This window comes from Ailuropoda melanoleuca, chromosome 10 (genome assembly GCF_002007445.2).
Source record: "Ailuropoda melanoleuca isolate Jingjing chromosome 10, ASM200744v2, whole genome shotgun sequence".
Lineage (NCBI taxonomy): Eukaryota > Metazoa > Chordata > Mammalia > Carnivora > Ursidae > Ailuropoda > Ailuropoda melanoleuca.
The window spans coordinates 53,204,935-53,277,023 of record NC_048227.1 but is presented as its reverse complement, the minus strand read 5'-3'; the positions used below and the strand labels follow the sequence as shown (position 1 = coordinate 53,277,023).

General features: G+C 33.9%; 1 pseudogene; it reads right to left on the bottom strand.

Annotated features, from left to right (window-relative positions):
- Positions 1–32,579: 32,579 nt before the first annotated feature.
- Positions 32,580–67,146, bottom strand: LOC100477258 (annotated as a pseudogene).
- Between the last annotated feature and the right edge of the window lie 4,943 nt (positions 67,147–72,089).

Below are 72,089 nucleotides of genomic sequence, written 5' to 3'. Positions count from 1 at the left end.
AATTTTAATAAGTAAAAGGGCATTGGTAGGATTTGTTTAACAGAACATGTTAAACTTAACAAATCATGTTAAACTATAAAACCATAGGTCTCAAGCCAGGCAAAGTATGTTTAATTCTGTAACAGATACTGTTATCATATAATCAATCACATTTCATTCAATAGCAGTGACTCTGACATTTCTAAATGAGGAAGTTTTTCTTTTCTAGCTAAAATATAACCAGTTCTTGAATAACCTTTCCAATCTACGGCAGACTTGGAGGAAAAGGAAAGTCAACAGAGCAGTGAAACAGAGAGAACAGAGAAAGAAGTCATTTCTGGAATAATAGGGGGCAGGCAGTTCTGAAAATCATTAGAAAAATAGTGACTCTTCTTACATACTGCATAGGGTTTCAGTGTCTGTTAGCAAAACTCATATTTTTACATATCAAAGTGCATTAAAAGAAAAGACAGTGAAGTGTGAATAGTGAGAATTTGCACTCATAGGAACCGAGAAGTCTGCAGTCATTATAGAATCTCTGATACATACAAAGTAACACTTCTGCTAAAGAGCAGGGTGCCATATAGACAGCATTAGGCACAAGGATCAGTAGTAATGCAACACTGTGACTGAGGGGACAGAGTCATTTTTATTAAACATGTCTGTAATGTGTCTAATTGAGGACAATTGAAATTAGCTTCTTTTAAATGAACCAATAAATTGCAGTTTATTCCATTGTTAGGTTAAGAAAGTCTCAACAAACTCATGGTGCACTAAATATGATCGATCCTGAAAAAAGGAAAAAGGTCCATGTGTGACATGATACAGTTGGAGGGAGCCTTCAGCCACCATAAGATCCAAGATCACGTCCCAGCCACACGAAAACCCTACCCTGAATGCTCACAACAAGCAATCAGGGGCAGCAGCGCAGCCAAGACATCCAAATACCGAAAGCTCAAGATTTCGTTAGGGAATGACAAAACACTGCAGTTTCCAAAGGCAGATTGATCCTATCTGTGGATCCCATGTAGTTTGGATAAAACACACTGGAGCTTAGTTATCACAGGACTGGACTGGTAACAGAGAATGATAAATCATTAGCCATCATGGAGGGATAAAATGACCCCACTCTTGAGGTGCTGTGCAGAATAAAAGAAAAGGAGAAGATATATGAGCTTGAATAACTGCTTGCTCTAGAGCAAGCCCTTTGCAAAGACAAACTCCTACAGAGGGATATTCTAGGTTATTGAATGCCGGATAATAAAAGGATTAGGGCAAATCCATTTTTGTAATAGGATTAGAATGTTTACATGGAGCGAGAGACCTGAGAATCAAGTATTGACATTTGAGGCTTGGGAAAAGCTCCTGCATCTGAAAAATGGAATAAGACCTGAAGAAGTTAGGAACACGGAATGCATTCTTTGTAAGAACTGACTACAGCAATTGCAGGTCATGAGTGGTGTAATATTTAAAATAGAGAAATATAGAAAAGTACCAACAGTCAAAAAACACACATATTTCTTTCAGCAGAATAAATAACTCAATATTTATTTCCAGTCTATCTTTACCATACATACATTTTAAATATTCTAATATATGCATACTTTCTTCATCTTCAGAGGAAATCACTGTCATATGCTTATAGTATATCAAGCCAGATAGTTCTATTCTTTTTTCTAAATAATACCAATTGTTTTCTAAATTGACTATATTAATTCACTCTGCCATTAGAGTGATATAGCAACTATTTTACCTTATGCGTACAACATTTGATGTTTTCAAACTTTAAATATTTTTCCAAAGATGAAAAATGCAGATAGAAACATGGTCCCCAATCAATTTACGTGTAGATTGCTTTGATGTCTCTGATAAAAATCAAATAACTGTGTAAATGCTGGTTTATTTATGGCCTCTCTATTTTGTTCCATTCATATATTTGTCATTCCTTATGCCAGTATCATGTTGTCCTGTTGACTGAAGATTTATGTTGTCTTGAATCAGGTGGTAGATTCATCCAACTTTGTTTCTTTCCTAATATTGTTTGTCTTTTCCACTTCCTTTGCATTTCACATAAAATTTAGGCTCAGCATGTCAGTTTCTTTAAAAAGCCTTCTGGGATTTTGATTGGGAATACACTGAATCTGTAAATCAATTTCGGGAGAACTGACATCCTAACAATATTGAGCCTTCTGATATGTGATCATGATATATCTTTCCATTTATTTATTTAGGTTTTACCCAGTTTCTTTCAGCAATGTTTTATAGCTTTCAGTGTAGACGTTGTGAACATCTCTTGTTAAATTTATTCCCATTTTGGGGTTTGATGATATTATAATGTAATAAATCTACTTTTCAATCATTTACTGACAGTGTATATAAGTTTATATTTTTAAATGTAGACCTCTATCTTGCAATCTTGCTAAATCCACATTAGTTCTAATGTAGACATAATTTGATTTATTGTGTTTCTCAGATAATTGTGTTTTTAACAAATTGATGGTTTGTGGCAAGCTTGCATCAAGCAAGTCTATTGGCACCATTTTTCCAACAGCATTTGCTCACTTCAGGTCTCTGTCACATTTGTGTAATTCTCACAATGTTTCAAACCTTTTCATTATTATTATATTTGTTATAGTGATCTGTAATCAGTGATCTTTGATGTTACAATTGTAATTTTGGGGTTTTTGTAAGTTTTGGGGTTCCATGAAGCTTGCCCATATAAGAGGACAAACTTAATCCTCTGACTGCCTCACCAACTGGCTGCTTCCCTGTCTCTCTCCTTCTCCTTGGGCTTTCCTACTCCCTGAGATACAACAATATTCAAATTAGGCTAATTAATAGCTCTGCAATGGCCTCAAGGTATTCAAGTAAAGAGGGACACGTCTCTCATGTTAGTCAAAAGATAGAAATGATTAAGCTTAGTGAGGAAGGTATGTGGAAAGCCAAGATAGGCCAAAGTCTAGGCCTCTTGGATCAAACAGCTAACTTGTGAATGCAGAGGTAAAGTTCTAGAAGGAAATTAAAAGTGTACCCCAGTGAACACACAAATGATAACAAAAAAAAAACAGACTTATTGCTGATATGGAAAAAGTTTCAGTGGTCTAGATAGAAGATCAAATCAGCCACAACATTGCTTTAATCCAAAGCCCAATCCAGAGCAAAGCCCCAACTCTCTTCAATTCTACAAAGGCTGAGAAAGGTGAAGAACTTGAGGAAGTTTGAAACTAGCAGAGGTTGATTCACGAGGTTTAAGGAAAGTCATCATCTCCATAACATAAGAGTGCGAATGCTGATGTAGAAGCTACAGTATATTATCCAGAAGATCGAAGATAATTAAGAAAGGCGGCTACACTAAACAGCAGATATTCAATGTAGGCAAAACAGCCTTCTATTGGAAGAAGATGCCATCTCAGACTTTGATAGTTAAAGAGAAGTTAATGCCTCGCTCCAAAGCCTCAAAGGACAGGCCGATTCTCTTGTTTAGGGCTAATGCAGCTGGTGACTTTAAGTTAAAGCCAGTGCTCCTTTACCATTGTGAAAATCCTAGGGCCCTTAAGAATGATCCTAAATGTATTCTGTCTGAGCTTTATAAATGGAAAAACAAAGCCTGAATGACAGCACATCTATTACAACATGGTTTACTGAATATTTTAAGCCTGCTGTTGAGACCTACTGCTCAGAAAAAAAAAAAAAAAGATTTCTTTCCAAATATTACTGCTTACTGACAATGCACCTGGTCACCCAAGAGCTCTGATGGAGATGTACAATGAGATTAATGTTTTCATGCCTGCTAACACAACACCCATTCTGTAGCCCATGGATCAAGGAGTAATTTTAACTTTAAAGTCTTATTATTTAAGAAATATACTGCATAAGATTATAACTGCCATAGGTAGTGGTTCTTCTGATCGATCTGAGCAAAGTAAATTGAAAACCTTTTGGTAAGAATTCATAATTCTTGGGAATTATAAACATTCGTAATTCATGGGAAGAGGTCAAAATATCAACATTAACAAGGGATTGGAAGAAGTTAATTCCAACCCTCATGGATGACCTTGAGGGATTCAAGATTTCAGTGGAGGAGGTAACTGAAGATATGGTGGAAACAGAAAGAGAACTGAAATTAGAAGTGGAGCATGAAGATGTGACTGAACCATTGCAATCTCATGATAAAACTTTAATGGATGAGGGGTTGCTTTTATGGATGAGTAAAGAAATTGGTTTTTGAGATGGAATCTACTCCTGGTAAAGATGCTGTGAGGATTGCTGAAATAAAATTTAGGTTGTGACATAAGCACAGTTGATAAAGCAATAGCAGAGTTTTCAGAGGATGGACCCTAATTTTGAAAGAAGTTCTACTGTGGATAAAATGCCATCAAACAGCATCATATGCTACAGAAAACTGTTCATGAATGGAAGAGTCAATCGATGTGGCAAACATCCTTGTGTTTTTTTAAAAAGATTTATTTATTTATTAGAGAGAGAGAGAGGGACAGAGAGAGTGTGGGAAGGGATGGAGGGAGAGGGAGACAGAAACCTTAGCTGACTCTTTACTAAGCTTGGAGCCTGATATGGGGCTTGATCTCAAGAGCCTGAGCTCATGATCTGAGCTGAAACCAAGAGTTTAACTGACTATGCCACCGAGGGACTTTGACTATGCCCCACTGTATCTTTTAAGAAATTGCCATAGTCACCCCAACTTTTAGCAACCACCACCCTGATCAGTCAGCAGCTATCAACACTAAAGCAAAACTCTTCACGAGCAAAAAGATTTTGACTTGCTGAAGGCTCAGATGTCAGTTAGCATTTTTAGTAATAAAGTAATTTTAAATTAAGGTATGTACATTGTGTTTTTAGACATAATACTATTGCACACTTAATAGATTACAGTGAAGAGTAAACATAATTTTTACATGCGCTAGGAAACCAAAAATTTCATTTCACTTGCCTTACTGCCTTATTCACTTTATTGCAGTGGTCTGAAACCAAACCTGTAATATTTCTGAAGTACGCTTGTAATTTTATAGGTTGCTTAATATACTTTGTATATACAATGGGGTCATCTCTGAGTTAAGATAATTTTAATTCTTCATTTTTAATCTTCATGCCTTCCATTTCTTTTTATTGCATTACTGCAATTTTCTTGAAGCTCTAATTAAAGGTGAGTAGAAGTGGCACCCTTGCCTTGCTATTGCTAATCTTAGGGGAAGAGCTTTTGATATTTTGTAACTAAGCTTGATGTCAGCTGTAGAGTTTTGGTATATAACCTTTATCAAATTGAGAGTATTTTATTATGAATGAATATGAAATTCTGCCAAATGCTTTCCCTCCATGTATGGAAATGACTATATAGTTTTCCTCCTTTATTGTGTTAATTTAGTAAATCATAATTTTTGCTCTTTTGATGTTAAATCAACCTGGTATTTCTAATAAAATATGTTATATTCCTACCACAAATCCTTAGGGGTTTGATTTGCTTATAAGTTATTAAATATATTATGTGTATGGCCAAAAGGAATATTCATTGGTATTTTTTTAATTTTTATTTTTTAGTAGTATTCTGTCAGATTTGGCCATACAAAATGAATTGAGAAGTGTTCCTTCTTCCTACATTTTTTACACAGATTTGTGTTAAACTGATACTGTTTATCCCTTAAACTACTGATAGAATGTATTGATAGTATTTACCATTATGAAGCATTCTTATTATTTTTGGAAGATTAGATTTTCTTTTTTTTTAAGATTTCATTTATTTATTTATTTGTCAGAGAGAGAGCACAAGCAGGGACAGCTGCAGCCCAAGGGAGAAATGGGCTACCTGCCGAGCAAGAAGCCCGTTGCAGGACTAGATCCCAGGGCCCTGAGATCATGACGTGAGCTGAAGGCAGCTGCTTAACCAACTAGGCTACCCAGGAATCCCAAAGGAAGATGAGATTTTCTATATGATATCACTTACCTTCACCTGAGGAACCTCCTTTAGTATTTCTTGTACTGTATATCTGCTAGTGATAAATTCTTAGTTTTAAATTTTTTTTAATCTGCAGGCATCTTTATTTTGCCTTCATTTTTGAAAGATGCTTGCTTTTTACAGAATTCTGTTGTCAGCCAGTGAATACAGATAATTTTGCACAGGGTTCAGGGTCCACCTTCTGTAACTCCTTCCTTTCTTGGTTTAACTCTTCACACTTTAGTGTTTGTGCTTTCTCCAAATTCTGATGTCTGGCTATTCAAACCAGAAAAACTGCCTTTTAAATTGCAGTCTTAGCCATACTGCACAGAAGAAAGAGAAGCCTCAAGAATAAAAACCCATAAAAATGAGAAACTCACCTGTGTTGTAACCTTCATATAGACCCATTTTTTGAAGGGGTCCAGATTTTATAGTTATTATCTGCATTAAGCTATGCTTAGCAGGTGCTTAATCAGCTTTATGCTACTGCATTCTTTTATCTCTCTTTCGTGATCATCTTCTTTCCTTTTCCTTTTTATTTATAGGGCTATCTTTTTAAAGTTAGTTTTCAGAATTTAAGGATGTAAATGTGTATTTTGGATCAATTAGATCTTATCAGGGTCTACTTTTTGCTTTTTTCCTTTCTGTGAATTTGTGTGTGTGTGCGCATGTGCATGTAAAGGCAAATTTATAACAAGTGAATTTCCTCTTAGTTTTTATTACTTTTTGTAAATTTTACATTAACTCTACTTATCAGAATACTTTGTAAAGTGTTGTTTTGTTATAAAATAAGAATGTTTTTTCTCTTTTATTGAAGTATCTGTCTTTTCCACATACATCTGAAACGCCATATTTTCCAATATTTTCTATGTGTACCTTTGTCTCTTTACAAAACTAGGATCATACTATTTGGTAGCAGATACAATATAGACTTTTTAAAACATGTATTAATTTACTACTTAAATTTTGGTAGGTGGTTATTTTTTAAGATGTGTTGTGGTTTAATGCTTCTCAAAATTTATATGTGTAAGATTTTCCAAGAAAGCTTATTAAAGCACAGAATCCTGGGCCCTGTCTGGAATAGAGACCAAGAATTTGCATTTATAGAATGATCCTCGGTAACTCTCATGCTGCCTGTCTGAGAATCACACTTTGAATAGTTCAACTTTAGCTTATTTGGACATTCCTTTAATTTGAACATTTAAGAAGGTCATAAGTTTGCTACTGCCAACATATTTGACTGTAGGCCACTGCATATTTCTTAAAATGTTTTTATATGATTTTGGTGAAAATAAGGATCTGGACATTTTAAAATATTTTATGCAGAATTTTGGAAGGTTTTCAGAAAGGATTTTTTTAAATTTATAAGCCTATCAACAATCAGTTTACTCCTGTATCATCACTATGATTGGCCATTATGATTATTATTTGTTAATTTGACAGGTGATATGTATTGCCATGTTTTTCTTCATTTTGTATTCATTATTTTTTTTTCTCCAGTAGTTCTTACTGTGCCTAGAAGATATATTTCTATTGATTTATTTGTGAAATCCTAATATATTTGCAAAAGCAAGTAAAAACAGGAATGCCTCAGGAAACTGGCTGAAGGAAGATAGAATACAGGAAACCTCAGTGGCTATATAATACCTGAAACATTGATTTGTTCTGAACCAAAGCTTCTTTTCCTCCACAGAATGCAACCTTCATTTATGAAATCATGACCAACAATAAGAAGCTAGGATGGATGAGGGATGGGGCACTGCATGATTTCCACAGTCAGAGGAAGACAGATCCTAATGCAATACAGCACACTGCCATGGTCAGAGAGGGCTGTGCTGGCTGGGTTGTACAACTGAAGTTGAGCAGAATATATGTGTCAACCAAATAAGACCTTATCTCAAGAAGAAGAAAATACAAAATAAAAAATGCCAAGACTCCCTTAAGAAGACCACTGCCAATAAAAATTTCATGAAACGAAACACCTGAGAATCAAACACTTTGTTTAATTAAAGGATATGCTGAAAACTGCCATAGTGCATGTTGAAAGGATATTGTATTTAAAAAATAAGTCAAGCAGAGAAAGACTATTATCATATGGTTTCACTCTTTATGGAACATAAAAAATAGGAAGATTTGGTAGGAGAAGGAAGGGAAGAAAAAGGGGGGGGTAAGCAGAGGGGGGAATGAACCATGAGAGACTGTGGACTCTGGGAAACAAACTGAGGGCTTCAGAAGGGAGGTGGGTGGGGGATTGGGATAGGCCGGTGATGGGTATTAAGGAGGGCATATATTGCATGGTGCACTGGGTGTTATACGCAAATAATAAATCATGGACTATTGCATCAAAAACTGGGGATGTACTGTATGGTGCCTAATATAACAAAATAAAAATTATTAAAAAAATTTAAAAAATAAAGACATAAGTAAAATTTTAAAAAAATAAAAATAAATAAAAAAATAAATAAAATCTAGTGAAACAAGATTATAGCTAACTCTGATAGGGAGGTTTCACATTAGAGATTATGTAAATAAAGTCTGTTCTTTAGGACAAATAAACTTTTTGTGCAGTTTCCTCTTATTCAAAGTAAAGAGATGTGTTCATTTTTTAAAATTTTTATTTAAATTCAATTTAGTTAGTATATGGTGTATTATTAGTTTCAGGGGTAAAATTTAGTGATTCATCAGTTGCACATAACATCAAGTGCTCATTACATCAAGTGCCCTCTGTAATGCTCATCACCCAGTTACCCTATTCCCCCTCCTACCTCTCCTCCAGCAACACTCAGTTTGTTCCCTATAGTTAAGAGTCTCTTATGGTTTATCTCCCTCTCTGATTTTGTCTTATTTTATTTTTCCCTCCCTTCCCCATGTCCATTTGTTTTGTTTCTTAAATTCCACATATGAGTGAAATCATACGGTATTTGTCTTTCTTTGACTTATTTCGCTTAATCTCCTCTAATTCCATCCACGTCGTTGTAAATGACAAGATTACATTCTTTTGATGGTTGCATAATATTCCATTGTATATAAATACCACATCTTCTTTTAAAAAATATTTGAGAGAGAGAGAAAGATTAAAAAAGAGAGTGCAGGGGGTAGAGGCAAAGGCGGAGGGAGACCTGCACTGAGCACAGAGCCTGATGAGGGGCTAGATCTCACAACCCTGACATCATGACCTGAGCCAAAATCAAGAGTCAAACCTAAACTGACTGAGCCATCCAGATGCCCCTATATACCACGTCTTTTTATCTATTCATCTGTCAATCGACAGCTGGGCTCTTTCTATAGTTTGCCTATTGTGGACATTGCTGCTATAAACATTGGGGTGCATGTGCCCCTTTGAATTACTACTTTTGTATCCTTTGAATAAATATGTGTTAGTGCAATTGCTGGGTTGTAGGATACTTCTATTTTCAACTTTTTGAGGAACCTCCATACTGTTTTCCAGAGTTGCTGCACCAGCTTGCATTCCCACCAACAGCGTAATAGGGTTTCCCTTTCTCCGCATCCTTGCCAACACTCGTTGTTTCCTGAGTAGTTCATTTTAGCCAGTCTGACTGGTGTGAGGTGGTATCTCATGTGGTTTTGATTTGTATTTCCCTGATGCTAAGTGATGTGGGGCATTTTTTCATGCGTCTGTCAACCATTTGTATGTCTTCTTTGGAGAAATGTCTGCTCATGTCTTCTGCTCATTTCTTGACTGGATTTTTTGTTTTTTGGGTGTTGAGTTTGATAAGTTCTTTATACATTTTGGATACTACTAGCCCCTTATCTGATATGTCATTTGCAAACAGCTTCTCCCACTCTGTAGGTTGCCTTAGTTTTGTTGATTGTTTCCTTTGCTGTGCAGAAGCTTTTTATCCTGACAAAGCAATCTACACATTCAGTGCAATCATTATCAAAATATCATCAGGATTTTTCATAGAGCTTGAACAAACAATTCTAAAATTTGTATGGAACCAGAAAAGACCCCGAATAGCCAGAGGAATGTTGAAAAAGAAAACCAAGCTGGAGCCATCACAAGTCTGGACTTCAAGCTGTATTACAAAGCTATAATCATCAAGACAGTATAGTACTGGCACAAAAACAGACACATAGAAGAATGAAACAGAATAGAGAACCCAGAAATGGACTCTGAACTCTATAGTCAACTAATCTTCAACAAAGCAGGAACAAATATCCAATGGAAGAAAAGACAGTCTCTTCAACAAATGGTGCTGGGAAAATTGGACTCCCACATGCAGAAGAATGAAACTGGACCATTTCCTACACCATACACAAAAATAAATTCAAAATAGATGAAAGACCTAAATGTAAGACAGGAATTCATCAAAATCCTAGAGGGAACACAGGCAGCAACCTCTTCAAACTCGGTTGCAGCAACTTCTTGCTAGCCATGTCTCCAGAAGCCAGGGAAACAAAAGAATTATGAACTATTGGGACTTCATCAGGTAATGTGTTCATTTGTTTTAACATTATATGGCAGGGTTGATTATTCCACAACCATGTTTATAGTGGACTAGACACTAAGGACAACAGTGGCAAATGAAAAAGTGTTCAGAGTTAGGGTCCAAAATGTAGAGAGATAAAATCTGTTGTAAAACAGGTTCATGAGGAAGATACATTAGCAAGTACTTGGTTTGAGAAAAGCAAAATTGAAGGGGTACACTAATTTGAATACAACTCAATATCTTCATGGGTTCCAGGTACCCTTCAGTAGTCCAGGGTTCAAGGATCAGGCAGCCAGCTTGGCCAAAGGTCAAATTTGACAAGCTGTATATTGTTGAATATGGAACCCAATCCTTGATGACAGGACAGCAGAAAAGTAGACACAGTATCTCTACAAAATGTATCTGTATTTATGAATACCTGCCTCAGTTTCACTAGGATTTAGCACAATATTCTGGAAGTATCCATACATAATTAGAATCAAGCTCATCACTATTGCTCACCAACCTGATAAAACTATAGCAGGACCAAGACCTTCCTTATTATGTGTTCTAGTTCTGCAAGGCATACAATGGAGCCCCTACAATCTATCCCAGTAGTTTTCGTATTTACTAAGCTGTAATTCAAGGTCTTGATAACCTGACATGGCGTGTTCTTATCTGTCACACTGAAACACTTGCAGATTTGATATATTTGTCAATACCCAGTTTGCTCAGTGATTGTCCACATCTGGTCAAATGGAGAGCCAGAGTCACAATATATTCTTCACAGCTGGAATCAATAAACACCCAGATGTTTTGAAGTATAGAGTGGAGTTCTACATCAAAGCTCTCACAGCTTGCATCTATCTGATAATAAGTGCAGTCTAGGTTATTACACACCGTATTTAGCTATATTTCCTCAGAGACAAGGTGTTCAACCCTGACAGCATACCTAAATGGAAAGTTTGTAGAAATACTTTGGTAAGTTCAAAGAAAGAAGTTTTATGATCTGATAACATATTAGAAAACTGGCTGCTGATGAGAAGTGGTGTATAGGGGGCCAGGATAGCACACAGGGGAGACATTAGTCATGTAGATGAACAAGGACAATGATTCACACTAAGATAGTAGTGATGGAAATATGAAGATATTACTAATTCAGAATGCATATTCATTTATACCTTTATATTTACTAGTTTGAAGTATGACTTCTATCTGCATCTTCTTATAAGGTTTTACCATTTAACTAAGATATAAATGATTCAGAACAATTTAATTTATAACATGTTCCTCTAATGGAAGACCAAACCTCCATTAACTATGATCAACACAGATTTACAAGCCATAGATTTTTCACACCTGTATTTTTTTCTTCTGATATCAAATTCCTGAAGGAAAATAACTTAATGTGGTTTTCAAAATATGAACCTCTTAGTGTTGAGTTCAAGGTTAGAGCTGGAGCAAGCAAAATAAAATGGTACCATAATTCACCCATTGCATTATAATGATACATACAATCTGTAAAAAGGTTTTTCCTAACAATACCATGACTTGAATGAATGTTGGAAATAAATATTATGACCTGATATTTGGCAATTACAGGCAGATATTTTTGGGGGTCTGGGGATTATTAATTATGCTGAAAATATACCTTGCACTCCCTCGTTCTCTCAAAGTAGAAAAGGAAACACATTTTAAAATCTTTAAGAGGTTACAAGGTATTAGGATGACATATTGTAACAAGAAATACTACCTCTCATAAAAGCAAAAATACCAAAAGGAAATAGGAAGCTAATTATGAAGCACTGTTCTGTGGCATTTTCTGTACTGTGACATATTTAAAAAGCTTGAAAGATGAAGTTAAATGACATAGCCTGGCAAAACAAGCAGTTAAATGTCCTTTCTCTCTATGGGAGTTGCCTGCCAGTCAAATTATTGATTGCAAAGGAGAATAATACATATTGTTAGCAAAACTGACAGAAACATCCTGATACATCATTCAATAATGAATAACATGAACTTGTCAAAATGGGAAAATGTTTTCTTGAGACTTACAGAAGTCGCAAGACCGATAGGTCTTAATGACTGTAATTTATGCAATGAATTTTCATACCATGTGAAAATATAAAATACATTGATGATCCTTCTCTAGTGGTGTGGTATAAAAGGCATGGTTTAGATCAGAACTGTAAAATCTCTAGTAATACAATTATTCTTATTATCAGGTACACGCAGGAATATAGTTATCATATATTATTCAAATGTGTTATGCATCTTTTCTATTGCTGTTTCAATGTCTTTTTTTTTAGGTGTTCCTTCATCATCTGATGATTCTTTGTGATTATTTTTTCATTCTTATAAACTAGCATTCTTATAAAAAAGCTGATAGAAAGCTAAGATGTGTGAATAGAGTCTGTCAACAGATAGGCCTTTAAATCCACTGTATACAATGAAATCAGGCTGCTTTATATGGAGCAGCCATTTTCACCTCCATCTACACCAACATCTCTATCTGTAGCCCATTTCTGGAAGAGAACTCTAAATTTGGCTTAATGTGGTTAGTGAGTTAGTGAGAAAAAAGAGTTTCATGAAATAAGGCACCTCTTCCCACCTTCATCAGGATTTAGTAGGCCCAGGACAGTTTTGCTGATTCCCCTTTCCTAAGAAGTAAATTTCTTTTCAGCAGGAGTGGAGGAAGACATTCCCTTGATAAGGTAGTGACAGGGTTTATCAATTCCCTTCATACACTTTCAAGCAGTCTTCCAGCAACTCTCCCTCGCACATATATTTTCAGAATGGTACATTGGCCCTAAATCACTGAGCATTTTTAGGGAATTTTGTGGAAGGAATCTACAAGATTCTTGGACTATTCTCTACCGACTAGCCACTCATTTAGGCACTTGTCAGGCAGGGAGATATACATAAACCCTTTATCATTTATTATGTGTACATCTACTTCTCTTCTTGCAAACTTGGTTGACATTTCTCATCTGTGGTCATCTCTACCTGCTTCATACATCAATCCTTGCAGACTTATTCCTTGTTAATATACATTCACTATTTTTTTTATCGGAATTGTGTATAGAGAAAACCTATGTATCCAATCAAAGTTTATTAAAAACCCCAAATTATATTTTATAAAAAATCCTCTAGACACCTTTTTTCCTTTATAATTTACAGAAAGCATATAATATTAAATTATCAGTTAATTAACCATGTACCATTTTCACACCTATTAGTGTATAAAAACTCATCTAAAATATGTACCTTCAGTTTCCTCCTGAGATTTAAAAATATTTCCTTAGTGTGATATATTTTTTTTTAAGATTTTATTTATTCGACAGAGATAGAGACAGCCAGCGAGAGAGGGAACACAAGCAGGGGGAGTGGGAGAGGAAGAAGCAGGCTCATAGCAGAGGACTGATGTGGGGCTCGATCCCATAATGCCAGAATCACGCCCTGAGCCGAAGGCAGACGCTTAACCGCTGTGCCACCCAGGCGCCCCTCCTTAGTGTGATATTTTTAACTTGAATATTCATAACTATAATATCTTTATTGAGATTTTTATCTTATATTAACACAAATTGTCTAATGATCTCAAACTAATATTCACTTCAATTTTATTATTTCATTCTATCCACCAACTATGCCTATTTTGCCATTTTATTTTATTTTTTTAATTTAAATTCCAGTTAGTAACATACAGTATAATGCTAGTTTAAGGTGTACAATATAGTGATTCAACTCTTCCATACAAAACCTAGTTCTCATCACAAGTGCCCTCAATCCCCATCACTTATTTAACCTATCAAGTTTGTCTTTTATAAGTATTTTGTGGTTGCATATGTTATTAAAGAAAAACTGAAAGCATTTCACTTTTAGTTTATAAGTTTAAGTCTTTATATACATTTTTATAATAGATATACTTATTTCTAATTTTGATGTCTTCTGTTTTTTATTTTTTTATGTTTTTTTGATACGTCCCTCTATTCCTATCTCTTCCTCTGTTTTATTGTTTTTCACCCTTTTAAATTATTTGGTGACTGGATATTCTTTAGAAATCCTAGATAAAGTGCATTTATCAAGGACATGCCCATATCAATATATTAGACTGATTAAGTAATTATATTTAAAATATGATCAATGTTACAACATTGATATAGTATTATCTCTGAAACTTAAGTTGCTTATCTTTTCTGATCCTCATTTTTCTTTTCTGTAAAAATGAATATAATAGGGGTGCCTGGGTGGCTCAGTCAATTAAGCGTCTGCCTGGGTCATGATCCCAGAGTCCAGGGATTGAGCCTCACATCTGGCTCCCTGCTCAGCGGAGAGTCTGCTTCTCCCTCTCCCCCACCCCCACTCATGCTCTCTCTAGCTCTCTCTCTCTCTCTCTCTCTCTCTCTCAAATAAGTAAACAAAATCTTTAAAAAAAATACATGGCTTAGGAATGTCAAAAGATAATGAGACTACTACTCAGTATCTGAAATAAGAAGATGAAGCTAAATTTATTGCTTATTATATTAAGCAAGAGTTATGTCATATAAGTATAGTCTCTGAATCTGAGTAGAACAAACTGCTCATCTTATATAATTTTTTTTTTAGGAAGAGTAAGGTTTGGGCATCAGTGGACTTTCAAAGGCATCAGTAGGATGACACAATCTGTAGAAGCATGATTACTCAGGTAAGACCAATTAGTTACTAATTGCTAATTGGTTGGCACTCGGAGGTGTATCTATTGGAGTAAGTCTGTGATTGGCTAACTTTGATAAATGAGGAGCTGTAATTGATTGGTCAGTATGGAAAAGTATACTCAGAAAGGAAAGTTTTTGCTTATTGAATAAACAGGCTTAAAACTGGTTTGGATTGCTACCTGTATCATAAGACAATCAATCTTTTTCTAGATGTGTATGAACTTTCTTTTTCAGGAATTTCTGAACAAGCAAAATCAAAGATCATATATACAGGAATAAGTACATTGTATGGTTCAGTTTATTACTGAATACATTGCAGTGACTATTATCATTAATATTATACTCACTTTTCAATTAAAAAAAACCAGAAAATTAACACAGCTTTCCCTGTTATGCCTCTACATTGTGAAATTATCCTCTCGGAAACTTCCACGACAATGAACTTTCTCAAAGCTCCAAAATTTATGTGTGTTATTCTCTACCAATATAAAACTTTAAGTATTAACATTCTTGTACTTTCTTTCTACAGTGAGTGCTCTTTATGTCTAATTTATCCATTCAACACTTAAGTGCCAATAATGTGACCATGTACCTATATTTAAATATACATACAAATATATATATTTCTTATATACATATAGATATATATGTATATATGTATACCAAACTTTGAGGCACATGGTTATACACACACACACACACTTATATATATATACATGGTCATATATATATATATATATATATATAATCTCATCTCAGCACATAACAAAATACGCATATGCACACATATACACACAGGGGTGGGAGGAAGAGAAAGAGAGAATATAGTGGAAACGGAAGTTTATTTTTGTTACAGATTTATTTATTTGAGAGAGAGAGAGTGAGCACACAGAAGGAGGGGCAGAGGGAGAGAGAGAGAATCTCCTGCAGACTCCCCACTGAGTACAGGGCTCAAAACAAAGTTCTATCCCAGACCCTGATCTGAAACCAAGAGTTGGCTGCTTAATGGACTGAGCCACCCAGGTGCCCCAGGAAAAAATATTTTAATTAAAAATAATTATACAAGTACAGTTGAAGTTTGAACAACATGGGTTTGAACTGCACTGATCCACTTATATGCAAATTTTTTCCAGTAATGTAAATGTATTTTCCCTTCCATATGATTTTCTTAATAACATTTTCTTTTCTCCAGCTTCTTTTGTTGTAAGAATACAGTATATAATACATATAACATACAAAATATGTGTTAACCAATGGTTTATGTTATTGATAAGGCATCCAGTCACCAGTGGGCCTATTAGTAGTTAAGTTTTGGGGGAGTCAAAGTTATGTGTAAATTTTCAACTGTGCAGTGGGTCATTGCCCCTAGCCCCCGCCTTGTTCAAAGGTCAACTGTAATTCATTCTTTGATATTGTGATGAGTGCCAAAATGGAATGTATGGTATTGTGAGTTTTGGGGAACAAGGTTATTGAGAAATTCCATTTCAACTTAGACATAAAGTATGAGCCTGAGTTAACTAAGGAAGGGGTGGGTGGTTGGGAGAGAAGCAATTATTCCAGTAAGGGGAATGTTGTGTGTAAACATTTTGGTATGTAAAGATCACATTCAAGTCACTGAAAGCCAGCGGTGTGAGTATACATTGAGAGGGGAAAAAATACAGAAAAAATGCTAGGATGATAGAGAGAACCTTGGAATTTACTGTATAAGCAATGGTATAATGCTAAAATTTATACTGTGAGAATTGTCACTGAAACTTAGACTATTTGAATAGGAACAGCCTCTTAAGTGATGAACAGATAGTAAGGAAGGGAGGATTTGTGGCCATTTAGGAGGCTATTTTTATAGTCGTGCCAAGAATAGGCATGTACTTATACTGGTGGTTTGGCATGAGGGTAGTGAGGTGCATAGAATTCAATATCTATTTTGAAGGCATATTTTATAGGATTTTAGTGATTAATTTGATTTGGTACAATTTGAAAGGCCACACTTTGTAGTAGAAATTTGGAAGAGCCTCACTTACCTAGCAATTATAGCTGCAAACAAAATATGATAACAATTTCCATAAAGAGGATTTCCTACATGAGAATAATCAAGTTGATCTACTGAAAAATGTTCACTAATTTTCTTCCCATCTTTTAACTGTCAATCAAGAGAATAGTTTTAACCATTACTTTAAAAATGCCTTTTTGAGCAATCTGGTTCTGCTCTTGAGAAACCAGTAACTTCACCTGAAATATTTTAATATCTCTGTCTCTCTCTCCCTCCTGAAAAAAATTTTGCCCTTGCATCAAAATAGAATCTCACAAAACAGAAATAAGCTTTCAGCCAGCCTTTGCCTCATCTCAAAGTTGGTTATCAATTAAAAAAAAATAAGAAGTAGCAATCAAATAGTGTTTGCGTCAACAAACCCTATCATAATGACAAGCCAAAGTCATTTTATTCTTTAAAAAATCTCAGTTTGTGATCAGTAGAACATAATTTTATATGAATTTATAGAATTAGAATTTAATAAAAAAAGCTCTTTAGAGTTACTGCACCTAGAATTGATTTAAACTATTGAAGTTTTGACTTAGAATGACCCCAAATACATACATACATGCATACATACATACATACCTATATGTGTATTTAATACAGCACATCTATAAGGCATCTACATGTATCTTTAGCTTTCACTGACTCTTTCAATAATGAATGTAAAATTAACCTTTGTGAAACCTACAGTTATTAGTCTCTTTGTTATGAACAGTGAAAAAAAATTCTGTTGTGGTATCAGCACCCATTCCTGGAAATTGGACTGATAACAAAGTCTGTTTTAATCAGTATTTTCATCCCAGGTTTTTACCATGGAAGTCATTCTTCTGTTTTCTTCAGATTCCTTAAAGTCACAGCATATTCCTGCAACCATTCCTACAAATGAGGGACATGTCTCTCCAGCTGCAATACAATTTATATCGCCCTTAATGATACCAATGATTCCATCATTCCTAATTGTGTGCTAATATGTATTGTTCATTTCTCCAAATGTTTCCTTGAAGGCAACTTAAGCCTTGGAAACTTGCATTGTAGTATCTAGTATCAGATTTTCATTGTTATCTTTGTGCATAAAAATTATCTGCCATTGCGAGTAAAAATGCTTCACTAAAACATGAATTAAAAAAGAGAACCCACAAAGGAATAAACAACACATATTGCAGAATGTAGTCAAATCTGAACAGCACAGTAGAACATGACTATGGATTAGTTTGTTTGCAATGTGGTTTACTAGTGCTCTTTGGTCTACAACTGTACAGTACAGTCTGCTGTAGCCTTCCTACATGAAGACCTTTTGATGGCCTTTGGAGAATGAAAAATAAACACACAACACCCTTAGCAGTTAACTGTGTTTTGGTATACCAATATTGCTTTGTTTGGTTTTTTTTTTTATGTTTTTTTATTGTATTATGTTAGTCACCATACAGTACATCCCCGGTTTCCGAGGTAAAGTTTGATGATTCGTTAGTTGCGTATAACACCCAGTGCACCATGCAATATGTGCCCTCCTTACTACCCATCACCGGTCTCTCCCATTCCCCCACCCCCCTCCCCTTCTGAGGCCCTCAGTTTGTTTCTCATAGTCCATAGTCTCTCATGTTTCATTCCCCCTTCTGATTACCCCCCTTTCTTTATACCTTTCTTCCCCTACCGATCTTCCTAGTTCTTATGTTCCAAAGATGAGAGAAATCAAATAATTGTCTTTCTCTGCTTGACTTATTTCACTTAGCATTATCTCCTCCAGTGCTGTCCATGTTGCAGCAAATGTTGAGAATTCGTTCTTTCTGATAGCTGAGTAATATTCCATTGTATATATGGACCACAATAGTCGGAGAAACAATATTAAATAGAATAGATTACAAATGTATTGAGCAATAGAATGATCACTCAAAAAATGAGAATACGATTAATGAATTTCAGTAAACTTTATCATGTATTTCGTCCCACTAATGGAGAGGAAAATATGAGTGTCTAAGTGCAGATAAAACTGTGTGATGGGAGATACCTAGTTGCACCACCACATTTATGAAATTAGTTTTTTTTTCTAAATTATTATTCTGTAATTATAAGTCTCAGATGTTAAACTTTGTGAGTGATATATCACAAAATCTTGAGAGGCATGTCTCAAACATATTCCATGTGAGCTCACTGAGAGTCAATCTAGGTTAGCAAAACTAAGAATTTTATGATGACATAAATAAATATGATGACAAAATATATGATGGACAGCATTCTCCTCCTGCCTATTTCATTCAAATGCAGACTTCTCTCTCTAATGTTTGGCCTTATAAAGAGATAATTAGAAGATAAATAGGTAAATAATTATAAAGTGTTTGTAAGAGCACAAATCATTAAATGAAACCAAACAATAATGCAATGGTGATGGTATTAAAATGATCTTTATCTACTTTTTATGTTGAGATGTATATCTATTTATTAATTTATATCCACTGTAGCTAAGGGATTATAGGAGGAGCATGGAATTTGCATGGCTACTATTTATTCCCTTCCTTTATCTTTCTGAGATATTTATTATCATTAACATACATTGTAAGCAGTTTTTCCTTGAGCACCTCATAGCCATATGATTTTGCTCATGAAGTTTCTCTTTTTCCTTACCAATTAATTAATAACATTTATGGTAGACGAAGCATAAAGAAAGTTAAGAATATATTAATTCAAAATTCTAACATGACCAATTCCCCAAATAGTGCTGGTCAAATTCCTAACCACCACTTTCTAAATTAATGTATAGTAAAATGCTGAAAGTCTCTACATATATTCCATGTAAACTATAAACTTAATTATATGTTGAAGAAAACATGGATTTTTTTTTTAAAGCAAGAAAATGAGGGACACCTGGATGGCTCGGTCAGTTAAGCATCTGCCTTTGGCTCAGGTCATGGTCTCAGGGTCCTGGGATCCAGCCCCACATGGGGCTCTGTGCTTAGCAGGGAATCTACTTCTGCCTCTCCCCCTGCTTGTGCTCTCTCGCTCTCTCAAATAAATAAAGAAAATCTTTAAAAAAATGAGAGGATAACATAGTGTATTGTAGAATCATGTCTAACTGCAATTAAATGAAGACTCAAAAGATAAAAACATGTTTTTAATTAACTATTAATACGTTTTTTCTCTATAATTAATTCTAATAGAATTATAAAGAAGCCGTTGCTTTTTTCCCATGTTGTTGCTGCAAATTCATAAGTCATCATATCAGGTCCTTGTAAAAAAAACATAAGTTTACCTGACTTTACCATATAGCTTGTTAAAAGATAGCCAACTAAAAAAAATAAAGAAGAAAAAATTAACAGGGCTTATATTCTGGATAAAATCAAGTGTATACATTGAAAAAATTTAACCTATACTGTAGAAATGTACTATGCTGCTATAATGTGAGAGACTGGCTTTATTTATCATTTGTTGTAGTCACACAAAAGACATAAAGAAGACAAGCCCTTGCTCTGGAGGCCTACAGTCTTGGGAAGGTAAGTTTAGCAAGTAAAGTAGTTGAAAAAGGAATTGCTGCACAGGAAACTTTGATTCCCATTCTCCGTTTATCTTAATCATCTGTTAAAACAGCAATTTGAAATGTAGCCCTGCTTTAGAGGAGTGATCAGTTATCTAGAGAACTTGATGCTGTAGATATTGGAAGTTTGTGTTTAGTAAAAAGGGTACCCTTGGGCTACAAAAAAGCATTGGTTAGCCATTCTTTAAGAAGGCAAGATTTTCTGGTATTAAATTATTTTCTGTAAGTTTGAATGACTCTGAAATACACAATTGATCACTGGCTGTAACATTTCAGTTTCAGTGGAGACATTTGTTACACATATGAAAATTGAATACAACTGCATAGGTTTGCACATTGAAAAAAGAATGCTGAAAATTGCTAGTGAGACCAGTAGCCAGTAAGAAATGAAAAACAGAAAAAAAAAACCAAAAACATGGAGAAAGTGACACTTAGAGAAGACAAACTGGGATGGAAATGACCATAGTGAGTTTGCAGAAAAATGAACAAACTGACCTGGGTTTGATGAAAGGATAATTTTGGGGAGAAGTGGAAAATAAATTTGGAATGCCTAGCATGGAGTATATTAGAACCAGGGCAGTGAGATTAGTGGCAACTCCTTGGGCCCCTCTCATTCTCAGGAGAATGAATATGTAATATATTTAAGGTAGCAATTCTTAGGGTCAGTGTCATATTAAAATAAATGGATCTTAAATGTTAGATTTCTTAGTTTAATATCTTCAGAGATACTTCTGGGTGAATTTGACTTGTATTAGATGAATCATTTGTAGCAGAATTTTAATTGACAGGGCAAGAAAATAGTCTGTGGCTAAAATAGAGTAATAGAGGTTGTATTAAAATAAAGGTATCAAATTGATTTAATCCACCCAGAAACAAACAGAAGCATGCATGTACATGCCAAAGGATTTATATATATGGAATGTTTTGCTAAAAGAACTAACCTATCTACAAATGGTGTAATGAAAATAGCTTTATATGATTTTCTCTAAGTATATATAATTGGTATAGCTATATATGAACTGAATCGACTCAATATGTATCTATCAATATGTATCTATATATATATCTATGGTTGAAATATATAATTATGTGGGGTGCCTGGGTGGCACAGCGAGCGGTTAAGCGTCTGCCTTTGGCTCAGGGCATGGTCCCGGAGTTATGGGATTGAGCCCCACATCAGGCTCCTCCGCTATGAGCCTGCTTCTTCCTCTCCCACTCCCCCTGCTTGTATTCCCTCTCTTGCTAGCTGTCTCTATCTCTGTCAAATAAATAAATCTTAAAAAAAAGAAATATATAATTATGTGCACAGCCTGTTCCTGTAATGAGTCTGTACTATATTAATAAGATTTTTCTGCAACAGGCAATCCTAATTGCAAAGCTCAGTCATTTACTACCTTTGTGCGTTTTCTTAATTATTTCATGTGGTTGTACTAGATAATATTCAGTAAGGCTCATTCCAGTATCAGTACATTCACGTATATAAATCTACCCAATTATGTATTATCTTGCATTATTTCCCAGTTGTTTTGTATCTGTGAATCTTGCCTTCTTGCTTGACTTTTAGGTTTTTAGTATTCATGAACTATATCTTCTGGTCACTTTTCTTTGCCCAGAATGTAAATGTGCATGAGTTCCACACTTTTCTCTCCCATAGTCAATTACAGATATCAATATTCTATTATTGATTAATTCAAAACTGCCAACTGGTTCTCTCCTACATGCTTGACACTGTATCAGGTTGTGGAGCTCTAGTAGTGAAAAAACTGACAAAGCTCCTACTCTCACGGAGCATAGTTTCTAGTAGGAGAAACAGGAAAGAAACAAAGAAATTAGTGTACACCTTTTTACTTAAGCCTGATGTGGAGCTAATTTATAACTGTGAAAATTATGATATGTGTTTTTTAAGAAACAATACGAGCCTCTGTTAAAAATTCATGGAGGTAGTGTCAGACGGAAGTCTACACGATGAATGCAGGATGAATATGGAAGGTCTCTCTGAGACTGTGACAACTAAAAGATAAGGAAGGCCAATCATGCTTAGAATTGGAAAATGAGCATTGGTATTATAAAGAAACTGAGGAGCTACAACTTATAGATTTGGGGAGACTTGTATATTATGAGTTCAAAAAGAGTATGATAAAAGTGAGTTGGTGCCCTTCATAGCTTTCATTTCTGCATTTTTTTCCAAAAATATCTTGATTTCCCATTTGCAAATTCACCCTTCCCCATTCTCATCCATAAAGTTTGGAAGGGTTTACTCCCCCTTGACCTTCAAGGGTAGGGCATGAATATCTTATACTGACCATTATATTCCATTATCCTATTCACAGTGATTGTTTCAGGAAGTATATGACCTGGTTCTGGTCAATAAAATAAAGAATTACATAATATCATGGGAGAAAAAGAAAGAGACTCCCTGTCCTTACATAGTGTTTGCTGTTCCTGGTAAATAAAATTGCAGCAGATGGGAAGGAGGTGGTGGGAGGAGACATTTTGAAGAGCCACATTACCTTTGAGAAAAACATTATTTCTAAAATAAATACAATATAGTTTGGTGTACTTTAAAGCTCCTCATTATTATTGATTATCTTTAAAATTTCTTATCTATTGATTATCAGAAAATTACTATATAGCAAAACAGGATAATCATTCTAGTAAATATTCACATACTTCATCAGTTGCTTAGACTGCCTTTAATACTAAGGTTAGTATTTTTCTGAGGATGATGTAATTTTAACCGGGAATGATTAAATTTTCATAAATTTTTTTCTTTCTAACATTTTCTTCTTTTAAATTCTCTTATGTTTTATTTAAAATTATGTATATACCTTGGCTTTGTGAATAATGCTGAAATGAATATGGGAGTGCAGATATCTTTTCAAGTTACCGTTTTTGTTTCCTTTGGGAAAAATACCCCAAAAAGGAATTTCTGGATCAAATCGTAGTACTATTTTTAATTTTTGAGAAACTGTTTTCCATAGTGGCTGTACCAATTTATATACCCACTGATAGTGCACAAGGGTTCCATTTTTTCAACATCCTTGAAAACACTTGTTATTTTTTATCTTTTTGTTAATAGCCATAGTAACAGGTGTAAGATGACATCTCATTATGGTTTTGATTTGCATTTCCCTGATGATTTCTGTTACTGAGCACCTTTTCATATACCTGTTGACCATATGTACGTCTTCTTTGGAAAATTCTCACTTATTCAGATACTTTGATGCTACAATCAGGTTATTCTTTTTTTTTTTGCTATTTAGTTTAGCAATACCTTATGTATTTTGGATATTAACCCCTTACCAGATTGAAGGTTTTACAAACATTTTCTCTCATTTTGTAAACTGCCTTTTCACTATGTCCTTTCCCCATTGCGTACTCTTGGTGCCCTTATCAAAAATTAATTGGCCCTACACATGTGGCTTTATTTCTGGGTTCTCTATTCTTTTCTATTGGTCTGTGTATTTGTTTTCATGCCAGTACCATATTGTTTTGATTACTATACTTTTGTAATATAGTTTGAAATCAGGAAGTGTGATGCCTCCAGTTTTGATCTTCTTGTTCAAGATACTTTGACTATTTGTAGTCATTCATGGTTCCACACAAATTTTACAATTGTTTTTCTAATTCTTTAAAAAAAAAAACACCAGCAGTATTTTGAAAGAATTACATTGACTCTACCAGTCATTCATTTTAGTAGTATGGATATTTTTATAATATTAATTCTTCCTGTGAGCTCAGGGTATTTTTCCATTTACTTTTATTTTAATTATCTTCATCAACGTCTTATAATAGTTTTCAGTGTGCAGATCTTTTACTTCCTTGACTAAATTTATTCCTAAGTGTGTGTTTGATACTATTACAAATGGGATTGGTTCCTTAATATCTTTTTGGATAGTTGTTAGTACATAGAGATGCAACTGATTTTTGTACGTTAATTTTGTATCTTCAACTTTACTGAATTCATTAGTTTTAATACCTTTTTGGTGGAGTCTTAGGTGCAGCAGCCCCTGGCCGAGAGCTTATATTAAGGATATAATAGGAAAACATGTTTGTGACCTTGCGGTCTTTAGTGTAAACGTCAGAGCACAGCAGCCGGGAATGCCCAGCTTACACAGCAGTTGGGAACGCCCAGCTCGCTCAGGGTGGAACGCTGCCCTCCGATAAGTAGCGGCCAGGAACACCTGGTCCGTTAAAGGGCAGAACACTGCCCCAACTGAAACTTGATTGCTCTTGACAATAGCCCATGGGGTCCATAGAAAGATGTTTAAGAATAGGCCTCACTTGCTGAACATTAGATCATCTAATCCTGTGACCTTCCCTGTGATGTACTACTATTCACTAGGATATACTACAGATCATCCCCTTGATTATCTTTGATTGTTTATTGCCAATAAATACACGAGGTTGCAGCTGTTCGGGGCGATCACACTCTTGGTGGTGGCATGCCTTGCGATTGTCCCCTGCACCCACGCTCTCTTTCACAAGCTAATCTGTCTGTGCCTCATCCTTCTCACGAATCACACCACGGCTCCACGGGCAGCGCATTTAGGGTTTTCTATATATAAGATCATGTAATCTTCAAACAAAGACAATTTAACTTCTTCTTTTCCAATTTGGATGTCTTTTATTTCTTTTTCATTCCCAACTACTTTAAGTAGTTGAATAGAAGTGGTGAGATTGGGTGATCTTGTGTTGTTCCTGATCATTGAGGAAAAGCTTACAGCTTTTTATCTTAGATTTTAGCTATGGACTTGTCATATATGCCCTTTATTATTAGAAAGTACATTCCCTCTATACTTAATTTGTTGAGAGATTTTATCATGAAAGGATGCTGAATTCTGTGAAAATAGTTTTCTATATCTATTGAGATGATCATACGATTTTTATCTTTATCTTTCATTCCATTGCAGTTTATCACATTTATTGATTTGCATATATTGAGCCATTCTTGCATCTCAAGAAAAACCCACTAGATGGTTCTGCAGATCTTTTAAATATGCTGTTGAATTTGGTTTGCTTCTACTTTGTTGAGGATTTTTGTGCCAGGTTCATCAGGGATATTGGCCTGTAGTTTTCTTTTCTTGTAGATTCCTTATCAGGCTCTGGTATCAGGGTAATTTTGGCCTTGTAAAATGAGTTTCGGTCTGATTCCTGTGGCACAGGCATGCATGACTCCTCCCAGGTCTCTTTTTGGGTGGTGCAAATGACAGAACCAAAGCCAAACAAGAATGTAGCTGAGTCCACAACAGGTGGGGCTATTTCTGGGTCTACAGCCAGGATTATGGTCAGTTAATCTGCCACCTGGTCTTAGGCCTACCTTGTCAAAATGGCTCGTCTCAGTCTTAGGCTTCACTAGAGTTTCACAACCTCCTACCTGGATCCCAACACTCCAACACAGTTGGATGGATGCCTGCCAAATTATTATTGCTATGAGGGGAACCAGCAGGGAATCTCCTATTATGCCATCTTGCTGACATCACTTACATTTAATAGCTGACATTTATTAACATTTATCATTAAATCTACTGAGTGTACGGTTGCTAGTCAGGATCCTGTTATTATAATAATATCTTGATAGATATCTTGATAGATATCATTTTATATATGATTCTAACATTTAATAGCACTATTTAATACAAACATAAAACTGATTTCATCAAATGATCAATAGAAAAAAAAATGTCTTACCCTACTGAAAGCTATCTACTTGAAACTTTTAGCACCCATAATATTGTGCTGAAAAACCAAACATATTCATGGTTATAAATAAGGCTAGCAATTAGCACTATTATGGTTTAAGACTGAGCTACCAGGCAATAAATCAAAAGTAGTAAACAAGTATATGTAAGAAAAAAATGAATATCAAAAGCTATAAAAAGAAGGAACTAACACAAACTGATTCAACTACTGGACAATCTTGCTCATAAGTACAACTGTAAATATAACAACATATGATTCAATGAATTCAAACAGTGCTTTGAAATAACATCACATCCACAGTTTATCCTATCAGTGTTTCAAGGTTAATTGGGCCACTTTTGGTATAATTGGACAACTTATTCTTCATTTGCCACTTCAGTTTTCTACCTTTCTATTCCTAGGACTAGAAACGCTGACCTCTATTAATTGCATCTGGCTTCTGTTCACATGGCTGATGGAGTAATCTGACAGGAGAACCAAGTGTACTTATTTCCCAAATTCTTTTATCTAGGGCTGCAAATTTAGCAGGCTCCAGTCCTCTTTTAATGGCCACAACTCCTGGCAAAGGGTCTATTTTCCAGGCTTGAATTTTTCATAGGTTCCAGTAACACCATTCCTTTTGTCTTGCCTCTATGGGTAATAGAGTTCCTTGGTTTCTGGTCTCTGGTGGCCTCAATGGTCTTGGTTTGTTCCTTCAATCTAAACCACAAATCTATGTATTGAATAGTTCCTTATTTTCAATTTTCTTGTAAAATCATTAACATATGCATGTGTGCTATTTATTCTTGAGGTATTTTTCAATTTATATTTTTCATGAATTGAGTCATTTTACCTCTAGTTTATGATAATGTGAAATTTTTATAATTGTTTTATTTTAAAACTTCATTGTCTTAAGTTTATCTGCTTTCTTTTTTGTAAAATTTATTTTTTTCTCACCTCTTTCTTAGTTCATCCAAATTTCTATGTAGCTGTTTCATTATATACATTTTCTGATAAAAATATTTTGGTTTTGTTGATGAGTTATATATTGAAATTTTCCTTTATGTTAATATATATTTATATATTGATTTTTACATTTCTTCAATTTTAAAGCTTATTTTGTTATTTTTTATAACTTCTTGAGTTGATATCTTTGCTAAATAATTTTGTTTTCATAATTTTCAACAAATATTTAAGTTTATACATTTTTGCACAAGCTTTGTAATATAGTTTGATTTATTTCTAAACATTTCAATGTATGTTTTGATTTCATTTTTGCATTAAATACATATTTGGTTTTTGCCTTTTCTTACATTAAATATCTGAATGGGAAGATTTACTTTCCTTTGGCCACCACTTTGTTGTTAATTCTAACACCAGTGAATTCTGGTCAGTGAACATGTGTTGTAAAATGTTTCCTGTTTGGAACTTAATGGTTTGTCTTCAGGATTTCATATATGGCTTTTCCTGGGATTTCTTATGTGCATGCCAGTCCAAACTTTGCATTTGTCCTCTATGACTTCATTTATTTTAACTCTGCCTACCTTTTTCTGAGGATAGTATTTAAAGTTATCTCCTATGATTGTGCAGTTTTCTGATTCGTCCTCATTTCACTAATTTAGAGCCCATCAAAGCTATATTTCTTAGTAAATTAATGCTCTTATGTGACATATATTATGTTAGATGTTCTATTTTAGTTCCCATTGATATTTTTGTTTTGAATTTATTTTTATTAGATAACTTTTCCTTCATATGTTAGTTTCATTATATCCTCTCTATTCAGTTTTGTTCATTGCTTTCTTAAACAGTATATCCCTGAATTGTAAGCCACTCTAAAAATTTATTTTATTAAAACTAATAATTACCTAAGGTACATCATGCCTATTTTTTTCTTTTAAATGCAATAAAAAAAATTCTTTCTTCTGGGGAACCCTCTTACACTGTTGGTAGGAATGCAAACTGGTTCAGCCACTGTGGAAAACAGCAAGGAAGGTCCTCAAAAAGTTAAAAATAGAACTACCCTATGACCCAGCAATTGCACTACTAAGTATTTACCCAAAGGATACAAAAATAGTGATTCAAAGGGGCACGTGCACCCTGATGTTTATAGCAGCATTATCAATAATAGCCAAATTATGGAAAGAGGCCAATGTCCACTGACTGATGAATAGGAAAGAAGATGTGGGGTGTGTATGTGTGTGTGTGTTTATTCATATATGTATCTGAATAAAAAAGAATGAAATCTTGAAATCTTGCCATTTGCAATGATGTGGTTGGAGCTAGAGTGTATTATGCTAAGCAAAATAAGTTAAAGACAAATACCATACGATTTCACTCATATCATGAAATTTAAGAGGCAAACCATAAGAGACGTTTAACTATAGAAAACAAACTGAGGTTGCTGGGCAGGAGGATGGGCTAAACGGGTGATGGGAATTAAGGAGGGCACTTGTGATGAGCACTGGGTGTTATATGTAAGTGATGAATCACTAAATTCTATTCCTGAAACTAAGATTACACTGTATGTTAACTAATTAGAATTTAAATAAAAACTTGAAGAAAAAGAAGAAAAAAATCTTTCTTCTGTGTTGATGGCAGCGTTCATAACATGAGCATGCCTTTTTGTCTGTTAAATTTATTCATGATGTGCTACTTCTTTCAGTTAAAAGGCAAGGAAAAGTATTTACTTTTTTATATCAACTGTATTTCAGCTCTAAACTGGTTTCTTAGGATCATTTAATATTTCTTTTGAATTTGTGTTAAACACATAGAAACAGATCACTTTTTATCTTTATGTACATCATTAGCTATATGATTATTATAATGCCACCTAAATTAGCTAAATTAGGAAGCATCCCAGCATTTGAGTTTTGAGTAACTCCATATGATCTCTGAAAAGGTAATTTATTTCTGGCAAAAAATAGAGCAGCATCTAAAATCACTTGCAAGACAGTCTACCACTTTTGGTTCTCTAATTTTGTCACTTTCTGCTATCACCTGGAATAGTTTGAATATTTTCAAAGACTTCTGATTAGAAAACATCATGTGGGGAGCACCTGGGTGGTTCAGTTGGTTAAGAATCTGCCTTCACTGTGGTCCATATATACAATGGAATATTACTCAGCTATCAGAAAGAACGAATTCTCAACATTTGCTGCAACATGGACGGCACTGGAGGAGATAATGCTAAGTGAAATAAGTCAAGCAGAGAAAGACAATTATCATATGATTTCTCTCATCTATGGAACATAAGAACTAGGAGGATCGGTAGGGGAAGAAAGGGATAAAGAAAAGGGGGGTAATCAGAAGGGGGAATGAAACATGAGAGACTATGGACTATGAGAAACAAACTGAAGACTTCAGAGGGGAGGGGGTGGGGGAATGGGATAGACTGGTGATGGGTAGTAAGGAGGGCATGTATTGCATGGTGCACTGGGTGTTATACGCAACTAATGAAGCATCAAACTTTACATCGGAATCTGGGGATGTACAGTATGGTGATTAACATAATATAATAAAAAAAAAAAAAGAATCTGCCTTCAGCTCAGTTCATGACCTCAGGGTCCTGGGATCAAACACCACCGCCCCCCCACAAACACACATACATAGGGCTCCCTGCTCAGCAGGGAGTCTGCTTCTCTCTCTCCCTCTGTCCCTCCCCCTGCTCCTGCTCTCACTTTCTAATAAATAAATAAAATCTTAAAAAAAATTAAAGAAAAAAATCATAGTGAAACAGTGAATCTTTGTTGTCAAAAATCTTATTTGGTTTTGTTGTATTAGTCCTGAAATGTAAGCATGGAACAAAATAAAAATAAGAATTCTTGAAAAAAGTATTTAAAACTTTAGGCATATAGTCATTAAAACTAGGTTCGTACTTAGTTATGCATATTATTTATTTGCCATTTAGCATGCTTTTTTATTATTTCATTTTTAAATTTTTCTTTTTTTTAAAGATTGTATTTATTTATGAGAGAGAGAGCGTGCACAAGCAGGGGGAGAAGCAGAGGGAGGGGGAGAAGCAGACTCCCCACCAAGCAGGGAGCCGGATGCAGGGATCAATCCCAGGACCCTGGGATCATCACCTGAGCCAAGAGCAGATGCTTAACTGACTGACCCTAATTTTTATTCTCATATGTTTGTCCAAACTATTGACTTTGAATTTACCATTGTTCTCCCTCAGTTTATGCACTGAATATGAGTTTTCTTATTTATTGAATGAAATTGTTTTTATCGCATTTTCAAAATCTTTTGATGGATTGATTCTTCATGCTAATAGTAAAATGGCCTAAATTAACCTTCGCAGTTATTCCAAAATAGTATTACTAAACAAGAAATTATTTTAAAAATCTCTAACTAAGAAAACTGAGAAGTTAGTTTGTAACAGTGAAATTTTAAATAAAAACTCAATTTGACATTCTAACATAGACTTACGGTGTGCGCTGTCCTCTGTAAATGACCCATGATGTTATTCTGTCATCATGGATTCACTATGACCTTTGAATTTTTTTCCTAGTAGCTACAGTGAATTTGTACTGTGCTAAATACATGGCTCTATCCAAGCTCTCTTACGAAGCATAGCTCTCATTTTAGGATTAGCTGGAGTTGTGTAATCTATGGCCAAGGCTTGATTTGTCATGGCACTGAAGTACAGGTACTCTTTTACTTTTGTTCAAATCTATTTTCTGCATGATTCAGACTGGTCAATGAAAGGATTACGGAATGTCTTAACAGAAGTAGAAGAATTTTTGAAAATCAATACTTTAGATGACTTGAAATGTCAACATAAAAGTAAAAGTTAAAGAGCAAACACTTCAATATTAGATAAACAAGTTTCTTAATTCAAAACCATATAGAAGTAGAAATTTCTGTTATAAATATAGAAATGTATCCAGACCAGAAGATAAATATCTACAGAAAATAATATCAGAAGAAGAAATAACTATTATAGATACATTGAAAGAAGTCAGAGTTTTCCCCAGCTTCCATCTCTTTAGAATTTGCCAATCTGGGGAACTGCTGGTCCAAATGAACAGTACAGGTAAGAATAAGAACATGTTGTGCTAGCGGGGATGATGACTTATATAATTTTCCAGGGGACTTGAGTCAAGGTATAAGAGTATGGAGCTTTGGTATGAATTTCATTTATCTGTCATTCCTCCCAAGCCATGACCTGTCTCACCTCCGGAAGATTCAGAACATTTTATAGAAGGCCCTTTGTGGACAGGGACCTCCAGGGAATAACAGTTTTGTTTATTGAAAAAAAATTATTTGGCTTGGTTTGGGAGAGGAAAAAGATCCTTGGTAGATCTTAATAAAATCAATAAAAAGCCTTTCCTCCTAGTTGATGATAGATTATCACAAATTTTCTGATTTCGAAAGGAATCTCAGTAAAGAAAAGTAGATGTACTTTATACCTTCTCCACTCTGTGAATCTCTTCTGGTCACAATTACAGACTGAAGCCAATTATAAAATGTTCAGTTACATAGTTCAATGAACTCTTTCATGATTTAAAAGACTAATTTGGGCCTTTCTCTTGTTCATGTATTAATTTATGCAAGGTCTGAACTAGTACAATCACTTTTTTATGGACCCAAGACACTTTCACTATAACGTCACCTGCCTAGTCCCATCAAAAAAACAAAACAAAACAAAACAAAAACAATAAAAAAATAAATTCTACATTTTAGGAATCTTATTGACTTCTCATCAGTTAGCTTGGAAATAAAGAGTTGTGATAGCCTTACCTAAATTGTTAGTCAATGAAAAAGTCAACAACTGTATATGTATAATTGTGACATTATCTATGGGATTATCAGAAAATTATTTTAAATGAACCCACCCTTACACATAATTAACATTCAATGAGTTCTTGTTCAACAAATGGATTAAAAATTGTAGCCTTATATGCTTGCAAAATATTTTACGTAGGCTGTAATAAGAAAGAATTTCTATGAGGAGATGTCGGGACAAAGAATATTTCAGTCAATCCTGCAGAAAATGAAAATATCTGTATAGTGGCGCCTAATATGATGACAAAATGAATTATCATTTTATGTTGCTTGACAAACTGTTTTTTGATGTATACCTGCTCCTTTACAGTAGAGGACTACCTATGCCCCTTGTTCCGGGCCCAGCCCAGAGCCCAGAGAGAGAGAAAAAGGGCAGACGCACAGAGGTCCAAGAGACCCCTCCCCAAGAAGGCCAGACAACCAGGAAGCACGTGGGTGGGGACGGCGAGCCGCTCAGGCCATCTCTTACCGTGAAGATGCCGCGGCCGTCCTTAGCTCAGATGGTCTCCAGGAAGTTAGGCTGCTGGCTGTCCTCCTCAAGGGTGAAGGGCTGCGGAGGCAGCAGTCCGAACTTGGACTTGTTCCTGGAGAGCTGCCTCATGTTGATGCCGAGTTCGGGGCCTGAGGCTCTTTCGCGCTCCTCGTACAGCCGTGAAATGCCTTGCTCTAATCCTGCAGCGAGAGCCTGGTGGGCCCCTTGCTGGAATTCTGCGGCGAAAGCTTGGTGCGCCCCGTCAGCATGCAGCCCTGCAGCCCCTCGGCAACAATGGCGCTTAGAACGCTCAGGGCTGGTCCCAGAGTGAGGAGACCTCGGCTTGCAGAAGGACCTGCGCGAGACGCAACCTGTGTGTGTGGACTCGGCGAAAGAGAAAGGGCTGGCTTCCACCTCCTAAGGATCCTTCACATCCACTGTTGTGAGAGAACGTCAGTTTTTGTGAAGAGACAGGTGGTGGGTGGATGTGGAGGCCCAATAAAGCAATGCTCTACCCAGGAAGTCGACGGTGGACTCCATGGAAACAATCCGGAAGACTTGGCTGAGCAGGGAGCACAGCTCTTCTGCAGCGACCCCGGTTCCGCAGCTAGGATTGCCAGGCAGCCGGCCTTCACAGACGCAACTACTTTTCTGACAGGGAGCCTGAGGTGAGGCCCCTAGAACTTGGCGCACGTGGACTCTGTCTGGGAAAATGGTCCTGGGCTGCCTACAGGACCGCCAGATGCAAGGCTTCATCCCGGAAGAGGGGGACGGCAGCAAGGTTATGCGTGGGACCCTGCAATGGTGTCCTTCTGGTTCCTCCCGGCCACCTTCGCGTTGGGGGCGGACAGGCTGATCACAGCACCATGCTCCTGCGCGAGTATTGGGGAGCCAATGGGCTTTGAGCCATCTGTGAAGTGCAGAATCTCATTCCTACTGGAGGCATTCAAGTACCTTGGTATGTATGTTAACGGAGATCTAAGTACTTTACCTCTTCCCTGTAGTCCGCGGCTCAGCACTCTGTGTGGGCAGCCCAGGCAAGGACAGCACCACCACAGGGAGCGGAGGGCACCTCTTCGTCACCGTCTTCCAAGCTTCTTATCTTTATATTTTTCACCTTTGGGAATACTCATTCAAGTGGCGACACAATTCCAGGCTTCTTGCCCTTCTTGCCTGGCTCGCCCCATGCAGCTCCACATCAAAACTGAGTGGGATTAAGTGTAAATTTTATTCATCAAATTTTAATATATTAGTCATGTATTAATTTAGTCTTTTATCCTAGCCTTAGAGTGGAGAACTTTTGGCTTTAATTATAAGGAGAGCTATTTTGACAGCTCTTACATACAAAAGACGGTTAATAGCAATTTGTATGTTTGGTAGTTTATAATGTTAAAAACGCCACATTTTAAAGAAATCTGTACCGCTTTGTCTTTAATCTTCTCTTTTAATCTTGTTTTAGATATACAGATTTAATTTATTTCTGGGCATAATAAAACTAACACACTTATGAACACAAAAAAAGATTTTGGGGGGCTCCTGGGTGGCACAGCGGTTAAGCGTCTGCCTTCGGCTCAGGGCATGATCCCGGCGTTATGGGATCGAGCCCCACATCAGGCTCCTCCGCTATGAGCCTGCTTCTTCCTCTCCCACTCCCCTTGCTTGTGTTCCCTCTCTCGCTGGCTGTCTCTATCTCTGTCAAATAAATAAATAAAATCTTTAAAAAAAAAAGATTTTGGGTAACAATTTAAAAAGATATTCTTAGATATCAATGTTTATCATGGTAGAAAATTTAAATTTCTCTTTGTTTCTATGTTAAGAAATAATATATAGAGTACTTAAGAAAACACTTTCTTATAGAAAACAATTGATAAATTAATGTTTGTCATTCAAACTGAACTACCAAATGCCTTAAATTCATTTATAGAAATGGTATTATTTTATACATTTTTAATTTTATTTAATAGGATAATATGCATGGCTTCTTTTTCCACTGAGGTCCCCCTATAACCAAGTCTAGAAAACTGAGAAAGGATGAGGTGCTATTTAAATAAAATAACTCAGATAATTCAAAACCATGTCAACATATTATAGTTTCTATTTAATTTATGTTTGTTATTAATAGATATCATTTTCTCTCATGAAAAAATATAAACATATCTAGTGATTATTTTCCTCCTCTGCTATATAGACTCAAATTTTTAATAAAAATTATAAGTTAAAGATGTATTCATTTCTAAAAAATAAAATATTATCCAATATTGACAATGCTTAAATAAAATTGTAAACATAAAATTGAATTTATAATAAATAATGTTAAGTGGTACATATTTATGTAACATAAGATAGCACTTAATAATATGTCCAAGAGTAGCACATTACTACACATATTTGTGAGTCACTTAAAATCCTGCTCTTTCCAAAACTTTTTTTTTGGTTTTATTGACATCATTTACCAAGAATTTATAATAAAATGTACTATTTTTGAGTATTTCTTTAGTATTATTCATTATACTCTGATTTTATAATATCAATGAATTGTTTTCATCACATTGTGTATACTTATTTGTGAGTATGCAGCAGTTCATTTAATGAACAAAACTAATTATCATTTAAATATTGAAGAACTACTTCAACTACTTAAATAATTTTACAGAAATATGTAATTTCAAAATATTTTTCCATGGCTACATTTTTACTTTAGTAACCTCACTATAATTATAATAGTAAATGTACACTTTGACATTAAAAATTTATGTGATAAAACTTATTTTATTACAGAAATATTTTCTACTTTACGTGTATGTTAATAAAAAGTAAAAATGAATCTGAACAGATAAGCATAAATAATTCATTATGCAGTCATGTCTCCGAATAAAATATAAATTCAGAATATTTTCAGTGATAATGCTTTACTTTTAAAATTAGAATATGGTATATTTTTCAGCAAAGCTTCACTAATTTAGTGATATAGAAAATGACATAAAGATATTTGTCAGAGTATTTTTACATATACTATTGGAAATTAGAGATAAACTGTAGAGAAATTTTCATGGCATTCCATTTTTGCCCCTGATATGTTACTACCTCACAAATACTGACATTTTATCTAAATACTTCACCCTGTTTGATTACTAACCATTTAAAACTGGTTATGGTTAATTTCTATATTTCTTTTCCTTTTTACCTATGAAAAGCAAATAAATATAAGAGCTCAAAGATAATATATGATTTGGGAAGCATATCCCAAAGAAACCTACACTAAGAATCAGACCACTGAATGTTCAACATTGTTAAACATAATGCAAAGGGCTAAACAATGAAGTTTTTCAAATTCTGAATTCTTCAGTATATTGGCTGAATACTTGTAAAAAATATGTGTGTGGAAGAGGGACCAAAAGTGATGAAAAGACAAAATTTGTAAACATCCAGAGAATTCAAATTCCTAAGGTCAGCTTTTGTTGCTTTAATTTATCCCTGATAGAAGGTTTGGGCCAAGTCTAGGACTGTAGAGATCTCTCTTGGATGCTTAAGATTGGTTTAAAACTAATTTACAATCCAAATGGCATCTGTTAAAATGGTTCTACATACAAACCCTATTAAGGTGGAGGAAGTCATATTGATATTTATGTAGGGCCAAGTAGATTCATGCTGGTTTGGGAAAGTTCTACTTATCTCTGGGGATACTGGATGTTGGCTTTGACTCTTGGCCAAGATAAGAGCTATGGGATTTATAATGTGCAGTTTAAAGTCTAAAATTCTTCCAGACACATTCCAGGGTTGGGTTTATTGATGTTTTTCACCTGGTGTAGCCAATTAGACATCCATGTTAAACTATATGGCCAGAGTTTGTAAACCCCCTTTCTAATTTATGTCTTGAGCTCTTATGAGGCCAATATTACTTGATGGTTCAATTGATAATGGAAGCCTAGCTCATATGCCATTAAGGATCCTGGGGATATTATACTTGAATATGTTTCAGACCCCCGCCCACTTGCCTGTATTCTCTTCCTATTGCTATATCTAATTTTTACTTTTAAATAAAAAGTGTTATGTGACTATTCTGTGGAAAGTATGGTGAGTCCTTTGAGCTATCCAAACTTGGGAAATCTTTGCATTTCACTTTTTCAGGGCTAGAACTAGGATAAGGCAAGCCACCAGTCTAGGGCACAGAATTTTAGGAGGCACTCACTTGCAAGAATCTGAGGGTTCCTCCTTTAATTCTGTGTTGTGGGTTCCTTATTTGCCTCATTGTAGTCCAAGACATGCTCTCTCTCTCCCTGGTCTCGGGTTTCTTTCCAATTAAATACATAGGACAACTCAGACTTAGACCTCTGTCACCAACTAGTCTTTATTGTCTTTCCTGTCTTTGTGTTACCTCAGACAAGGTATTCTTTATGAACTTTCAATCATAAATTCATTAAAATCTGTATATTTATTAATGCTCTCAATAGCTATTGTCATTAAAACAATTTTAAATACTCTTCTGAAGTAAGCTATGCTAAGATTTTAGTAAGAAAAGAATGGATTAACTATCGCCATTAAAACAATTTTAAATATCTTTTGAAATACATTATACTAAAATTTTCATGAGGAAAAAATGGTTTGAAATCTGTCTCAATTATAATTCTAGAAACCCTCCTGAAGTAGGGCATTGTGTTTATTGTTTCTCATCCAGAAGTTTGATACTATCATGGAAATATTTTGCAAAGCGAGAGGATGAGGAGCACTTTGACAAACTATTAGGTGTGGTGTTCCATACATGAGAGAGTAGAGCCTTGAAGTACAAATAACTCTCTTCAAGGGAAGAGCATTAGCCTTTGGTCCACAGCACTTGTTAAAGCACATAATATTTAGGGGGCACCTGAGTGGCTCAGTCGATTAAGCATCTGCCTTTGGCTCTCAGGTCATGACACCAGGGTCCTGGAATCGAGCCCCAAGCCCCACATCGAGCCCCGCATTGAGCCTTGCATTGAGGCCCACATCTGGCTCCCTGCTCAGTGGGAAGCCTGCTTCCCCTTCTGCCCCTGCCCCTGCTCCTGCTCTCTCTGGCTCTCTCTCTCTCAAGTAAATAAATAAAATCTTAAAAAAAAAAAAACCACATAATATTTAGTTGATGATTATTATAGGTTAAAATAGAAAATATGATAAACCCTAAGAGTTCATAAAATATGTCACATACTCAGAGTATTTTGGACAATTTCAAGTTTGAAATATTCTTTGTAACCTCCTTCTTGCGTTAGTTTCCACAAGGATTCATAAACCTAGAAGATTCATTTTAATTGTGATGGCATTTTCCCACCATGAGCTAGTCTGTTAAAATCACATTGAATGAGATTACAGGTAAAGTTCTCAGCTGTTGGTTAACTCTCAAGCCAAGATAAAATTGTTTAATGCCAAATATCCTGCTATGATTTGAAGTAACTATATAAAACACTAGTCAGTGAAATGTAAAACTGTTAAGTGCTTTTCTTGGGGGCTTGGCTTGATATCTAGCAGAGTAATATAGTAACATGGAAGAATATTTAGAATAAACTTCTAGGAAAATATTTCCTTTTTTTTTTAGTAATTAATCTGTTCAACACTAAAGAATTTAATATTATAGTTTAATCTTTATTTTCCCTAGTATGAAGGCAATGGGCTAAAATAGTTATATCTTTATCTTCTAAGTACTAATTTCTTGGATAGACCATCATTTGTCAATGATAAAGTAGTTCACATTGATAGAAATTCATATAAATATTTTATGTTGGAGACCAATATTCATGACATATAGAATGGTATTCTAATATATAGATTAAACCATTTCTCATCCATGGAGAACTGTATATCTTAAAATGACTCACAATAACAGATAAAGTCTCATTGTTAATTAATTGTATAGTAATCAATTTTATAAATATGCCGTTAACTTCAGTTTTCATTTTTATTATAATGTTTATAGTGCACTATTACATAAGGCATAGAGTAGGTTTGGAACAAAAACATGGATTTTGGAAGCAGTAGTTTATTTACAAACTTAAATGCACATTTTCTAGGTAAACTGTCAAAAATTTTTCCTCCTTCAGCATTGATTTTTTCATCTAAAAATGAGACTACTCCTACCATATAGGAATATTTTAAGATTAGGTTTCCCATTTTACAAACCATAAGATTTTACAACAATCTAAGTGAAGCCCATGAAAGAAATTACTTACAAAAGTAAATAAAAGGAAACAATTGTCTTAATAGACAAAGTTCATTGAATTCAATTATATATGGCTGATGAGCTACATCAATGTTTCAGTCTTAATATATAAACTAATTAAAATGTATATATATGTGTGTATATATATATATATATATATATATATATATACACATTTTCATCTTCCACCATGATTTTAGAGATCTGGTTAGAAGTGTTGCTAGCACACTTTCTGTAAAAATAGAATAAACATTAAATCCGTCAACAGACAAATGGATAAAGTGCTACAAAATATTACATATCATATATATTATATATATTTACATGTGTATACTATTCAGCCATTTAAAAATGGAAATTCTGCCATTTTTGACAACATGGATGAACTTCGAAGACATCATGCTAAATGAAATAAACCAGACAGAGAAAAACAGATATTACATGACCTCACTTTTATGTGGGATCTAAAAAAACTCATAGAAACAGAGATCAGGATGGTGGTTTCCAGAAGTCTGGGATGGATGGTAGGGGAATTGGGTGAAAGTGGTCAAAAGATACAACTTTCAGTAAGATGAATAAGTTTTGGGAATATAATGTACAATATGATGACTATAGAGAACAATACTGTGTTGTATATTTAAAAATTGGAAAAGTATACCTTAGGAGAAAAAAATTATAAATATTGAAGTAATGAATGTTAACTAAACTTATTTTGGTAATCGTTTTGCAATGTATGCATATATCAAGTTATTTTGTTGTACACTTTAAACTTTATGCAAGGTTATCAGGCAATTATATCTCAATAAAATTGGGAAAAAATAAAAAAAAATAAAATTCCAAATATTATGAAAGAAATAGGACACCTAGTTAAATAGGAGGAAAAGGCTTTAATTCAATATTGCTAATGTGTTAATCTCCCATTTTGATCCATAGATCTAATGGAATTCCAATCAAAACCTTACCATATACTTTGGGTATATTTACAAGGTGATTCTAATATGTATATGGAAAATCAAAGGACCTTAAATTTCCATAACTGTTTTTCCATAGCCAAAACCATTTTTCAGAAAGAAGAATAAATTTGAGTCTCGGACTACCCAATTTCAAATATTATTATAAAGCTACAGTAATCAAGACAGTATTCAGGAAGCACTAAGGGATTTTCCTTCATTCTTCACAGGGAGAAGCAAGTGGGAATCCTGGAGGTGAAGCTCATGAAGGTGTGCGGGGTGTCCTAACACTGAGCTTCCCAGAGATTTTAACTTCCAAGATACTCCACACTGAGCAGCCAGCAGTTCTTCAAGCACACTGTAAGTTTACCTACTGACACTGGCACCAACAGTGGCTTCTGCTACCAGTAAGTTATTCTCTGTGGTTCTCTTTATCTGCCTCTAACTGCAGTTTTGGGGGCAATAGCTTACCTTGTGGCCTTGATTATCTGATGAATCTTTAAGGAGTTATTTTGCAGCTTGTTTAGTTTTATCTTATTGTGAGGCTCAGAGTGCTACTTCCTCACTACTTACATGTTAGAGCAGAAATTTATGCTTGTATCTTTTAGAAACAAAATAGTCTAGGAGACTTAAATTTTATAAATGTTATCCTAAGGAATGTATTTTTCACCATATCTGTCAAAAGCTAATAATTAAATGAACCCTAACTGACTTGGTAGTACATATATTAATCACATTTATACCTAAGAAAGCTATACAATGTGGAGAGTGCTGCTTTAGTTTGTTGACTATCAGGAAAATTGAATCTGTTTAATTTGCCAATTCATTTTAAATTTGTTTAAACTATTTACTCTATACAAGTTCAAATGGACTATTGATCTTGCTTCAGATTTTCCTTATGTGTGTACATATTAATCTCCAATCCTAGAATAATCTTCAAATACTCTATATCTCTGCCTCAATATTTTTTATTTAACTTCAAGGATTTCATTTTAGTTTTTATTGTGTAAAGATGGTGTTAAAATGAAATTCCTAGGTGGGAATGCAGTAGACAATTCAATTCTTGACTTTATCTCCAAGACAACTGTGATGTTGTCAGTTGTCATTGTTTCTGTAATTTTCTCTTTATGGTGAGCTCCAAACATGGAAGCATAGACAAGCACATCAGTAAGTTTCTTAAGGTTCAGCCATATTCTTCCTTGTCTTGATTTTATGGCAATAGCTATATTTCATCATGATAATGAAAGTCAACTGTCCCTACTAATGTAGGAACAACTTTTTTTTTGCCTGGCATAAATACCCCAAAGCGACCAGACAACAGACATAGGTTTAGTTGAACCATTACTGTATTTCCAGGTAGAAAAACTCTTCCCCAGGAAATCAAAACCAAGAAGCCAAATCAAAAAGGAATTTTTTAACAGAGTTGAAAATGTGGGGGATAAGTTCCTCAGTGTGTACTGAGAGGGGCTATTATAACTTCCATTCCTTGGTTCTAGGCCAGTAATGTTGAAGCAGTCTATATTTAGCTCATAGCATTACACTGAGCTAGCCTAGCCATTAGATGGAACTAGTATTTTTCTTTCTTTGATATCTGGTCTTAGGCAACTACCTTTAAAGTGAGAAGGATAAACACCAGTGCAGTAGTGGTATGTAACAAGTGGGTCTAGGACACCTGTTTATTAATACACTTTTGCTCTTTTTAATTGCCTGAGCGTTACCCAAGGACACCATGTTTGTTATATAATAAATTGGTTTGAGGCACTCAAACTTATTATCTGGTGTTTTGGAAAATATGTATTTGTGATGAGCATCTCCGACCCCTCTTGTTACCTAATGTCTCGAGACTAATGCCAGGGGCTTAGAGTCTGTGATAGATTCATAAACTGTTTTTCAATTGAAGAATAATTCTCTGCAGCACACAACATAGCATTGCTAAAAAATCCCAGAAGTCTATGCTGCAAGTTCTTACTAAATTGGCCAGAAATTCCACATGGTACCTTTTTTCCCTAGAAGTATCTAGCGTCATGGCATCTACAGAACCGTATGACTCAAGTGACACTACTACTTAGTACCATAGTTTGAAATAGATACAGGCTTCTCTCTTGCTCTTGGCCCGCTCAGAGCTCCAAAATCAATTCAGATATTATCAATATGGAGGACAGGAATGAATGTTCTGTACATTGTCCATAGGATCTAGCCTTCAAACTTTTTTGGGACAGAAAAAAGAAGAATTAATATAGCTCTGAGGCTAAATGTATGTGTACTGCTCTCTGTCCTAAGGGAACCTAAATGGCTTCTGATTTCCCTTCTGGATTGAGGTTGATAGGAACACATCAGTAGCCATTTGGCAAGTGCTCAAGTTGTGGGACATGTTTTAAAAAAGACACTAAATTCACCAGAGCTGGGACTATCACATAGTTAAGGTTAAAAATAGACTGCTCTCCTCTGCTATGATCAATATCTGCTTTTGCAGGGGCCAAAGTATTGAATTAAGTGAGAATATGTCAGAGACTATTATCCTTGCGCCCTTAAAGTCTAAGTAGTTTGCACTACACTGTGCCATTCTAATTAGTGTTGCTTTTGGGACAGTGGGGATTTTGAGTGGGGATCAGAGGTATCATGGGCTTCTATTGAGCCTTTCCTACCATAAATGACTCTGAAATCCACAAGTTACGGAACTGAAATGAGGGTTCTGAGAGTGCCTAAGTGTATCCATCTTGATCATGCCTTCAGAAACCATAGAAATACCCTAGATTCGCAGGCCTATTGAAAAACTGTGAGATGGACTTGGACTGGTATTTGAATTATCACTCTAAACAGGGGCCAAAGGGACAAGGAGGACTGATGGATGACTTCTGAATTCCCTGGTATCAGTTCAGTGTCTGCTTACACTCTGCATCCAATGGCCCTGTGAAGATTTGACCTTTCTAGTATTTAGTTACTATGAAAGATGGTGGTAGGTTCCTGTGGAGAAAAATTATTGACCTCTGTGATGCATACTTCCTGTGGTTTTGTAGGGTCCTTCTTCAAGGAGACCTAGCCTTCCATTAAATCAATGAGCTCTAGGTCTCAGAAGTGGTTTGTATCTAGAAGCTGGGCATGGGATAGTGCTTTGTAATTATCAACTGACACAGCTAGAGGTCCTGATCTTTTCTGGTTATAGATGTCAAGAACTACTTATATGGGGTCCATATTTTTCTTGTGTCCTGAAGAACCATGGTTTATTTTAAATCGTCACAAATCCCTGTAGGTCAGGTTCCCCTGGTTTATATTCTGGCATTGCTATCCATCACGTCTATCATTCCTTTTACAATTAAGTGTTACCACTTAGTCTGAGCTATTGAAATCCTCATATTCCCACTGGTAATAGGGAGCCAAATTTCATAGCAGTATACCATACATCAGTCCTGGACTACAGTAATGCAAAGGAAAGCTGGGAGGAGGGGGAGATGATTCATTTGCTGAAATTTTCAGGAATTTTCTCACACAACCATGGAGGCTTGGCAAGTTCAGAATCCTCAGGTAGGCCAGTGGCTTAGAGACCTAGGGAGGAGTTTCAGTTCAAGTCCAAAGACAGTCTTCTGGCAAAATTTCTTCCTCTTCCTCTTCATTTTTTTCTGTTAAGGCCTTGGATTGGATAAGGTCCACCCACATTATGGAGGACAATCTGCTTAACTCAAAGTCTATTGATCTAAATGTTAATCTTATCTAAAAATTACTTTCACAGGGGCGCCTGGGTGGCACCGCGGTTAAGCGTCTGCCTTCGGCCCAGGGCGTGATCCCGGCGTTATGGGATCGAGCCCCACATCAGGCTCCTGTGCTGTGAGCCTGCTTCTTCCTCTCCCACTCTCCCTGCTTGTGTTCCCTCTCTCACTGGCTGTCTCTATCTCTGTCAAGTAAATAAATAAAATCTTTAAAAAAAAAATAAAATAAAAATTACTTTCACAGAAATGAATCACAGACCTGTACTCCTGAAACAAATAATACATTATATGTTAATAATAAAAACAAGCAAACAAAAAGAAATATCTAGAATAACGTTTAACCAAATACCTGGGTATTGTAATCTAGCCAAGTTAACACATAAAATAAAATTAACAATCATAGGTGGTAAAAGTAAGAATTCTGAAACCATATTTTTCTGGGTTCATAACCCAGTTACTTCACTTTATGCCTATGAGTAACTTCACTTTCCTGTAATTCAAATGCCTCATCTGTAAAATGTGGATAAAAATAGGAACTATTATCAGAGGCCAAATACGAAAATTAAAGGAGTAAATATGAATAAAGGTCTTAATGCAGTGAGTGATGCATAGTAAATGCCCCAAAATTGTAGCTCTGATTATTGTTAATAGTTTGGAATAAAATAGCTTTTGTAGACATTTTTGTACAATAAATGTCAAGTTTTGATATCGGTGTTTTAATAATTTCATATGATTAATTCACTGGCTTTAAACCTCTTTGCATGATTTGTAACTCATCCTTAAATATATAGAAACAATGTTTCTAAGGAAACAAATGGAGCAAGAGCCTGTAGGAACAATTAATTCTAGGTTTAGTTATGTTTATTTTAAGATATTTATTTTTTGTTTCCATTTTAAATTTATAATCCTGTAGATAATTTTATAATAATTTTTCAAACTACTAGAATATAATTGTGAATTATAAATTGTGATTTATAATTTTGACTAAATCATCTTCATAATTTTATTATAATAAATTTTTAAAATTTCCTCCTCAATTTTATTTGTGGAGGAGGAATAGTGTTTAAATATTTCAGGTCATATATATTCTTCCTACTAATACATTTCTTTCTACATTAATCTTTATTTTTCTATCTTGTTTTTCATTTGTTCTTGTTTTATTATTTCTGCAAAATTGTTATATTTTAGCTTATTTTCATTATTCTTCAGTACTTAATAACATCTCATGGGTTTTGCTGCATAAATTATCTGCTTTTATTACTTTAACATTATCTATTATTTTTAACGTTTGTTAGGATAAAAGTTATTTATTTACTTTTTTTAAAGATTTTATTTATTTATTTGACAGAGATAGAGACAGCCAGCGAGAGAGGGAACACAAGCAGGGGGAGTGGGAGAGGAAGAAGCAGGCTCATAGCGGAGGAGCCTGATGTGGGGCTCGATCCCATAATGCCGGGATCACGCCCTGAGCCAAAGGCAGACGCTTAACCCCTGTGCCACCCAGGCGCCCCAGGATAAAGGTTATTTAAACTTTACTTTTTTCTGTGTAGTATTAGAGACTGGAAGATTATTTGTTTCTATTTTTATTGCTTTATGATCATAGAATACCGACTTTTTTTTTCATAAACATTCTTCAGATTGCTGCAAATCTTTGGTTAATCTCCAGAGTTTTGAAAAAGCTCATTCTGACAATTTTTACCAGAGGAGAGAATTTATGGAGGGCCTCACTCTGTCCAGTTCACTGATGTTACTAACATTTTAAATTTTTTCTTTCTATTAGCTTTTGAAGATCTTTTATATTCTCTATACAATTTTTGTCAGATATGTTTTTTTGCAAAAAAATTGTTTCTTAACTTTTCATTTTTTAACATTATCTTTAGGAGAATAAAATTTTTATAATGTCAATGCAATTTAATTTATTAAGATTTTTTCCTTCAGGGGCGCCTGGGTGGCACAGCGGTTAAGCGTCTGCCTTCGGCTCAGGGCGTGATCCCAGCGTTGTGGGATCGAGCCCCCACATCAGGCTCTTCTGCTAGGAGCCTGCTTCTTCCTCTCCCACTCCCCCTGCTTGTGTTCCCTCTCTCGCTGACTGTCTCTATCTCTGTCGAATAAAGAAATAAAATCTTAAAAAAAAAAAAAAAAGATTTTTTCCTTCATAGCTTGTGGCTTTGGTATGAAAATGTGCAAAATCATGAGTATTTTTTCCTATATTTTATTCTAAAAAGTTGTTTTACTTTATAAATTTACATGAATGATCCACTGAATTAATTTTATATACATTATGAAGATTAAATCAATGTTTATTTTTGAATATTTATGTCCAGTTATTCTACACCATTTATTGAAAAGATTTTTCTTTCTCTACTGGAATACTTTTGCATTTTTGTGAAAAATTAATTTGGCTGTATTTTTGTGGGCATATTTCCATTTTCTCTAATTTATTACATTCATTTATGTGTTCCTCTCCTTTACCAGTGTAACGCTGCCTTTATTCCTGTAGAGGAAATCAGTAATCAGATGGCTATTTTTAGCTATGTTATTCTATTCTCCCTATTTTGGCTTTTTATATAGATTTTATAGTCAGCTTGTAAATATGTACATAATCCTTACAGATTTTATAGATAAAAAGTTGGAAAGAACTGACATCAGTACTAGTTGTAGACCTTCAAGTCAAGAATAAGTAATCCATATACATTACTAAGGTCTTTTTCATTTATTTCATTACATGTTCGATCTTTAGCCTGTGGTGCCTATTGATTTTTTTTTGTAAAGTTGAAAGAATTCTGAACAACAACAAAAAAATCGGTGTGAGATTGTTTTTTTTTTTTTTCTAATTATTATTTTGGCATGTATTTGTTAGCATTTAGAAATATGATTTGTGTGTGTTCTAGTCTATTTTGTAAGTTTGCTAAACTCATTAATATTAGGATTTCTTTTCTTTCTTTCTTTCTTTCTTTCTTTCTTTCTTTCTTTCTTTCTCTTTCTTTTTTCCTGGATTCCTTGGTATTTTCTATGTAGAAAATTGTTTTTTCTAAATAGGGACAGTTTAGGTCTTTCTTTCCAGACTGTATGATTTTTACTTTTTTTTCCCCTTGCCTTATGGCTCTGACCTACACTTCTGGTACAATATTGAATAAGAATGGTGAACAAGGACATATTGTGTCTGACCCCAAGAGAACAGCATACAGTCACTTACTGTTAATTATGTTATCACTAAGAGTTTTTGTAGGTATTTGTTATTAGGTTGAAGAAGTTCTATTTTTGGATTGATGAGAGTGTTGAGTGTTGAATTTTGTCAAACTCTTTCTGTATTAATTGATATGATAATGTCCTTTTTTTTTTTAGACTATGAATATGATTATGTTATTGATAGATTTTCAAATATTGAACCTGCTAGCTTTCCTGAGATAAATCTCACTTGGTCATGATATATTATTCTTTTATGTATTGCTAGATTCAATTTTCTAATATTTTGTGGGGAATTTTTATATCTACATCCATTACACTTTCTCTTTTGTTATTTGAATTTTTGTTTTGTTGTTATTTTTTTGTTTGTTTCATTTAATACTCTTCTTGTGCAGTTTTGCTATTGGAGTAATACTGGCTAAATAAAATGCTTTACTTTCCTTTCTATTTTATAAATGATAATGTGGTTGAATTGGTGCTATTTTTTCCTTAAAAGTTTGGTAGCTTTTGATATCACATTTTTAAAATATATAAACTATGACATCAAAAACATAGAACGTGGTGGGGGAGAGAAAATAATGTAGTGCAAGAATGTATTCAAAATTATATTATCGACTTAAAATAGACTGTTATAAATATAAGTTGTTATGTGTAAGCCTCATGGTAAACACAAAGCAAAAACCTGTGGTAGATGCACAAAAAATAAAGAGAAGGAATCCAAGCATAGCACTCAAGAAAATCATCAAACCTTAAGGGAAGGGAGTAAGAGAAGAAGAAAGGAACATACAGGAACCACAAAATAGCCAGAAAACAATTAACAAGAGACAATAACTGTATACCTATCAATAATTACATTAAATGTAAATGAAGTAAATTCTTCAATCAAAAGACACAGAGTGGCTGAATGGATAAAAATCAAGACACATCTATGTGCTGCCTACAAGAAACTCACTTTAGCTATAAGGACATGCACAGACTGAAAGTAAAGTGACACAAAAAGATATCCTATGCAGTGGAAATCAAAAGAAAGCTAGGGTAGCTATACTTACAGCTGACAAAATAAAGTTTAAGACAAAGACTGTGATAAGAGCCAAAGAAAGACATTACATAATGATAAAAGTGTCAATCCAACAAGAAGATATAACATTTGTAAATATTTAGGCATCCATAATAGGAGCACCAAATATATAAAGCAAATATTAACATGCCTAAAGAGAGAATTAGCAATACAATAATAGTAGATACATTGATAGTCCATGTCGAATCATAAATAGATCAACCAGACAGGAAATCAATGCAGAAACATTGACTTTAAATGACATATTAAACCTGATGGACTTAAAAGATATCTACAGAGGGGCACCTGGGTGGCACAGCGGTTAAGCGTCTGCCTTCGGCTCAGGGCGTGATCCCGGCGTTGTGGGATCGAGCCCCACATCAGGCTCCTCCGCTATGAGCCTGCTTCTTCCTCTCCCACTCCCCCTGCTTGTGTTCCCTCTCTCACTGGCTGTCTCTCTCTCTGTCGAATAAATAAATAAAATCTTTAAAAAAAAAAAAAGATATCTACAGAACATTGTATCCAAAAGCAAGAGAATACATTTTTTTCAAGTGTGCATGGAACATTCTCTAGGATATAGGTCACACGTTAAGCCACAGAACAAATCTGAATATGTTTAAGAATTCTGAAATCATATCAAGCATTTTCTCTGACCACAAAGCTATGAAACTAAAAATCATTATAGGAAGAAAACTAGAAAATCCACAAATATGTGTAGATTATACAATATGCTAGTGACCAACCAATGGGTCAGAAAGGAAATCAAAAAAAGAGAAAAATACCTTGAGAAAAATGAAAATGGAAATTCAATGTAACAAAACTTATGGGATGCAGCAAAAGCAGTTCAAGAGGGAATTTTATAGTGATAAATGGCTACATCAAAAAATAAGAGAAATCTCAAATAAACAACCTAACTTTACACCTCAAGGGACTAGAATATACAAAGCCCAAAGTGAAAGAAAGGAAATAGCAAAGGTCAGAGCAGAAATAAATGAGAGACTGAAAAGACAATAGAAAAAGATACTGAAACTAGAAGCTGATTCTCTGAAAAGATAAACAAAATTCATCAACCCTTAACTAAACTCACCAAGAAAGACAGAGTAACCAAATAAATAAAATCAGAAATGAAAGAAGAGACATTACAACATATACCACAGTAATGCAGAGGATCATAAAAGACTCCTATGAACAATTATACACCAACAAATTTGACAATCTGGAAGAAATAAAGTCCCAGAAACATACAACCTATCAAGACTGAATCATGAGGAAAAAGAAAATCTGAACAGACCAGTTACTAGCAGGAGATTGAAAAATAATAAAAAACCTCCTAAGAAAGAAAAGTCCAGGACCAGTGGCTTCACTGGTGAATTCTATCAAACATTCAAAGAATATATTAGTCCTTCCCAAACTCTTCCAAAAAATATAAGAGGAAGTAACACTTCCAAACTCGTTTACAAGGCCAACATTACCCTGTTACTGAAACCAAAGATAACAGAAGAAAAGAAAATTTCAGAAAAATAATGAATATAGACACAAAAATATTCAACAGAATATTAACATACCAAATTCAAAATATACTAAGAGGATCATACACCATAATCAAATGGGTTTTATTCCAGTGATTCAAGGATCATTCAACATCCACAATCAATATGATATACCATGTTAATAAAATGGAAGATAAATATATATAAATATATATATATATATATATTTATCTATAATGAAATATTATTCAGTCACAAAAAGAATGAAATTTTGCTATTTGCAACATCATGGATGGACCTTGAGGGCATTATACTATGCAAGTATACTAAGTAAGTGAATCAGGGAAAGGCAAACACCATATGATCTCACATATTTGTGGAATCTAAAAACAAAAGACAGGCTCTAAAATAAAGAGAATAGAATGGTGGTTTCCAGAAGTGGGGGGGGGTGGCGAAGGATATGAGAGTGGGTGAAATGGTGAAGGTGGTCAAAATGTGCAACTTTCTAGTTATTAAAATAAATAAGTCATGGATATGTAACGTATAGCATGGTAACTAAGTTAATAATATATCATATTGCATGGTAACTAAGTTAATAATATATCATATTGCATGTTTGAAAGTTAGTAAAAGAGTATATCCTAAAAGTTCTCACGACAAGAAAAAAATTCTTTTCGTAACTGTGTTGGTGACAGATGTTAACTGGACTTATTATGGTGGTTATTTTACAATGTATACAGATATTCAATCTTTATGTTGTATGCCTGAAACTGATATAATGTATATCAAATAAAGAAATACATTTGTCTGAATTTGCCATTGAAAACATCATTGGCCAGTTACATGTTTTTCAAAATATTTTTAACTCAACTAAACTTCTTCATGATGTGTGTATGTATATGTGTGTGCATGTGTGTGTGTATTAATTTTTTATCTTAACTGTCTCTAAATGTGTGATCTGGGGAAAAATTATTGATTTAAGCAATTTGTTGAATTTCTGAGCATGTAGTTTTTCATAATATGCTCTTGTTATCTTTTGTCTATAGAATCTGGTTGTATTCCCTCTTTCATTCCCAGTATTAGAATTTTTATCTTCTTTCTTGTTAAATATTTATCAAATTCTTTGGCCTTTTTAAAGAACTTGATTTTAGTGTCCTTTATGTTTTTCTAAATTTTTCAGTTGTAATTTTATTATTTTCTTCTTATCAGTATTTACTCTTTCTCACTTAATATAGCTTAGTTTTCTAAAACCCCAGATAATAAACGAGTAAAGTTTCGTTGTTCTTTTTCTGTGCATATGTGTTTGTTTAGTACCTTGAGAAATAGGTTGAATTGTTGTGAACAGGACTTGGATATGTATGAATTATCTGGCAAAATGTCACCATAAAATACTGTCATAGAGAACTTTCCCATACTTCCTTAATTTATGTATCTTTATACGCATATCTTAGCCAGGTATGATATTAAGAGCTGTGCTTTACATGATTTTGGTTAGTGTGTCTGAATCTTTTCTGAATAGCTTTAAGAGATTTTGAAAATTAATTTAATTAGTGAAGATCAATTTAATCAAGGTATAGATGAGACCTGGGGATCATCCTTACTTAAGGCTCTGCAGCTGATTCCAATATGCAACACATTTCATAAAATCTAACATAGATCCTACACTCCCTCAATGAAATAAGTATTTATGTGTATTTATGAAACAACTAAATTTTAATATGATCTTATTCTATAAGTAAAAATAAATATATATCACCAACTTATTTTCATTTCTGCTTTTGGTTTTCATATACCAATCATTCTCTGACTCTAGTGAGAACTCATTATTTCTATATGTAAAATAATGTATGGTCGCCTCATAGAACTAACCTGGTATGATGAACTTCTGCCTGGGTTAAATACAGTTCTAAAAGGACTTATTTCCATGCTTCTACCTCTATTCTGAGGCTAATCTGTGAAAAGTAGAGAGAATGAAGAACAGTAATAGCATTATTTGTAGGCAATGGTTGTGCTGATATAAAATATATTATTTAAACTCACTAGATGTTAAAAAGAATAAAAAAAAACAAGGAGGAAATAAGTTTAAATAAAGGAAGAGCAAATATAAGAATTTTTGTTGAACTCGCTCTTGATTTATTTCCTCTTATGTGAGAGAAAGAAAAAGGAGAACAAATAGTTGGCTGAAAGAAACTGAGAAAATGACCCAAGTCAAATTAGAGATTTTCTCAGGTTAACATTTTACTCTCGGTTGCACTGTGCCTTTTTATGCCTTTTCTTTCTTTTCTTTTTCTTTTTCTTTTCTTTTCTTTTCTTTGAATTCGAATTCGAATTCAAATTTGAATTTCTGTGGTCTTTGAACATATTCTGTATCTGAGGTTCAATTCTCATTATATGGAAGCTCTCAGTTTCTTCCCTGGAGTCCCCCAAATGTGAAGTGGGCAAGATGACTGCGTCCTCCCTTTTTGAGATCCTGATGAACTTGCCCAATAAATGTAATATGAATTCAATGACTTCCTGTAAAGATTAAGTCTTTGTTAAATATGGATAGAAAATTTTAAAAAAAAACTAAATATAATGTTACTGCTAGAAATCCAACCACTCTACTTTCAAAATCAAGATTTATATGTGAGAGAGTAAGTATGTCTGATAATAGACATTGAAAGGAACAGCAAGTGAGCAAGTTGCATTGATGAAGACTACATGGACCCCATTCCATGATTAGGTTAGTTTTTAACTTCAAATAAAATGTCTACTTTTTTAATCAAGAAAGATATATTCACATTTTCCTATGTGCTGTCATCATTCTGTACATACACAAAACATAACTTGATATTGTATTTGTCTCCACATCTAGACTAAAAGTTTTATGATGAAATAAGTAATGAATTGAATTTTTTTGTCTTTAGTGACTGGTGGACAGGAATGAGTTTGACACTTTTTCTCAGAGAAATTAATGCATTCCTTCAATAGATTTTCCTAATTAGATGATTTATATACAATATTTTGGGGATTCTAATGTATACATATTCAAACTAATATTAGATCAATAATGTTCTCCCACCTATTAAAAATCAGTTTATATCCTACAGCAGAAAAGATTGCACTAACTCCAGTGACATCAGGTATTGATTTGAACATTTTGCTCTGAAATTATACAACTGAAAGGGGCCATGTCCTTATGTCTGTGAGCTGGTGACCTCATTGATTTTTATCTGACACCTGAAATCCATGTGTGCTATTCTGTTACATTCCTCCTGCCTATCTTAATTCCCAAGGATGTATCCTTTCTTCTTATGAAAGACTGTCTCAACCATCCCCATTTAGTAAAACAAGGTGAGTTCAATATCACATTTACTAAGATTGGCAAGTATTCTGTTTGTAATTGTTGCCAATTTCTCTTTTAGGTAGTGAGCATAAATTCTGCCTTATATAGTGGAAATTATAAGTAGTAGAGTGTGTAGGATATAACAACAGCATGCATTTTTCCAGAGAAGGCAGGAAATGAACATGAGGTAGAGTTTGGGTTTGAAGAGATGAAAGCTAACTGCAACTGGAGGAGAGTCCTTATGGTTTGCTGATGTACGTAAAGTTACAGGTATTAGTAGATCCTGAAAGAAGAAACAATATACTTGTGACATTGAACAGAAGAAACCCTAACACCTGTTGGCTGGTGATAATGTGCAATAATGTGCAACTAAAGAAATGGAAAGGGCAAAGATAGCTCTTTGTTTCTTTCTTAATTCCTGTTGTTGGCTTTCTTTCCTTAGTCTATCCCTAAAGGCTTGATTGCTGTCTTTTAGGAGTCTGTAATCTATTTCTCTTCTTTCTCAGCATACCATCAGCAGGCAATTCCATAGGCCCGCTTGTTTTTCTATCATCTATGTGCTCATAATTCCAAATTTGTATTTCTAGCCCAGATAGCATACTGAGTGCTAATCAATTTAACCTAGCTAGTGGCTTTCTGTACTTAGATTTTTTTAAAGGGACCTCCAATTCAATACTAAAAGGTGTTCATTACTTATCCTACAAATCTAGTATTCCTTCAATATTGTTTTTTCAGCATGTAGCAATAGTATTCATTCAGGATGAAAGAAAATTATTAACATACTGATCTGGAAAATTTTCATTTTTATATATTTGCATGTTTTTGGACACATGTCAATTTTTGAAGTTATTATAAATCAACCGTGAAAATTGTCCCTTATGTAGGAAAAAATAAAGGCCTAAAATATTAAAATAATATTGCAGTGAAGATTAGAAATAATTAATTCATATAATCCTGTACATAGTTGGTCATTTTTAATGCTTTCTTTTTTTTTTATTTTATCAGTGCCTTTTATTTATTTTAAGAATAATTTTTTAATTATATTATGTTAGTCACCATACAGTTCATCCCTAGTTTTTGATGTAAAGTTCCATGATTCATTACTTGCGTATAACACCCAGGGCACCGTGCAATACGTGCCCTCCTTAATGCCCGTCCAGCCTATACCATTTTTAATGCTTTCAACAGAATTGATTCAGATTTCAAAAAATAAAATAACTGATCCATACTATTGTTTCAATTATTCCTATTTTCCTATTAACTATAACTTTCAGTGTGACTCTAAACTTGGTTCAAATACTCTTGGCTGGCAGTATTCTGATATTTTACCTGATATTAAACATTTTATTAAAAAATAAAAATATCACATTTTAAAGCCTTTCCTGGTTTTTTCCCTTTTCAGTTGCAGTTCAAGACATATTAGGTCATTATTGTTTGAGGATTCAGCTATCACACTGTGATCTCCCTGTAAGGAGAGGAAGCAGTGTTTGTTATATTGACAGTTAATTAGCAGCCTTAGTACTGAAATGGTTTGGAGATATTTAAAAAGACAAGGAAAACAAGTATGGGGAAAATTGCTTTTAAAGGAAATCACAGAAAAGCCTTCTCTGTAATTCAAGTGTTCCTACAGATAGTCTTTTACATATCATACATAAATATATTTATATTTATATAATTGTCATATATATGTCAAACCCTGGTTCTGTTTACAGTGCCAACACTGCTCATGGTGTAATGTATATTTTAACTTCTGGAAACTGCAAACTACATAGTCATTGTCCATTGTAGTCTAACTGATACATGTTAGGACATGACTTAATTTTGGCTTTGTGTATATGAAATTCAGCAGTGGTGTTGATTTTTTTCCGAAACATTTCTAAGGTGTTTCATTGAAAATTATAATGATATAGGAAAAAGGGATCGTTCCTCAAGTATTAAAATGATTCTGAATCTATCAGTGACCATTTAAATAAGACAATTGTTAAGTCTATCAAAGTTTCAAATCTTCTTGATATTCTCAGTAAGCTCAAAGTCTGAGCTATCATTTATTTCATCAGAGGTTATGAGTACTGAAAAATACAGCACAAATTAGGAAAAAATATCAATTGGATCCCATTAATTGAATTCCATACCCAAGTGGATACAACTGCATCCTCTATTTTTAATTATTAAATTTTGTTATTGAATGTTTTGCTGATATGTAGACAATTTTAATTTGTGAATTATTAAACATATATATGAAATTATTTTAAATCTATCATTTATGGAAAACTAGCCTAGTATGTGACTGCATCCTACTAACCTGTGAAACAAATTCAATGTGATTCAAAAAGCAGACAAAAAACCAATATAACAGGTATTCATATTTTTACTGTGGGTTCTTAACTAAAATATGAGCATTAATCTATCTTTCCACAGAATTTGGGTCCTTATTAACCTGGTGTATGAGGGTTTTTTTGTGGAAATAGCTATAATACAATTATGATGGGATCAACCTCTGTTATTGTTCTTATGTTCATCATCTTCTCACCATGGGTGAAAAATTTCCTTTTATACTATATTCATGCCATTTTTCATGCTGGGGACAACATTCATTTCAATTGGTTTATGTGCTTTTCTTTTAGTCTCACAATTCAGTTGAAAATTACAGAGAAGTAACAGTAATGAGAGGCCATATGTTTACATGTGTCTATTCTTAAAAGCCTGTTCCAAAATTCTTCCATCGCTTTGGTTATGACTCCTATTATATAGTACCGTTGTTAAGGTTTTCAAATTTAAAGCATGTCCCTCTCTGAAAGATCATTCTAATTTCTCTCATTGAATAATATCCTCACGGATTGTTCAGGATTGTTCACCCCCTCTCTCAACCTGAGCATTTAGAACAACAAATGTGTGCTATCCAGTATGCAGCAATTATTTGAGGAATTCCATCCTTGTAATGAATTCCGTCCCATGTTATTTTTTTGTTGGGCTCCACATCAGGGCTGCTGGTTTCTCCTGTAGAGGATGGGTATTCCATGTTATTAAGGAGTATGAAGAGGTCCACTCACTCCCTGTTCATAAGTCTGATTGTAAACTTATCCATACCTCATTCTCTAGGCTCTGTGGCCAAGTTATCAAGGCATCATATAAAGCTTGATGAAGCAATAGAGCTAAAAATATTTTACTAATTATTTATACTGGCTTATGAATAAAATAATTTAATAATGTAATTTTCATCTTGATTAAGATGCCTTTAAAATGATACCTCTGAAAATTAATAATATCATTCTCTGTTATTGAGTGGATAATATGAGAAATTTCTTGATACAATAAAATCAAATTATCAAATTTATCCTACATCTGATATTTGTTTTCTATTTTTATTTTTTTCTGATTAGATTTTGTTAAAAGGAAATTGTGTCTTTAGTATTGCCATAATTTCTATTATATGCCTTTTCACTATTTGGACATAAAGGCTTTTGTTTGTGAAGATTTTCCTGCCTACCACTTCTTACACATTTGATCAATACTGAAACTGAGATCTAAGAGAAATATTTCAGCTACTGGTAATGAATATTTAGATGTTTTACTTCTGAGGCATTTTTTAAAAAATAATTATACTTTATACTTTAGATATGCATTAGTTGCAATATCTGAAAAAAGAAATATGCAAGGTTTTGTTAGTGTTTTATTTCAGTTATTCTTATTGAGAAAACAAATACTGTTTCCTTTAGAAAGAGATGGCCACATATTTTAAACTGTTAAACTCTAAGCATTTTATTTTGAAGTTTAAAGCACAGATAAATATCCATATATTATTAAAGTTGGATGTGGTTCTTTAGCTGTATGTATTCATATACAGTCTCATGCATACACACATATATACACATATTCTCTCTCTTTCTCTCTCTCTATACACACACACACATATATATATATATATATATATATATATATCTAGACAGTGACAACCCAAGTTAACGATAGCCCAAGTCAATGGCAGCCGGTATATAAAGGAAGATTAATTTTCTCCTTCTAGAACTACAAATCTGTTCATCTTAAGGAAATAAAGCATATTTTCTATGTTTTTACCTTTAAAATATTCATTATAATGAATTTATTTGATTACTCATACTTTCTTACTTGCATGAAAATTTATATCATATTTACTATTCATACAGAAACAGATATAACTCTAATGAGACTTATAAGTAATTCTGGAATGGTAAAATGACATTCTATTGCAGGTTGTATTCTGGCTGAAATCTTTTTCTATTCTAGGAAAGATCATACCCAAAAAGGGAGATTTCTTAGAAATGGCAGCAAAGCCTTCTGTGACGGATTGGATATCACATGTTCTGCGGGATCTCTTTGTCTTGATACCTAGCTTTAGAAAAGCCAAATGTGTCTAAAATGTTAAAAGAGAAACCTCTAAGAGGGCACTTTAAAGAAACTTCAAGTATTTTGAAGGTCTAACATTTAAAATGTTTACTACAAAAATTTGTCAGACATCCTACAACTTTTTCACTTTTCTCAAGTCACAAAATTATAAGAAAATATTGATGGACCAAATATACATAGCATTTATACATTTATATAATATAATATTTAAAATGAAACTGAAACCATAATAAAATTAAAAAGAAAAATATGTCCAAACACATAGCTGACTTTTAAAATGAACTTTTCCCAAACATGATAACATTCTCAGGTTCCAAACTTAGTTCCAATTTAAAATACATCTTAATCTCTGTCATTAATTAATTTTCTTAACCCAGATCCACAATAAAGGAAGATACCCTACAATTTTCAAGGAAAATATCTTTGAAATTCCCTATATTTTTCAGGGAAATTGCATTCTAATTAATATATCTCTCAATTGTATCTTCTGTCTTTCTTCTGGTTTATTCAAATCAGTATTTATACATATACTGTTATCTTTCATTTAAAATCAAGCAAACCAGAAATAATTTTAATAACTTATAATATAAAATTTTTAAGTCATATAGAAATATACCAAAAAGAAAAACTATGTGAAGAAGTGTACCTATTACTCAGTTCTATCAAATGCTATCATTTTCCATACTTAAATACTTATAATTAAATATGTGACATGGTTTATTTAGTAGTCAAGACCTATACACCCCTCTCCCTAATAACGTTCCTGTCCTTCCTTCATCAGACAATCAGAACCTGAATTTGGTAGTGTTTAGTCCACTGGTGATAGGATGAACATGTTTTCAAATTTTTATTGACAGCTGGAGGAACCTTTGTTAATCATGATTATCATGTTGTTTACATTCCCTTTGGACTTTTCTTACTCACTTGATTTCTTTTGGGCTGTATATATAATTACAGGATACTAACTTCTGTTGGTTATATGGATTACAGATGTATTATTTGAACCTGTGTTATCCTTGTTAAGTTTTATTATTGTGTCTATTTTTGAAATTTAATGTAATTATATCAGTATTTTATTCTTGCCTATTTCTTTATGTTGTTTAAGAAATTATTGTTTATTATAGGGGCTCCTGGGTGGCACAGCGGTTAAGCGTCTGCCTTCGGCTCAGGGCGTGATCCCAGCATTTGGGATCAAGCCCCACATCAGGCTCCTCCACTATGAGCCTGCTTCTTCCTCTCCCACTCCCCCTGCTTGTGTTCCCTCTCTCTTTGGCTGTCTCTATCTCTGTCAAATAAATAAATAAAATTAAAAAAAATTATTGTTTATTATAAAATACGGTATTTTAAAATGTTACCTTTCCTATTAGGCTTTTGATTTACCTAAATATTTTTTGTGTGTGTGTATAACAGTATTTTATTTTGTTGCCATATGGAAAACCAATTCTTTCAGCATCACTTATTGAACATTTAATCTTATTTCCACTGGTTTGCAATGCCTTCTCTATAATACATCATCTTTTCATATATATTTGAAACTATTACCAGGTTTGCTATTCTGTATCACAGGCATTTTTCACTGTGTAAAGTTATACAGAATTATTTATTATGATTTCAGAACATGAGAGAACTTCTAATTTTTTTCTTCAAAATACACTTATCTATACTACAAACCAATAGCAATGAGAATAAATGCAGTTAACTACATGCAACAAAATGGATGGATCTCTCAAACACAGTATTTTGTAAAAGAATCCAGATGCAGATGAATATATGCTTTGTGATTCCATTTACATAAAATTCAAAACCAGGCAAACTAGTCTATGATGTTAGAAGTCAAGATTGTGGTTACTTTTGGAGAAATATATGACTGGAATAAAGCAAAGGGTATGAGTGGGAGGTTTATAGCATCTGATAGCTTTCTTATCTGGGTGTACATTACACTAGTGCTCACTTTGTCTTAAAGATTTATTTATTTATGTATTTATTAAATGTATTTGAGAGAGAGAGCATGCGTGAGTGCGCAAGTGGGGAGAGAGAGGAAAAGGGAGAGAAGCAGACTCCCCGCTGAGCACAGTACCCAACGAAGGGCTCTGTCTCAGGACCCTGAGATCATGACCTGAGCCAAAATAAAGAGTTGGACTGACTGAGCCACCCAGGCACCCCATTAGCACTTAACTCTGTTAGAATGTATTAAGCTGTGTATTTTTATGTTTTTATGTGATAAATGAATTTACATAAAAACATTCTTTTTTATTCTTGACAATAGCACTCATTCTCAAGAATCTCTCTTATCTTTATCTTTTTTTTTCAACTTTCATTCTTACCTAAACTCATTATGATCTGATTTCTTTTTCTTAGAGAACTGCTACCATGCACTTACTAAATTCACTAAGATTTTTGCTTTAACAACACACAATGGAAAATATATATATAAACTGTCAGTTACTCTCTCAGTAACACAAGACATGATTGAATGTCTCTCTTTAAAAAAAAAAATGCTGTCTTTTTGTGGGTTTTGTGGAAACAGATTCTCTTCCCTTTCTACCTACATACCTGACTACTCTTTTCCAGTATATGTCACTGGCCTCTCTTTCTCTGACCATACAAATGTGGCCGTTTCTTCTACCATTTTCCGAGGATCCTACTCCGTTCTCTCTGATTTCCCTGAATGTTCATCTTCACTGTCAGATCTTCAGTTGCCATTTGCATAATGTGTGGATGAGTAACTCTAAAGCCTAATTCCAAAGGAGTTCCCAGTTTCTGGTCTCCAGATCCAAATGCAACTGTTGTCTATCTCTCCTGAATAGTCTGACAGTTACCCAGATAGAATTCATTTTTTTTTCTTTTCGAACCATTTTCCTTTTTGGAGTTTCAATAGCTAGAAATCTTAACAATTACCCTGGTGTTCTATCACTTTTTTTCTCTGTCAATTCTCATTAAATAAATTAGTAACAATAATGGGTGTAGCAAATTAAAGATGGCCAAAAATAATTCTTTGATATACCCATAAAGAGTTAAGGTCAATGATCCCTCACCTTTCATCTGGGTAAGGTTTGGTATCTGCTTTGACCAACAGAATATGGAAGAAGTGTCAGCTTCCAGGACCTGGACTTAAGAGCAGTCTCTACTATCTATTAGAACACTCATGTAAGAAGTCTGACCACCATGCTGTGAGAAAGCTAACATAGCATGTGGAGAGGACTTAGGTAGAGAGAGAGATGACTTACAGGCTCTAATTAGTTCCGCCATCCCAGCTATACTTGGGTAGAATAAGTTCTAGATTGTTCCCATTTGAAACCATTCTCTGTCTTAGACCCAGAATGACCCTCAAAAATATGAACAAACTATGTTTAAAACATGTCAGTGTTTCTCTGTTCACACATTAAGTTGAAAAAACTTTAAATGACATAGAAAGACCACTTTGTAACCCCACCTCTATCTGCATTTTAACATCACCTTTCATAATTCTTTTCCTGTTTGTTTCAACTTCTAGTTTCCTGGAACTTTGAATTTCATTTTTTAATTTACTTCTCTACACATGCTGTATTATTTTCTAAAATCCAGTCCACCACCCCGCATCTTTTTTTTAAGGATTAGTTTTACTATAATCAGTTCCTCTAATACGATTTTAAGGTCAAAATAAGGCTGAGGTGCTGGTGTAGGTCTCAAAGCATCCTACAAGGAGGGCTGTCAAATCTTCCATCATTCTGTATTGGATGAGTGTGTTAATCTGTTTATCTTCCCTACTGGGAGCATTCTGAGTTCCTTCTGGGTAAGGGAGTATGAGCATTTTACTATGATAAATTCAACTCTGAGCAAGTACTTATCACATTTTATGCTGCAAAATAGGTTGAGGAAGAAATAAGTAAATAAATGAATGGTGAAGCTCATAAATTATCAGTGTAAACAAAATTAAAAAGGTAATTTTATAAGGGACACCTAGGTGGCTCAGTTGGTTAAGTGTCCAACTCTTGATTCAGGTTCAGCTCATGCTGAGCGTGGAGCCTGCTTAAGATTCTCTCTCGCCCTCTCCCTTTGCCCTTTTCCCGTTCACTGCACATGCTCTCTCTCTCTCTCTCTCAAAAAAAGTAATTTTATAAATAAATACACTAAGAGAATTGAATTTTTTTGAAAATGTTTTCTAATTTTGCTTCATAGTAATACCTCGCAATTATTGACTGCTTGCTATGTGCTAAACACTACAACTCTTCTGACTAATTTAATCTTCACAACTCTATGTTGTAGGAGTTTTCTGTCTCCATGTCATAGATGATGAAACTGAAGTTCAGAGAAGTTAAAGAAAATGCCTAAGGTCACATGACTTCTCACGGGCAAATCTAGGAGTAAACCGGGGTCATCTTTATAAAGACTCTTTCCCCTGAACTTGGCTACCTCTCTTTTGAATACAAAAGTTTGCAGATTTGTTTTACTTTAAGTGGGAGATATCTATAGGAAAGAATTTTATTTTTTTTGGTTTGTAAGGATATAGTTCTCTTGAGTCATGTTTATTACATAGTGGTATAATTTTAAGTATTTGAAGAAGTAAAATCTTTTATCCCTTATAACGGAGTGATACTGTAACTCTGAATAATAAATATTCAGAATTCTCTGTACATACTATCAAATATTTTTATTTTATTTTTAATAGGTGACAGGCTTAAGATATATACAAACAACAGCCTGGCATCATCTATCTAAGAAGTAGTGAATATTTTTCCTGGATTCCTAAGAGGTACATTGATTTTGAGGCAGTTGGAAAAATTGATATGTAACCTATGGATCACATCTGAAGTCAACTACCTTGTCCTGTCTATAGTTATCCTATGCTGACAGTCCTACTCAGTTTGTTTATTTCAATCAATTTTTCTCAAGTATGACTCTAAATAAATAGAAAATATTTAAGATCACCTACTCCAAACTAATCAAATCATGTAGAACAGCTATGTGCAATATTGGAGTAGACAGTATTCCACTATATTTAGAACCATGCTGTTTTCCCATTCCTAGTTTTCTCATTATACCTAAGACATTCTGATAGGACCTACACCAGTTACATGGGGCTATCTGTGGAATCAACTAATTGAGATGTATGGTGTTATATCAACACTAAGCAAAAGTGATTCTGCTGAGTGGCTACCTGGCACCAGGTATTAGAGGGCTGAATCATTATCCCTCCCACACTGTACAACTTGAAATTGTACAAATAAATTTTTTCTTACGAGTTTCCACATGCATTATCACATTTGATAGTCACATAAATCTCAAAAATTCTTGAGATAATAGGAGTCTGGGTTTATATATTAGAAATCTGAAACTCAGAGTAGAATGACTTAACCAAGGTTATATCTATCAGAGATAAGAACGGAACCCAGAATTTCTCTTTGTTAATGTAAAATCTTAAAAGATGAAATAAGCATTAAGGAACCTATCTGGTACTTTGATTACCTTAAATGAGCCATCGGGGGGGAAATATTTGGATTCATCAAAAGTTGAAGTTTTATTAAACAAATGCAACCAAATTTAGAGGGGCAAGGGAGTTTAGGATACTGGTGAAGATATGTTGCTGAAATGATAGGCCATGGCTATCTCATTAGGTAGGAAGGAAGTGACAGTAACAGAGGAGTCATTTATTGAAAGAAAGTAAAATGGTCAGTACTATTGCGATTGTGACCTAAATTTTGACTGTAGGAATGGGTTACTAAAATGGCAGAAATTAGGTCAATTGAAATAAGGTTGTGAAGAGATTGACAGAGAAGGCTTTGGGATTTGGAGTCCCCTAAAACAATGACAGGGCTTGAGGTGAAGAAGAAAGCTGAACCAGGGTTCAATGGATGTGGTGGACAGTAGTATATGGCAAGAAAGAATGGAGAAGGCAAAATGTAGAATAGAAAGTGGTCATGTAGCTGAAGGTCTCAGCATGCAACAGAACTGGTTTTGTTATCTTATAACTGTGGTGAAGTAACAGGGATCAAGAAGGAGTAAGGACAAATCCCATCTCTGAGGAGCCTCATGAATCTAAGTACTCATCATCTGAGGAGATTGCAAGGAAGCAATTTCCTCGGGGAAGATTTAGGATTAATTTACTGCAGGAAAGAGGAGAGAGCCTTGACATAGAGTAAGTAGTCTGTTGGTTTGGGAGGGCAGTTTCAGAAAGTACAAAGAGATGAGAAATGGGGAAGAAGGTGTGTGGGGTCATGGACTGATTGGACAAATTATATAAATTAGGATTATTGCTTCGGTTGGTGGGTGTGAAGAAAGTGGAGAAATGCTAACTGTCTAAGGGACATGATGCGTTATTCTCTGAAAATACTTTGATTTATAAATATTCTAAATAAAAATTCAGTAAAATTAAACTTTAAATTACCGAACACATTGTTCATTATTTAGATCAAAAGAAGAAAGAAAGAGAAAGAAAGAAAGAAAGAAAGAAAGAAAGAAAGAAAGAAAGAAAGAAAGAAGAAAGAAAGAGAAAGCAAGCCAAAAGTTTTCCTTTGTACAAATTTCTTTTGGTCTCAACAATGCTCTGTACTGATTTTTTGGTACTCCTATTTAATAAAGGTACTTTTGGCTGAATTTTTTTCTCTAAGAATCATTGGCTTTACTTCTTTCAGCTATTTCTTTTGAAGAGAGAGAAAGAGAAAAGACAGTGTGGTTTGGCATAGGCAGGGGGTTTTCTTTTCATTATCTTGAAAATATAAACAGATGTCAAGCTGTGAATAAACATAGATGTAGTAATAACATGGTCACAGAGAAGAGATTTCTTAAGAAAAGTTTTCAGTATTTTTAAACTTCAGAAGTAAATTCATTTACCTTTATGTGGCATCTATCCTTGAACACGCAGCCTCTTCTTTTTCTATCACTCTCATCATTTTTTCCCCTCTTGTCAGTCTTGCTTTGATTTTGCAGCTGCAAAGCATGTCTTTTCTTTCTAACTGCTATTATCTTCTTTATATCTGGTCCCCGAAGAGGCAATTTACAAAAGTACCTAGGCTTTCAGTCATCCAATTCTCGTCGTGACCTCTTACAACCCACTTTTAGCCAGTGTCTTCATTTAAGACTCCTTTTGTATGGTAGCTACTGCCCTTATGAAATTAACTGGTCTGTGTTTTTTATATATTCCCAGGCTGTCAACCTCCTTCCATATACCTACTCGAGATATGAGTACTAATTGTCAGTACTTTGTTGTCGTCATCATATCTCTATATTTTTCCAACTTGAAATCCTATAAATCTTCTTAATCTTCTTACTCCATTTCAAAAATGTCGGATATCTGTTCACTGTAAAAAGGATTCCCTTTCTCTTTTTAGTTATAATATCAGCAACTTACCCAGCGATTTCTATATTTTACTCACTCTACATAATCTATTTACCATTTTTTGTCCTTTCATATTCTCTTCTATTCTCTTACCACTGGTCTGTATCTTTTCCCATGTCTTCAATTATCATCCAATCAATTCCAGTTCCATGGGTCTCTCAACCCATGACATGTTCTGCTTTATTCAATTCACTATCTGTACCTTTACCCATGACATCTTCTGGTATGTTCTGTTGCCATCTAAAACTCAATGTGACTAGGTCAGACTTTTGAAATTTTCTGCTAAGCACCCTTCCACTCTTCCTAACTCCATTATTCTCAATTTTACCAGTGTGAAGCTTGGGCATTAACTCAAATGCCTTCTTTATCTCCCCCTCAAGGCCTTATTAACTGTTCTGCTTGTATAATCTTTATAAAGATACTTCTTTCTTTATCCCTAAATTTATAGTCTTATAAATGTTCTTATTTTTATGCTTGAGTACTGTACTTTTGTTTTCCCTGATGTTTTGATTTCTCACCTGTTACACTATTTTTTCATAATATGCTCACATATTGTATTATTGAAGATAATATTGCTTTTTCAGAAAGACATGCATCCTGGCTTCATTTTATTATTTTTTAATAGTCTCCTAAAGGAAAAAAAATCAGAAGATGTATCTTCACTTCTTGAGTTCTGCATTTTTTCATATACATTCTTATACTTATTAATATTTTCTAATATACTTCAGTATTTCATAGCTTTTTCATATATATGTAATCCATAAGGTATTAGGCATTATTTTCTCTTAATGACATCTCGTTTAAGCAAAAATAACCCATGGGATTTATTTGTACTTAATAAGCACACATTCTAAAAATTTAGTTATTCTGTACTCCAAATGTTTTCAAGATGAGAGAATACTTCGTACGGTCTCCAAGTCTTACAAAAATTATATTGAAATAGACCTATTTGAGATTTTGTGAAGGAGTGTTTTCTTTGGGTAAAATAATAAACCAGTTCTTTTCCAAATTTCCTTTCTTAATTCCATAGTTCTATTTCTACAAATTCTCTTGAGACTCATTCTTACTGTTTTATCACTGCTAGAAGTTTTTTATATAATCATAGTGAAAGAAAGAAACTAATCAAATAATATAAACTTCAGTAAAACTCTCAGACAAAATTTCTAGGCAGTGTCATATTACTTTTTCAAATTTTGGTAATAAGTTGGACTCCACCAAAGGAAAAGTTTGAATTTTATTTTTTCTGAATTGTGTTGAAACATCTTAATAGTATTTATACTAAGGTACCATAAATAGATTAAATGTTTAAGCCTTGTAAAAAGAGAAAGTATTTATGAGAATGCTGAAAGATAAAATGGAAAATTTATGTAAAAGTAATTTCTAGGTCTTATTGTATTAAAGTTTAATTCTGACTAAAACAAGCATGCTAACAGTCTTTAATATTAAGGAGATGGTTTCGGAACACCTTATATGTGATAGGGATATATCAGTATATTTCACCTTAATATTTGTGTTTAATGTGGAGATGGGGCTGTGTGTATGTGTATGTTCATGCACACCTAATTATTTATAGATAGTTGGCAATTGTGTAGTATTGTTGGAATAGAATGTAGAAGGGATATAAAACCATTTTCTATGTAGTAATCTGAAAAAAAAATATTACCAAATTATTTTCTTGCCCGATGTGCAGCTAGAATTAAGTAAATGGTAATTTGAAAATACCAAGTAACCTCTTATGCCTGAATTTTTTATATTCTAACTGATATTAAATTTTGAACAATGTGTTCTAAAATATTATCAAAGCTAACACCTACCTTGTGTATTGTAATTGAGAAAATAGTGCTTGATATTCTGTTCAAGTAAATGAGTTCTCTTCCTTTTTTTAAAACTTTCACCAAAAGACTGAGTTATTTATTAATGTAACTTTGCTTCTAAACTTCCCCTTTATTTGAGCTTTATTTTTTTAATACATTCTTCAAGAAGAAAAGATGAGTCAAATTTCAGAAATTTCATTAGGTATCTAAGTATCTGGCATATAAAACATTTACTAGAGAGTCACTGTATGAAGTAAAGGAACGAGACCCTCTGCCTACTTCTAGTAAGTCGTTCATATATATACACACACACATTCTAGCTCCTTCAGTAGAAGCTTTCAAATGAGCTCTGGATAAACATTATAACAGCTGTATTTTAAGTTGGCAGAAAATGAACTCAGTCGTTTCAAAGTGTTAAGTTGCTTGCATAATGTAAACATAATTTTTGGTAAAGTATTTTCATTTTATTATACAAACTGTCAAGTCAACATAGCTGTATGAATCTTGGTTATAGGACCAATTTTCTTAAAAGACTTTATGTTTTATAATTCTCCAAACTCAGGGATTATGTTTTTTATTCTCTTTCTTTTCAAACACAAATTGAACATGTTTTTCAACTTGGTTTACAAGATGAACTTTAAATATAGCAAAAGCTAGACAGGCCTGAGCTGTCATTTTGTGTCTTATTCTTACAACCTAGCAAACTTTCCCTTTTTTATGACTTTATGCACTAGTTGAGGAATTTTAAATGGTTTACCATTTTTTAAGCTTTACAAAGTATTATTTAAAAATTAGGGACATTCTTTTAAGAGATATTGAGCAGGAGTTGATCTAAAAAGCCCATGGAAATATTATTTGCTTGGAAAAATGTATGTAGGATATTAGTCATATTCACTGTTTTTTTGTGATTGTGTATAAATAAAAGGTTGATTCTGCAATCACTGTGTATCTCTTAAGGGTAACATGAATTTGACTGTTCCTTATTTTATTTTATTCGTACTCATTCTTTGAACTAATCATAAATATCACATCATAAGGGATGTCTTTTCTAACCTTAAAACTAGGTCAGCCCCCTCAGCAACTTTTAAGCTGCCACAGCATTCCCTACTTCACCAGTTGTAACTCACCCTTCTTGAAATTTTTCTAAAACCTGAGGTCCATATCTCTCATATTCACCTGTCATCTTAGGGATTAGGACAAGATTTATAGGGACAGCCATGAATATTTAGAACAATACTATAATCAATTACACTTGACAATGTGTGTCAAAATGGAAATATTAATTATTTTGTTGTAGAAAATAAACCTATGGATTCACTTACAAAATTAATAAATGCATGTACAGAGATGTTTTTCATCACTGTTAAAAAAAAAACCCTAAATACCCTTCTCTATTTAAAATAATGAGGCTAACAATTAAATTCTGATATAAAATTATTTCTAAGATATAAAACACATAAACACAATGTGCTAATCAATTTCCATAGCATATTTCCTTTTATGAAAATAAATGGTATAAAATAGCATAAATAAATAAACTAGTATAACTAAGCTAGCATATTCATTTTTTTAATATTTTTTATTATATTATGTTAGTCACCATACAGAACATCCCTAGTTTTTGATGTAAAGTTCCATGATTCATTACTTGTGTATAACACCCAGTGCACCATGCAATACGTGCCCTCCTTAATACCCATCACCAGCCTATCCCATTCCCCCCCCCTCCCCTCTGAAGCTCTCAGTTTGTTTCCCAGAGTCCATAGTCTGTCATGGTTCATTCCCCCTTCTGTTTACCCCCCCCCTTTCTTCTTCCCTTTCTTCTCCTACCGATCTTCCTACATATTCATTTTTTATAGAAATATATCTAAGAAATTTTGTTTGCACAGGGTATATTGTTGAAAAAGGAGGGAGGGGAGGATAAACTTTTAAGATATTTTACAGTATTCTGTTGTATTTGAATTTTCTTACAATATGCAGGTTTTATAACTTTTTATGTCAATATGACTTACAATAGTAGTGAAAATATGAGTGATTTCTTCTTGTCTTCCCAGAGGACAAGAATAAAATTCCAAAATACTGACATAAAATTGATTATTAAATAATAATATAAAATAGACATTCAATATGTCATAGCTCACTAATTTATGCTAGAAGTATTTTATTTTAAAATAGTTGATACAGTCTTTAAAAAGGTCAAAATAAAAAAAAATACATTATCAAAGATTAAGAGAAATACAGAAATATAAGTAAACGAAATAAAATAGATTGAGAAAAGAATGTCAGTAAATTTTTTGGAACTAACGTAAGTTTATTTTCCTTACAAATATTAATACGTGTGTTTAAAAAAATATCGATTAATAAAATAAGAGCTTTTTAAAATAATTCTCTAAATCACAATTTAGTAGAAAAAATAATCTTTCATGTCAGCTTAACATTCTTGACACATCCAAACACTGGTAGCCACACTAGTCATTAAAATCATCCCTTCTGAAATCTTTAAAAAATTATAACCATTGTTCATAGTTGGGGATAGAAAAAACGAATAAACTGGAAGGATTCTTTTAGTCAGTTAATCTGCTATTTGTCATACATGTACAAATACTTGTATTGTTTTTTGAAGATCCATAACCTAGAATCTTATTCCCTAGAATTATATTTTCTCATTTAATAATAAATAGAGCAAAATATTTTAAACTTTTTGTGTGTATATTTTGACTACTCAGTTATCTTTTATTTACTGTTTATTACTTGAAGAAAATATTACAAAGAAAATAATATTAGAAAATTATTTATTCATTGCAAGTGACATATTTTTGCAGATCCTGAAAACATACTTCACTTTTGGAATTATTAAGGTTAATCTCAAAACAATATTCTCAGTCCCTTTAATAATGTTCAGAAAGCATTACATTTGACAAATTGTTCATCTCTAATTATGAGGAACTTGAATCTCTAAAAGCGAAAATTATACAAACAGGCCACGATGGCATACTTATTTAAATGTTATTTCTATTTGATTGTTTAAAATGAAAGGTTTTAAAATGCATTTTGAACTCACACAACATCATTGATTTCAATCATGTAGTTTTCTAGGTGCTTTTGAGTGAAAGGATGTGGATTAACAACATAGTGTGTATAAAATCTTTATGCAAATGGTCTGTGAAGCCCAAATGTGCATAAAATAACTGAGGAAGAGTGTAGAATGAGAATAGGTGTGAGTCTAAAATTTGGATTGAGAAAGTCCCACATTCAATGACTTTACAAAATGTTTCCAAATAAAATACAGATCTTATTATACCATACTTTTTATTAACTAAATTATCTTCTAATTTAATTCTTAACATTTTTATCTGTGGATGAATATGGCCGACTAATGTCAAAGTGCCATCAGTAGTACTGTTAGTGATGAGAAGTTAAGTCTTAACAAAGAGGCATGATAAAATATATAAACTCAAAATGGTAAAACTGAAGTCATATATACCTATTTTATAAATAGGGATCAGTCTCTTAGGAACACTTCACAGATCAAATTGAGTCTTTACTTTGACTTATTTTCTGTTAATATCAAATATTCTAAAAATTTCCAGACATTATTCACTCTAAATGCTTTACTGTGGCTGTTGTTGTTATTCATGGTTATGAAATATTATTTATTTAATACTGACAATATTAATTTTATTTTAATTCACCAAGACCTATTCCAATAATAGGTTTTTTAATAGTTATACTCTTTTATTTTAGTAGGTAGATGCCAAATAGCAAAAAATTGAATAATAAACAAGCAAAATAGTAAAATTATAAAGAAATTAAATAATAATCTCTTAGATGGTTGACAGTTTTCACTGGTCATATGCAATATGCAAAATCCTAGAACGAAATATATTAAATCAGTACTGAAAAAATGTAAAACCAAAGCTAGATATGAGGTTTTTGTGGAGTCTATTGCTCAGTCAGTGAAAGACTGAGATTATAACATGTCAAAACAATACATCAATACAAAAATCTTTTTTGTTGTGAAGACAATTATGATGCCTTAGGCTTTAAATATACAAATTTAACACATTTCAAATTAACATAACCTAAGAATACAGAACTAAAAGAAAATTTTTGAGTCAATACTTTGAAGGCTTTTAAGTGAATTTTGAAAGAATGGTTTACTTTAACATTGACTAGTTAGAGGAAAAAGAGATAATTAAATTCCAAAGGTAGTTTATCCTCTCCACCTAAAAAGTGTCTATTTTGTTCTTGAAAAAACAAACAAGCAAACAAACAAACAAACTACTTAAAACCAAATGAATAATCTGGGCTAAATCAGGTGTAAAGTGATGATATATTTTGACTTTAGTTTTTCTATATAACATGGTTTTAGGTATTTGGTAGTTCAAATCTACACTGTTCTTAAGATATACTCCTTTTTTTAAAAAACTTTTATTATGTTCTGTTAGTCACCATCCAGTACATCATTAGTTTTTGATGTAGTGTTCCATGATTCATTGTTTGCATATAATACCCAGTGCTCCATGCAATACATGCCCTCCCTTAATACCCATCACCGGCTAACCCATCCCCCAACCCCCTCCCCTCTGAAACCCTCAGTTTGTTTCCCAGAGTCCATAGTATCTCGTGGTGCATTCCCCCTTCTGTTTACCCCCCCTTCATTGTTCCCTTCTTTCTCCTACTGATCTCCCTGCTATTCCTTATGTTCCACAAATGAGTGAAACCATATGATAATTGTCTTTCTTTGCTTGACTTATTTCACGTAGCATAATCTCCTCCAGTCCCATCCATGTTGCTGCAAATGTTGGGTAATCGTTCTTTCTGATGGCTGAGTAATATTCCACTGTCTATATGGACCACATCTTCTTGATCCATTCATCTGTTGAAGGGCATCTCGGATCCTTCCAGAGTTTAGCTATTGTGGACAGTGCTGCTATGAACATTGGGGTACACATGGCCCTTCTCTTCACTACGTCTGTATCTTTGGGGTAAATACCCAGGAGTGCAATAGCTGGGTCATAGGGTAGCTCTATTTTTAACTTTCTGAGGGACCTCCACACCTTTTTCCAAAGTGGCTGTACCAACTTGCATTCTCAACAACAGTGTAAGAGGGATCCCCTTTCTCCACATCCTCTCCAACATTTGTTGTTTCTTGCCTTGTCAATTTTTCCATTCTAACTGGGGTAAGGTGGTATCTCAGTGTGGTTTTGATTTGAATTTCCCTGATGGCTAATGATTTTGAACACGTTTTCATGTGTCTGTTAGCCATTTGTATGTCTTCATTGGAAAAGTGTCTGTTCATATCTTCTGCCCATTTTACGATTTGATTGTTTCTCATGTATTGAGTTTGAGAAGTTCTTTATATATCTTGGATACCAGCCTTTTATCTGTAGTTTCATTTGCAAATATCTTCTCCCATTTTGTGTATTGCCTCTTTGTTTTGATGACTGTTTCCTTTGCTGTGCAGAAACTTTTTATCTTGATGAGGTCCCACAAGTTCATTTTTTCTTTTGTTTCCCTTGCCTTTGGAGATGTGTCATGAAAGAAGGTGCTGTGGCTGATGTCAGAGAGGTTATAGCCTGTGTTCTCCTCTATGATTTTGATGGATTCCTGTCTCACATTGAGGTCTTTCATCCATTTGGAGTTTATCTTTGTGTATGGTGTGAGGGAGTGGTCAAGTTTCATTCTTCTGTATATAGCTGTCCAATAGATCCTTTACCTGTCTGGTTAAGTTTATTCCAAAATATCTTACGGTTTTTGGTGCTATTATAAAATGGAATTAATTCCCTAATTTCTCTTTCTTCAGTCTCACTGTTCGTGTATAGAAATGCAACTGATTTCTGAGCATTGATTTTGTATCCTGCCACATTACTGAGTTGTTGTATGAGTTCTAATAATTGGGGGTGAAGTCTTTGGGTTTTCCGTATAAAGCATCATGTCATCTGCAAAGAGAGAGAGTTTGACTTCTTCTTTGCCAGTTTGGATACCTTTTATTATTTTTTGTTGTCTGATTGCTGTTGCTAGGACTTCTAGTACTATGTTGAACAATAATGGTGAGAGTGGGCATCCTTGTCGTGTTCCTGATCTTAAGGGAAAGGCTCTCAGCTTTTCCCCATTGCAAATGAT